The sequence below is a fragment of the Copidosoma floridanum genome, unplaced genomic scaffold, assembly GCF_036245765.1.
Source record: "Copidosoma floridanum isolate Cflo_tuat_1 unplaced genomic scaffold, Cflo_Japanese_pri ptg000020l, whole genome shotgun sequence".
Lineage (NCBI taxonomy): Eukaryota > Metazoa > Arthropoda > Insecta > Hymenoptera > Encyrtidae > Copidosoma > Copidosoma floridanum.
Window position 1 is genome coordinate 5,661,659 of NW_028321897.1, and position 60,000 is coordinate 5,721,658.

The following is a 60,000-nucleotide window of genomic DNA, read 5'->3' on the forward strand; positions in this document are numbered from 1 at the left end:
AAATTTTTAAACAAAAATACATCATCTCTCGATTACAATTTGATTCATTGTAATGTATTGTTATGAATCAGAAGTACAGGTGGTATATATTTTGTATCGCAAGTGCGCAATGTTTTCTGGATAAATATTATATCGAGGTCGGTGTACTTTTTTTCGATGATTGGATGTGATTTTTCATTTTCGGCAACTGGAGGCTATAAAAGCAAAATATTTGACGATTCGGATGCCGAAAAAGACAGCCGAGTTGTTGATTTTCAAAACACCTGATACATGAAATCGCTCTTTTCGTCGGCAACGTTGACCCGAAACGAGATTAAAAAAGAAAGGTTTTTGTTTCTTTGAATTACGTGATGAATTTTGAAATCTGATCATCATTTATTTTTCCACCAAAAGATCAACGTACTTTGTTTATCTTTAATTTTTATTGAGGCTAAATACTCATTATTGTTATTATTATTATTATTATTATTATTATTATTATTATTATTATTATTCATCCTGTAGCAAAACGCTCAAATAAAACTGAACATAATTCTTTATTTTTTTTTTAGACGCAAGGCATCACTGCGAAGATCATTTGATTAAGAGTTTTAATTTTGTCATCCATCTTTTTCCATTGAGCTGTTAAAGTTTAATCAGTAGAACTTATTTCTGTCCCCATGCACGAATCGTCCCAATTCCACTTGATCTGTATCGATATATCATTATCGTGCGTATGAGGCACATTGCCACTTACGAATATTTATAGGGTGGATCACAAAAATTCTTATGAGCTAAAATAATTTTACGGACAAAAGATGTAGGTACAAATAATTTATACTAACCATGTGATTATTTCAACAATTGCAGTTTGAAAATCACTGAAAAAGCCACGGAAAATTGTAAACTTTCCATTTCCTATGAACCGTCCCATCCACGAGGTACGCTTCACCTCCTCAAAAAACACAATAAATCACGATAAATTCAGATGTAACCGAAAAAAAAAAAAAAAAAATCAAAATCCCTCGAGACGCGCGCAAATGTACACATTCCGTATTAAAATTTCACACGCACCGCTCAGTCCAGCTCTCCCGAGTACGATGAACTTGGGAACAAAAAAACAAAAAAAAAAACCGCGAGATAGCGCCTTATCACTCTCCAAATACACACACAACTCCGCATAAGCAAAATCTTTTTGTTTCCCGACTCGTATATATCCCTTTGTATGAGCCCCCAAAAACGAGCTTCAAAGTAGCCCCTCCACCTTGAATGTACACAAACCGGTAAAACGTCACCCCCAAACCAGTATACCTACCCTCGACTCTTCCTTTCCTGCATCCAAAAGTTAGCTTTTAACCCGTTGTATGAAAAAAAAAAAAAAAAAGCAATCCCTCCCGTCCGCGTATTCACGACACCCCCGCAGTAGCCCCGCCCACTAAAACACAATAGGTATACCGGACAATGGCAGGGGAGGGGGCACGTATAGCCGTACGTACGACCCGGGGATGCGCCCGATACATATACCTGTCGAATGCGTGGCACGCGCACGCGTGGCGGGGCGCCGGTATATATATACACCTATAGCGAAGGGGAAGCTCGAAAGAAGACGATCACCGAAAAAGAGCAAGGGAGAGAGGGAGACAACTGCGTGTGTACTACCTTGTAACTATCCTACCTGCACGCGGAGGGAAGAAGAAGAAGAAGCAGGTATTAACAGAAGGCCCCGAGCGAGCGAGCCACGCGCTTCAAAGTCAGTCGGCCCTCGGAGCTTGAGCCGGACGTACGTACGATTAACAACCTCTTCGCGCTCTCGCTTCATTTCCCTCTGGTTCAGTTTTTTTTATTTTATTTTTTTATTATTGTTGTTTTCTCCTCTCTTGCCCCGCTGTGACTCGCACAACCCTTCCACGTGTGCTGTAACAGTTTCATTTATCGAAAGTGCAAATTGATTGATAAACCTTTCGGAGGAGCCGCAGTGATCGATAACCATTTCAACAATTTGTTTGCGATTATCTCGGTTGTGGTTTGCCTTTTGGTCGAGGATGACGAGCCGAGCTGGGCAGCTCTGAGCTCGGCACCCCTTCGGAGCTGCGGAGAGACATGTGCGGTGAGTTGCTTTTCCTTACCGGTTATGGTTTTCCCTTGCTTTTGCTTGCCGATCGCCGGGTTTTATGTTTACCGATTTTTTTCTTTTTTTTTTTCCACTCTTGTGTTTAATCGTGTTCAACACCATGCGCCACTCGTCCATCTCTTATCGCGTAAAGTACCAATCGCCCGAAAGATGTACGGCAAAATCACGCGTGTTTTTTCTTTTTTTTAATTAACACGTGCACCGAGATGTTGGAAACCCGGGTATTTATTTTAATACGTTCGCGTGCTGAAATCGGTACCGCTTTTTCTTACTCTCCCTCTCTTTTTTTTTTTTTCGAACCTAATATTACACGTACACGCGCGTATTGTATAAGCAAACGGGAGGCCGCCTTCTGTGCAAACATTGATTTCCATGCGATCGACATGTGTCGGCCTTTGTTTGTCTCGTTTTGTTTTTTTTCCGCGAAATCGTCGCCAAATCTCCGGCGCCTTCGGACAGTTATACAGAGGTATACGTATTATGAAAAGGCTTACCCTCGCGGAGTCTCTCGTTGACCCGGCGCGAAAGTATGGCGGGTCGCCCTGACGGTACGCGCGCTCGTTTTTCTCGTACATGTATACGAAAGTAGGGGTTGGAAGGGTGCCGATCTCTTCCCTACGGGGGGTACGTTGGACACGAGAATTCTCGGTTTCCTCGTTAAGGGGCGTAACAACAATCGTTAACCGCGTTTGCAGAAGCCGTGCGGCATCGCCAGCAAACCGATTGGCACATGAAAGCCGAACTCGAGTGCGGGGCCATGAGGGGCGCGACGGTGTTGGGCCTGCCGGCGGGCACCCTGTCGCCCCCGGTGACATTGTCGCCCCCCAACAGCCCGTCCATCCACCCTTGGAGTCCCTCGGGCACGACAATGAGCAACCAGCAGCCCGCGGGCACCCACGAGAGGACGAGCGCCTTCAGTCTCGTGTCCGCCGGGTACAACGGGGACCTGCCGAGGCTGCCCTCCTCGACCGCCCTGCCCAACAGAGGTACGTACCATATACATTGCTACACCGCGAGTGACGAAAGAGCCCTCGTACTTTTTTTTTTTGTTCCTCTCTTTCACCGTGGGACGGGCCCGCTTTGAGACCACAAACCCCGAGGAGTCTCCGAACGATGCCTTTTTTTTCTTTCTTCACCATTAAACGTAGTATAAACCCACCTGCGGTTTACGCACTTTTGTAATGGTATATATTATACGCTTCGCGTGTTTCACAACATCGCTGGTCGTGGGGGAGAAATCACGCGAAACCTTTCCTATATACGTTATAGGGTTGCTCGCACAATAGGGGGGGAGGGTTGCGAAAGTGCGCCATACGTACGGGGGTTATTCTTTGGTCCCAACGCGAGGAAAATCGGTTCTTTGAGAAAAAAAAAAGGTATACGTATATAATATTGTGCACAACTAACGCACAACCCGTCTCCTGTTGGCCCCTTGTAGGAGCGGAGATGCGTTGCAACCTGACGATGTACGGGGGTTACGGTAGCGTGGCCACCTGGTGGGCCCAGCAGGCCATGGCCGCGGGTCTCCTGCTGACCCCGGCCCGTCCAACCTACCCGAGCCAACAGCACGAGGACGCCGTCGGCGCGAGCATGCAAGCTACCGAGCCACCTACCTCGGCCATGGAACCGTCCCCGCGGAGGTGCACACCCGAAAAAGCCAGATACCGTGAGTACACCTTTGTTCCCTTTTCCTTCTTTCGCTAAACCGCGCTTGGTCCCCGGCACTCGACCCAACAATAAATAATCATCTTGTCTCGACAGTGGAAGAGGCCCCGCTGAATCTGAGCACGAAGCCGAGCGACTTGTCGAGCTCCCGTTTGATCGGCGTCGGCCACCACCGTCAAACGATCGCCCCCCAAACGAGCCGCCATCAACAGGGTCGGGCCAAAAGCGAGATCTGGTCGCCGGGGTCGGTGTGCGAGCGCGAGGCCCGCGAGACCCTGGGGCCAGCCTCGGTGGAGCGAGAGTCTCGCTCGGGTCGCAGCTCGCCCGCTGGTACCATTGGCGACAACGAGCCCATGGTACTTCAGATGCCCAGGCAGCACTACCTACCGCCCACCCCGCCCTCGGCAGAGCGGACCTTTCAGGTTGGTTGCGCACACCTTTTTTTTTTTCCATAACTTTGACCGCGCCATTTTCGGGTACCGTGGGTACCGCGCACTTATCGTAAAACCAAAAGTGTACGTACAAGGGAATAAGTACGGGTGCGTGTCTGCGGGCTGGACAAACACGGTTCTGTCAACTTTGGGCAAAATGAACGAGCTTTCGGGGAAACTCGATGCTTATACATATATACGTCGCACGTTTTTTGCTTTGGATAGGGAAAATGTTTTCCTTCATCGCGTAATTTTTCGCTTTTTGTATATCTCGTCAATCACAGTACCGATAGGTACACCCACACTCGAGGGGGGGATTCAGGTCACTCGGTGCAAAAACACGGAGATGGCTCAAAAATCGAAGATTCGCACATATATATATGTGCATGCCATGCGAGTTTTACGTGCGCTCGTAAAAGAGCGAAAATAACACCTGTCCTTAGGGGTGCTCCGTCCTCTATAATACGAAATGGGGTGGCTTTTTTTTTTTTTACGCGCGGAGGATAATAGCGCGGCGCTTGTGAATTATGCACGCGCTAAGGAGGAGCGGATATATACATATACGTGTACGTCGATTTGCGATGATTTCGAAGGGTATTTATTTTTCATGCGCCGTTTGTTGTGTGTTTCCATTTGTTGTGTTGCATTGTCCACGTCAACGGGGTATACAATATTATGAGGAAAATAAAAAAAGTCGATTGCTTCGATTTGCTAATTTACATCTCGATGTAAACTACTTCACTCTTTGTTCGTTATTGGCTGCGAAGAGGCGTCTTTTTTTTATTCCATCGTAGTTTCCGAACGCGCCATAGTTACAACCTGTGACGCTTTTGTGCGTCTCGCGGGGGAGCCTATATTTAAACGGCACTCGATCGAATCCGATAAGATAACGGGCACACAATGTACACCAGTGAGATTTTTTCCAAAATCACTGAACCGCGAAAAGTGTCTTTGAAACGCGTATCTGTACAGACTAGCGCTGCCGTTATCTCCAGAGCTAAAAACACCGTTTGACAAATATTACCCGTAGCCTGTTTTCCTCGCATCCACACACTTTTGTCAATCATTACCCCCCCTCGGTTCGCTCTACAAATCCAAACACGCGTTTAGTTCAAATATTTTGACACACGTAATTGCAACACAACTGCGAATGCCAAAAACTCGTGCCCATTATTTTAATAATAAACGAGAAAATCGATCTATTTCCATCTATTTGATCAGCTTTGGCGAATATAGATGACGATCGCTTCAAAAATAAAGAATCGATAAGGGGACCCGACGCTTCGAAGTACACGCGTTGAATTTTGAAAAATTTTTGTGCTTCCTCGCTTTGTACGTGCATTCCAGCGAATGAACACTTTTCCCTAAAACATTTGTATACACGCTCGCAACGAACAAAAAAAAAAAAAAAGAAATGGACGATCAGAAAATTAAACTCTGGTTTTCTCGGTCGCGTTGTTGCAGTGCAAGCAGTGCGGCAAGGCGTTCAAGCGGTCGAGCACCCTGAGCACCCACTTGCTCATCCACTCGGACACGAGGCCCTACCCCTGCCAGTACTGCGGCAAGAGGTTCCATCAAAAGTCCGACATGAAGAAACACACCTACATACACACCGGTAAGTTGTGTTTATATAATGTTTACTCGCACAATTGTAATAATTGTTTATTCGTTACAAAGTTTCTCGTTTTCATTTTTGGCATTTACTCGAACCGATGAAACTCCAATAAGTTGTTTAAGTTGTGTCCCGTGCACTAACGCGCACGCAACCCGACAATTAGCCTCGATTCGCAAACAAGGGGAACAATCGTCGTGACCTTCGTAAAAAAAAAATGGGGGGGGGGAGGGGAAGAAAGAGTTGGGTGTTTCGTAAAGAAAACGAGTTCGTCAAAGGGCTGAAAAAGCGCCATATGCCCCGTGTACGTATAATATACATCCGCTTGAGTAATTACGGACGATTCGATTGCGCACTATATGGTGCAGGCTTGTGTGCGCGTTGATAAATCGGTATCGCCCACTCCCGAAGGAGATCGAGGTTTATTAAACAATTAAGCCCGGCTCACCCAGTGATTTATCCGATTCGCGCGCTCGGAAATTAATGAATTAATCACCCACCCCGTGAATATACATATACATGTATACATACTCCCTGCACCCATCGAGATAATATATATACAAAAACGGAGGTGCTTTTCCCTCGCGTGTATAATGGGTTGGTTTAACGATGCGTATATTAAGAGAAAAAGAAAAAAAAAAAGAGATCAGAGATAAAAGCAGCGGTTATCCTCGTTAGTGCGCGCGCGTTATATAGTTCGATGATTTACGCGCTCTCTCGGGGCCCGGTCTTCCGTGAAATTCGTTTTCTCGTTTAACGATAACTAACGGATTGATTGATTTCTTTTGTTTTCGCTCCGTCTCGCCGGTGTGTCTATGTGTACCGGTGCTCCAACTGTTTTTTTTTTTTTTTTCCACGTTTACCACTTCCAGATGTACATTCAAATGTATACATTTGCATATATTGGTAATTACCGCCGTTTGTCTTTACCGGAGGGAATACTACATTGCCAATTTGCATGATACGGACGTAAGGTTGGTGGAGAAAAATGAGCGATAGAGTGACGAAATTCGTTTATAGATTGTGGATGATTATTGATCTCACTTTGTGACGCTAAATCATACCGGGGGAAGAAAAAAACAGCGATGACAATAAAAGTATATGTTTGTTCGTAATGGGTTTATCGTGAACCTCGCGACACGCGTCTCCAAGTATTCCGTCATTGCGACCGCTGTGTAAAAGACAAACCGAAACTTTCCTAATGTCCGGAAGAACGATAAACTCGGTAACAAAGTACTTACACCCATGTACCGGCCATCGACTGCCATCGTGCCGTATTAGTGTACAAGAGGGTATATTCAGCGCCAACAGACTCCCCATGATTCTTTCACGAACCCGTCCACCCGTGTGTGGGTACTGTGTATACCCTTCGGGTGTGTGTTACGGTCATATAGTATACGTCGCGATGAAAAAATAGGGTGTTCCGTGATGATTCGCGCTGTATTGAAAAATCACTGAATATCGGTTTTTATTTAAACTGTATCCGGACGTGACATTACAATAGTACTGAATTCTAGAGTTTCCGTCAATCGCGTTAACAAACAAAACTACACAGAAACTCGATGGTTTCGGTAGCAAATTTCCACCAAATTTCAAAGCTGCCAACAAGCGTTGAAATGAAAAATAGCTCGCGCGATTATCGATTTTCGGTGGGGAAAAAAAAAAAGAGTAAGTACGTTTGGTTACTCAAACCATCCAAAAAGAACCCACGAATAATCCGAATTGATTGGCCCCTTCGCGGAATCACGATAAAACCCCTAATACGTAACGTTGTTACACCCACCCACCCCCGAAACGCGGTGACGCACGATCCTCCGCGGTAGGTATATATGGGTATATATATACTTTCATTTCCACCTCGCACACGTGTATTACCCAATCTCGGCTCATCATCTCATTCCGCAAACTCACCCGTGCCCCGCCCCGATAAATATTTAACAATCCCAGCGATATACTGTGTCTTGGCTCAAAAAAAAAAAAAAAAAAAAAAAAAAAAAAGAGGAAGCAATGCCGATTATCGTGAGAAAGCACTCACGCAAAGCTCTCCATTCCCGTGTTTTTTTACTTGCACCTTTTTTTTTCTTTTTTATTAACATACGCGACGCGCGACCGCATCAGCGGAAAGGGGAGGACACACGTAGCGTTTAAGCTGCGCTTCCGGCGCGGAGGGGCCAGCGCACGTGCCACTCGCGTGCGGCACCCACTCTCCCGTGAGCTAATTAAATACGAAAGGGGGAGAAAAAAAAAAAAGGTAAATCGAGGGTCGTCCCGTTTTGTCTCGCTTCGTTTGCCGTTGCCCCATATATTACATCCACGGGACGTGTACAAGGTACCTTTTATACGTATATGTCTGCGTGTGTGTGCGCACACATTACAGTAACCGTCATTAGCCCCTTGATGGAACGACGATGAGGATGCACCATCGCCCGCCGCGCAACACACGTTGACATTTATTGTACTCCTTGTATTTTTCGAGTCGATATAATAATATAATGTAATATGTGTAGAAACGGACGGATAAGCACCAGCGGGCAGTGATACCGGTTCACCCTGGATAATCCTCGTGTATGGCCGATACTCGAGTTTAATTGGCTTAGATTACGCGTATGGCTATTGTACGGAAGGAAAAAAAAAACAAAAAACAGTACAATCCGCGCGCTCGGGGAGGGTGTATAATGAGCGCGATGATAACGATGTGGGTGTGCGGTCGCGTCGATCGCTCAAACGCAAATTGCGCGAAGCTCGTGTATATAGCGCGTGCCTCGGTCGCAAGGTCAGCGACGATTTTTACCTCAAACATCATACATCGGCTCGTGTTACGGTCTGTGGCTATCGTTTGCCCCGCGAGTACATGTAACATTATAATTGTCCGGCTGATGGGTTTTCGCGGAGATAACGATAAAGAAGCAAACGCTTCTGACGTACGCTCTTCAATAAGGGTTTTTTCTTCTTTTTTGAGGACAAGCATATTACACAATATACAATGTGTCGATTAATTAATGCACGCGTTACGTGCTAGCATGAGGTGAAACAAACATTTTTAACGGTGCGATTCCCAAGAAAATCCATCGCTATCAACAAATGAAATTGTTCTTGAATTTGAAATGTGTTATTTATTATATCGTACTAATTTTTAACGTATTTGAGTTTAAAATATCGTCTTTTAACGTGGGCTGTAGTATAAGGAATACAACAGCTTTAAATACTGTACGAATCTTATTAGTTCTTTCAAGTTACGGTGTGTTGGCACGAAATAAAAAAAATCATTTTAGTTGGTTAATATGATTTTCCATTACACAAGCATACAACCATGACCTGTAAGACTGTTATAATACTGTCAGGATTTTCTATCTTATAACATATAAACGTATACACGAACAAACGCAATAGACATCAGATTTCTTTTGAATTATACGGTTGTACTATAACGTTTCGTAAAGTTATTGATCATGTTTCTTTTGGTTTTCTATATACCTCCGTACATTATTGTCGCGTCCTTCTGTTAGCGCCTCACGCGGATAACCGAGTCGATAAAACTTGGCAAAACATTTTTGAGCACGTTCATCCATCCCTCTGTAAATACAATTTATTGTTATGGGTAAACGCACCAAGTCATGTTTAATATACAAGAGGGATTTTGCATTAACTAACCCCCCTTTTTTTCCATCCCCTCGATGACTGTATATGATATACCGTGGCATTTAGATAGAAAGGAAAAAAAAAAAAAAAAAAAAACTTCCCGCAAGCCCATGCGTATAATATATCGTTACATTTTTCGTGCATCTCCATCGGGTGTATTATATACATATGCAGAGCGCGATACTTAATGACAGCTCGGGCTCGTCTTGATAATCACGAGGTTCCCGCATTTGCATTTGTTGTAAATAATGAACACCACGTGTACGGCTGGAATTAGACGTGTGTATATATATATACCCACCTAAGTAGCGTGTGTATATACCTATATAAGCACACCGAAAGAGGGGGAGACTATAAGTTTATGCATAATCGAGGATTGATTTTCTACTTTATTTCCTTGGCGTTTTTTTCTTTATATGTATATATATATATATATATATAACTCTCGCAGAGTTTTCCTCGAACCCTTTCGCCCGCGCGCTGGTGCATACACGGAAAATTGCAGGTTCCCTCACTCCCTCCCTCCTTCGCCGCGCTATCGATCATACGCGTGTACATCACTTTGGGTGTAAATAAATAAATAAACAAACGTATCCTCAACAACCCGACACTCGTGCATGTACCTATTACCGTTAGGATTCGCGAAAACCCGAGAATTTTGCAAAGGAGCAAAAAGAAGAAGAAGAAGAGTCGAGGAGAAGGCCATATAATATATATAGCGTAGGCGCTTGGGCAAATATTTACCGAGAGAGTCGGGTGTGTGTGTGTATGTATATATAGGTGCTCCTCCTGCAGCAGTACTTTTTACAAAGGGTCGACGAAGAAACACATCAAATGTGTCGAAGACGAAGGAGAGGAGAAAAAAGAGGGCGCCGATAATGAGGTGCTAGATGGATCGATATGTATGCGCGAGCCTCCGACCGACTGTGACTGGAAACAAAAACACACCTGCCACCTGTTCCGTGTATATGTTGGGATCTTCCTCGTATACCCCGTCTTTTGGAATCCCGGGACCGGAGATTTTAAATCTCTGACTCGGGGTGGTCGCAACCCCCCTCCTTTTTTGTCCACCACATCGTTTTCCAACTCGGATTTTCCAAAGTCACTGGTTGGAAGCAGCCTGGAAACGACGGTTATTAGCTCCGAGCTGCGAGAGTGCAGTGTTATCGCGTGGATAAAAATAAAAGCGCGCCCGAGAAAACACAATGCAAAAGAAAAAAAAAAAAAAAAAAAAAGAAAAAAAAGAAAAAGCCCAACAAGTTGAAACAACAAGTTGTGGCAACAAAACGCACGGTCATCCCGTTGTGCGACATATATCCCCTCACCTGAAAAGACAATTAATCAAACGATGCCCTCGCGCCGCTGACCAAGAGTGTGCGCGACACTCTATATTATTATTATTTTTTTTTTTTCTTTCTTTTCACGTATGTATATGGCACACAAAGCGTATGTACGCAAAAGCGCGCGCATCGAATTAAATAAATTGACAATTAACGCGGCCGTCGCGTTGATGCAGCTGTGTTTGGTCAGCCTTGAGTCATCGTCGCTTTTACCCCCGATTACTTGTATATGTATATCCCTGCGTGGCACTTTTCTGTGCTTTTACGTATATATATAATCACCACCAACATAATATCTAAATCGATCGGACAAAGGACATTGGGCGTAAAACGTGTACACCCTCGCGCACCGATAATAGCATATAATTATAAATATTAATATCGGGACGACATAAAAATGGTAAGAGAGAAGAGTTATTACGTATATAATATGAAAGAAGACATGTTTGTCCCATCGGTAACAACACTATATAGAGTGAATTCCATAAGATGAAAAACGAGAAGCAAAGCAAAGATAATATAATATGATGAAGGTAATCGCTAACAAGGGGCAATGTCGTTGTTGCTGTTTTTTTCTGTCCACAGGTGAGAAGCCGCACAAGTGCGTGGTCTGCCAGAAGGCCTTCTCCCAGAGCAGCAACCTGATAACGCACATGCGCAAGCACACGGGGTACAAGCCCTTCGAGTGCAACCTCTGCGACAAGGCGTTCCAGCGTAAGGTCGATCTGCGCCGGCACCGCGAGGGCCAGCACCCGAGCGCCCCGGCCCTCGATTACCGCTCCCTAAGGGCGCCCTGCCAATCCAGCCCCGACACCACGACCACCCTACCCCCCGAGCCCGAAACCACGGCCTACACCGACAGCTGAGGGCTCCCACCCGCCTACCCATAAATTCCACAGTTTCATTGGCTTTTCGTCTTTGGATCACCACGGCTGTACACAACAATGGACCCGATGGATGCACCTTGTTTGTATACATATACAAATATATACGCAATGCCGATTACACACGCGAAACAAGGTACGTGTTGGCTGAAATCGAAGAGGGTTGGGTGGGGGGGAAGAAAAAAAGAGCGCCCCGTCACGATTTTCCCGAAGAGGAGTCCCCCTCTCGAAGCTTCCGAGCTGTTCGTCTTTGGCTCTGATGGTTGGCGCGCGCCAGCACCTGTTGAGGATATAATATACGGAGATAACGATCGCCTCCCTGCTTCTTCTTCTTCTTCTTCGTGTTTTTCCTCTTGCATTCCATGCGCGCGTCCGTTGCGTTTGTGTATATATAGGTAATGTGCGCACAGGGGCGATCGTACAAGGTGCCCGGGGTAAATTTTCGACTTGTACATACATCAGGACGGTTCGTACTTGCCCTGTATTGTATTTGTCGTTGATACACGTGGCCTTTGAGTGCCTTGCGTTTCACGCGTTTTTTTTTTTTTGTTTTTTTTTTTTTTTTTTTGACGAAAATGATGGGTATCCATTTGTATAACTTTCCGATGGAATAAACAATCTCTCATAGCATGCAGATATATATATATGCTCACCGGTAGAGATAATAAGTGTACATGGCTATATGCGTATCTGAATGCCGAGCGAGTGAGTCGACTCGGTGTTTTTGTGATGAGTATATGTATATATAGGGTATGGATCACGGAAGGCCTTATACCGGGAGTATTTCAAAAATGAGCGTTATCCGAGCACATGAAGTTTGAACAGTTGCGCTCGAGGAGTGGAGGAATAACAACGCCGAGGTATTTTTGGCTTTTATCGATTTCTATATAATGTGCGCATCACCTATGCTACCATCGAGATGATGTGGTTATTGCCGCGGAGTTGGCGCACTTTTTTTTTCATTTGGAGGGGGCAAGAGTTCGAAAAGTGATCTTTCGGGGGTCAAAAATGGTGGGCGATATTGCACCGATATTTTTACGCATATTTGCACTTTATTGTACCATAATAGCACTCGTGCGTGCGTTTTTTTTTTTTTTTTTTTTTTCGTTCAACATGATGTATATATTAATATTCACGTGTCATAGTCCATCGAAGCCAAAGCCGTACGTGATTTCGAAGGAATGTTGACGTGCGTTTGATGATTTGCGATGTTTGTTATCGGTTTTGCATCGGTTTTCGCCGATCGCGATAGTGCAGCAGCATGTTTGATCGATTGTTCATCAAAATACAACAGCTGTCTATTGTTGCTCGACCAATTTTCACTTTGATGGAAAACGAACGATTCGTCGTCCAGTCGATTCGCTGCAGCTACCGCGTCGATGTGTACGTAGATCGGGAAAATGATGAAAATTAAAATTGTGTAAGGGAAGGGTATAAAAAAAAAAACCAATGAGTGACTTTAACCATGAATATTGGTATTCTTTCTTGTATCGTGGAGCAAAAGTTTCATAACGGCTAGAGGACCAAAGATAGCTTAAGGCACCGTTTACCAGAAAAAAAGGCTCGATCGCTGGTGAGCTCGACGGCGTTTGCTCTGTAACTCACGAGGTGGGAAAAAAAAAAAAACATTTGTACGTATGATTAAAAAATACGAAAAAAAAAAAAAAAAATTATACTTCAACCTGGCGAAAAATCGCAGAGCGATACTTCGAGTCAAATACCACCAATACATAAAATGTATACCAACTGTACCATATACATACACCTAAATATATACATATATAAATTAACAATTGTACTTACATACACCCATACATTATGCATTTGCACTTAGTGTAGTTGTAGCTGTTGATTTTAAGTAACTTATAATTCGACGTAGTCAAAGGAAAAAGAGGAAAAAAATAATTTTAATTTAAAGTAGCAAATAGGCAATTGAATCACATGTACGGATGAAGCGGAGCCAAAAAATCGATTAATGATAGGTACACAAGTTTATGAGACTTAACGAGTACCTACACCACGAATTGGCAAATTTTGTTTTCCCAGTTGCGAATTGTACGAGTGTATAAATACTTGGGTGTGATTTTTTTTTTTTCTTCAACGCAATGCAAGAGATCGAGCGGTCCATTTTTTTCCATGCGCCTGCACGCATAGTTAATGTAATGAGTAGACGACTTTGGAAACGAAAAAAAAGCTGTGTATTTGTTAATCGTCCGCTCGATGAGAGCTCTTTAGGTGTAATTGTCGTGTTGAAATTTCGGCGTGAAAGCGAGGGTGTAGAGTTTCGTTCGAAGTCTGTATAGCGAGGAAGCGACTGTTTTTTTAGCGATTTAACGAGGAAACGTAAATATGTGACCGATTGCGAGAAAAATGACAAAAAAAAAAAAAAAAAAAAAAAAAAACAACGAAATGAACCAAAAATTATATTTTATTGCTATGTAAATATATCGATGATTGAATAAATTGTTTTTCTTATAAAAATTTATGTGATACTAGTACTTATTCATTCCCTCCTTCCAATTTTTTTTGTCTAATATACTTACTGCTTTTAATTCTCACCAATTTTTTGTTTCCTATGTAAAATTAATTGATCTCGTTGCTCTGTTAACTTACCATTGTAATATTACACCCATTATACGCAACAAGTGAGCTAAACCGGTGATATTCAACACTTGGATGTTTTAAAAAAAAACATTCGTGCCAAAAATCGGCAACTCTTTGTCTTTGAAGGTACACCTCGAAAGCATCTACTGCATATTTATACCACAGTAAAGTGATATTTTTTAAGGGTAACTTTCAAGACTTTGCATTGTGAGTGACGCCACTTTGTATAGGTACCGAATCAAATGCGAAAACAAAAACGTTCCAACGAATCTCTCAACACTCGGATTTGTCGATAATCAAAAAAAGAATATCCCCTCGCAACAAGATCAATCACGCGTCTTATCAACAAAGATATATCCCACGCCTCTGCCCTGATGTGATAATAAGTAAATATCCGTCATCGCGCTCTCCTCCTTTCCACCGCGAAAAGCCCGCCACGCGCGTTGAATCAACAAAAAAAAAGGCAACAATCACCGAAATAAGGCAGCTGAGTTTCCTTCAATTAAACCTCCATACCCCACCTCCCCGTCATCTTTTTAATAAACCCCCCACCCCCTCCCTCTCTTACTCTCCCTTGACGTTTTACCACGCGCGCACGTGCTACGTGTCGTCGTCGTCGTGCATGTAACTGCAGAGAGAGAGAGAGAGAGAGAGGTTCGAGAAACACTCTTGCGCCTAATTGCCTCTTGTAACGCGTCAGGTGTGCATATACGCGCGCTTATTCGCTCTTGCACGGGCTTTTCACGCTGCGCTGCACGTGTGGGTAATATACATATATATGTATTATACGTGTGCACACCCATACAAACGAGCAGCGAGCGCATATGGTAATTGGCCAATTTGCGATTCCCGATCGATTCCAACGTGTGTTATATATATATATGCGTATACATTGTAGGTACGTACGGTCGGAATAAACCGTGCGTGCGCGGACTTGACCCGAATTCACCGGGCACTCGAAATCGGATGATTTTTGCTCGAAGGAGGTGGTGGTGCTTCGAAAGAGCGGCGATCGGATCGGGGATGATGTTATTTTTCGGCATTGCGTTTCGCTGGATGATACACGCGGTGATAGATTCGGCCAAAATGCGCCGATTGCCCGCGTTTTGGGTGGTGCGAGCCGGGCGCACCGATTTTCTCGAAACCACCGGTATTTGTTATTTAATTGATTGCGTCACCTGCCTCCAACCTTTTTTTTTCATAATGTAAATAAAACTCTGTGTATATACTCGACGCGCTTTTTCAAAGGGTATAGATATTTACGACACGGGAGGAGAATAGATTGGGCATTTTTCACGTATCGATATGTAATATTCATACCCATGTATAATGGACGCAAATGCTTCCAAACTACTCGGGTTCTGGAGTGGTTTTCTGACACACTTTTTTGCGACTGCTTAATTTGACATCCGATGCTCTCTCGGGGAGAGAGGTTTCGCGAAAATGAAAACCGTGCCATTAATATCGTGGACACGCGGCGAGCGCGCGCGCCCTGTACTTACTTTTGACGGTAGTTCTCGAAAATGCGCACACGCCCGCGGATGTACATGTACGTGTACACATAATTGCTATATATATATATATCGCAATTTGCGCGTAATGTTAATATACACAAGAGGTATATTATACTTGCGCGTTATAACGAAGCACGTTTACGGGACGTATTTTTGATTTATGCGTCTCATTCGTGATAATACGCGCTACTGGGACGAGTTTATTCATTTTTTTTTGTTTTTTTTTTCCGAAGTAAAAATGGAAGGAAGAAAATCGGTTCCGAAAAATTGACACATTATTGACACACAATTGCAGCCGATCGACGTATATACTCTGTACGTACCGCCGCAAAAGTATGTACTATTAACGATACCGATTTAGATGTATAGGTAACTCAGTTTCGCACTGGAGAAACAAAAAGTTTGGCCATGGATTGAAGAAACGACTATTAAAATAATGTCGAACCGACATATTTGCGAAAACGAACAAGTGCTATACCTGCAAAATTATTTTTCTTTAAATTAATATGGTGTTGGCAGCTCGTTGTGATCCTAAAATGAAGAAAAAAAAAAAAAATGATGAAACAGCAGTGCATTGCCATTGAAAAGTTTGAGGGGAGAAAAAAAAAGAAAGAAATTAATTTCCCCTACTGAAAATTCGAATTAGCCAGCCATACGCAAATCCCAGTCCTTAAAAATGCAAGCCATCGCAGTTCAGAGCTGCTCTGTGATCATCGGCAAATCAAGTATACACGGTATGGTGGTAAGTATACTCATTCAATGGCATGTATATGCGCTCGAGGAGGAAAGAAAGAAAACCAGGACACACCGGCGGCACGTTGGGTAAGCGCGTGTATACACTCACGTGTAACGTGTCGAATAATTGTCTCCGAGAATCCGATGAGGCTTGTAAAAATCATGGCAAAGAACGAGGCCGCCGCCGCCGCGCGACGCGAAGACGAAGAGACCCGGAAGAAATTACTTGACGTCCTGGATCAAGATCGCCCTTTAATATCGTCATGTGTTGTAGGTATCGCCGGTCCCAGCTTCCGACGAACCGGTTACGTGTACTCTCTTTCTTCGCCAATGTACATGCGTTGCGAGATGCAGAAGCGGGCGCGTGCCTTTTTTGCGTGTAAGACATCAGTCGTGTACAAGCACCGATGGAAAGAAATACTTTATTGCTCGGATTGATTGGCGAACCAAAACGTTTCTTTTTTTTCATTATTTTTATTATTATTGCTTCTTTTTATTAATTAGTAACATGAGATATGTATTGTAATCAGACTTCATGGGCCGATCATTGTATAATATTGTGTTCTCAAACGCTTTGAGAGAGAATTTTTTTTTTCACCGCTATCCACGATACAATATGTGGGAAAGCATTTCTTTTGTTGCAGATAAATGTAACACATTTCAGATATTATAGTTGATTGTAGAGTATTTTATAAATGAAGTATTTAAATCCTTTTTCAAATTTTTGGAATAAAGTGTTTTGTTTTGGCTAAGAAACAATTATTTTAAATTTATAACAAAAACAATATTTTAAAAACACTTGTGCCCAAATCTGCCAGTAATTGTATATTTTACCCACACTTTTATGAATGAAAAAAAAAATGTCAATCATATACCTTTATTATTTTCAAGTCTTTCTCCGTGCCAGCATCTTTTTGCCGACAGCCCGATTCCAACGTGTACATCGCGGGAATATTCTTCTTCTTCTTCTTCCTCGATGATTGACCGACGCACGCGGGAGAGTACGTGTATGTAATGAGAAAAAGCGAGGAGGGACGATGAAATTTAATAAGACGATTACCGCCACACGCACCGGAGAAACGTACTTACGAGTGTAATACACGCTGGAGGCCGTATATACGGGAGATTTCTTCCTCTCTCGACGCGCTGTCGCCCTCAACGACGATTTTCACTATATAGGCTGTACTTGATCGCGTCGCGCAATGTTATTATACCCATCGAATTTACAGTGCGGTCGTGCGTGCTTTCACACTTTTTGCTCCTATAAAAATCACTTCCATTACTTATTACCCATTCGAGTCATTGGTGAAGAAAAGAGAAATCTATGCGTAATTTCCGTGATGCTTTTATCATTGACTGCACGTTACCGAGTTTTTCAACCATTTTCAAATTTACATACTTTCCCGAGGAGTTCTGTCACGCGCTCGCACGATAAGAGAAACTAAGTTGGTAAATAAAGTTCTATTGTGTATATGGCTATTGTTTATGTGTATGTATAGTAATTTTATATACGTTTGTTCGAAACTGTTATCGTGTATCCGAAATAGCCATCGCGTCAATATTTTAATCAGCTGTTTACTACTTACAAACATACATTGCAACTCGTTGCCTTTTACTTTCGTTTTTATTATGAATTATTTTATCCCACATTACAGGTATAAAGCCATCCCTTGCATCGTTGGATTTTGTATGCTCATGAATTTATAAGGTTTCGAAGCTTAAGTTATGCAGACTCATGGTATTTAAATTTTTGCTCTAGTTTTGGATTTTCTTAATTTTCCGTTATATAATTTTATTCTGAAAAAATGGCCCGCCATAAACGCGCGGTCAACTACTCTCGGGTCCAAGACATTCGGTTGATGCACTACAAAACATTGACAACAGTTACCGAAAAATCGTTGGTCAACAATATTTAAGCAATATTTCACTGTATACATGTTCAAAACCATCGTATCGCGCACCCTCCCCCCCCCCTGCGGAGCGAAGCACAAATCGAACGCAACCAACATCCGCGCGGTATTGGAAAATAAAATTTTGTTTTCGTCGGGGCGTAGCTTGGTAATCCTTGTCAATAACTATAAACAGTAGAGCACATGCCAATACTTTAGATTTGAGTAAACACCGTATCTACAGTTGATTTAATTTGCATTAACAGTTTATTTTTCTCTTCTTTTATAAGAGCTGAGAGTAACACAATGTTGCGTCGCCGTGGACGTTTCCTCCCCAGGTGAGTTTAACCTTTTTTTATTTGAAAATTATCAAGATAAGTAGGTTATATTAACTTGACACTTTGTTATTAGCCACATTTGTTTTTCGTATTTCTCAGTAAGGAAGCAATACGTTATTTCTCATCAAGTCCTTAAAACGACAAAAAAATTTTCGCTCAATTGTTCCAGATACAATTATAATCAAGCTGTCAAGCAGGGCGGTTACATCTTCACAGTTCATTTGTGCAATCTTGTCCACGACACACCGCTCAAAGTGTGTGATTTTGATAAAATTGGCAGCGAATCTTTTATCAAAATGCAACTAAGTGCCCTTGATCGTCATCGTAATCTGTACCGTTTGAAGTTCAGTCTACGGTTCACTGAAAAACCATCACACATCCAGAGCGAGTTCTTCAAGCTATCAGTTTATTTCAACAAGTCACCAAAATACGAGCACTTGTTCAGACTTGATAAAATCGATGAAATGAATTACGCATCAGAAGAAAAATTGGTTTTCGACTCAACTCTTTGTTACCCATTATCAGATGCTGATGTGGAAATCTTTGTGCCAGAGGACGTTCATAACGAGCTGACTAAGGATTTGGGAGAACTACTGTCGGGAGAAACTCATTCGGACTGGAAACTGTGTGTGGAAGATAAAGTGTTTCATGTGCACAAAGGTATACTTGCAGTTAGGAGCAAAGTGTTGGCCAAGATGATTGATGCAGACATGATTGAAAAACAAACCAACATGATCAAGTTGGATCAGTGGGATCCTGTGGTGGTGAAGGAATTGCTTCATTACATCTACACTCACTCTTGTGATTTATCCATAAATCCTCACGAGTTGTTCAAGCTGTCGCACTATTTGGAGGTCGAACCGTTGATAATTATGTGCAAAAATTACTTGCTGGTTAATGTTAATGAGGACAACATTGTTGACAGTCTTATGTTAGTGAGTCAAGACCAATATGGATTATCGAAATTAAAAACTGCACTGGAGCTCTTTGTTTCATCCAACAAACTTCGTTTATCCAAAAATTCTAATTACGTAACGTATTTGAGTAAAACTATGGATGTCAACAACTTGATATCTAGGTTAAAATTTTCACAACAATATAAAGTTGAAAGTTTGTTGGATTACGCGGTTCGCTTCATAATAAAAAACCACAAAGAAACACTGAAAATTGATGAGTGCAAGCGATTTTTTGTTAATCACCCGTCAACGCTGCTCAAGTTATTTGGAGATTCTTTGGAAAAAATCGATTCGTTGGAAAGAAAGATAGAATCGAAGCGTAAAACGGTTGATTCCTTGGAAACTTCTTGTTCCGAGCAATAAATTGATATTTTTTATGTAATAATAGTTAGAATAAGCAACGTTGCGTTATATATGGTATTAATATATTATTTTTTTACATGTAACGTTGGAGTTGATAACTCAAAACTGTTGAATTTTGTTAAATAACTTGATACTCGAAAATTTATATTTTATTACAAAAAAGAAATTAAATACATTTAAAAAAAAACACCGATAACTACTAGCTTTAATAAAAACCAATCATTTATCCATTAATAAATCCTTCAAACAACGATAAAATAATAAATTGAATGATCTAAATAGTTTAGGATGTGAGCATTTGGTCCTTTGCCCAGAAACTACATACAAAAACTCTTCTCTTTTCTCTTTATGCTTTTCGTCTGTGCCATTTATTTAATTAAACTACAATAATTTAACTTCACCAAAACTTAAAATTAAATGAGTGAAAAACAACTGTGGACCAACAAACAATTACATAGTAAGAAATTAATTTACACTAAAGTGGTGATGAGTAAAAAATTCGAATGATTTTTGATCCCAATTTTTTTAACATGTAATCTCTAGATTTCCAAAGCCAGAGGCTCCTCGCGTTCGATAATTCTCTGTTGTTTTTGTAGCGAACCGTGATATATTGTAAGGTCATTGTTTTCACTCATGAGTGATGTTATCAGCTAATTTTCGCCCTACAAATATGGTTGTAGTGATAAGCTTCTTTAAGATAACTATTTGACGACGGACATTTTTTTCATTATTTTTCAAGTGAAAAATTTAAATGTCTCTGTTGGAAGGTTATTGAATTTTCCACAAAAAAAATAATAGTAATAAAACTCTATTTGTTAAAATTTATCAGAAAATATTACACTTTGTACAGTTTACTTGAAAATTTTTTGATTACTTAAAAAAAAAAAAAACGCAAGAAACGCCTGCGAAAACTGCATTTTCTGCTTTCCTCTCCCAGACATGTTAACCGAAGCGTCAAGAGAAAGAGGAAAATAATTTACGTTTTGAAAAAAAAGGATGAATTCTGCGGAGTGGGGGGAACGAGATCTGTATGTATGTATGTAGGCTCTGTTATAGGAATCGTAAATCTGACCGGTAGCGTGTTTAACGATCTCTCGCGGACACCCTCTGTGTGTAGCGTCTTTTATTATTAGAGAGGAACCGCAACGAGCGAGAAAACATCAGGAGCAGAAAGCGCGTCAGTTGGGCATGGCCTTTTTTTTCCAAATAGACAATATTCCCTACTGCTTGTACATCCATACTCGACCGTCTCAACCGTGCGCGTCGATAATTAATACTCGTAAAACCAGAGACGCGGAAATAACGCGGGATCCGGTCGATTTTGCGGAGCCGTGAATGATAATTTACGCGGAAACTGTTGCTCCGCGTCAAGCATTAAACCGAAGCTGGTTGTATCATAGGTATTAGAGAGCGTGCATTTTTTACACGCAGTACAAGTACTTCTTATATACGAGGGAATCCGAATAAAATATCCCGTTTTTTCCCCATTTTATTAAAAAAATTTTTTTAAGGCACACCCTTCGAGATGGGGCTCGTTTAACTCGTAGTACCATGTATATACCTTACACTGATTGATTCTACACATTGCCAATATTCAGCGTAATATTATTCAACACGAATTTTTACGGCACAAATATTTCCTACGTAGCATTGTTCACCTCGGCAGGAATCCTACACATCAATGATTTAACACAAAAATTTCCTACACGAGCCCAGTACGGCAATTTAATACACGTATTAAGTCTACACGTTAATTTTTTACACATAAATTTCCTACACAAAATAAGAACAGTAATTTAGAACACATCGTAAGCAGCGCTCTCAAAAGTGGCCGCCAAACTTTACGAGAAATTCAAATTGGCTATAGGACACAAGACGCCAAAACCCAGATAACTCAACAGAATTTCATTCATAATAAATGATTAAATTAACCCCAAGCTATTAAAGCCAATAACCCGGGGCGCTTACTAGCAACTCTAATAAATAATCAAATAATAAATAATAATACAAGCGAAAATTACCCAATCACCCAGGGTGCTTACTGGATGCTCTACTAAATAATAGAATAATAATTAATAACTTAAGTTCCGATCACCCAATAAACCGGGGTGCTTACTATCCACTCAATTAAATAATTAAATTATTAATTAATAACACAAGCGCTTATTACCCGATGATCCAGGGCACTTACTGGCTGCTCTATTAAATAATTTATTATTAAATAACAACACAAGTGCCAGTCACGTAATGACCCAGGGCACTTACTGACTGCTCTATTAAATAACTTATTATTAAACAATAACACAAACACCAATTACCCGATCACCCAGGGCACTTACTGGCTGCTCTATTAAATAATTTATTATTACATAATAACACAAGCGCCAATTACCCGATGACCCAGGGTACTTATTGGCGGCTCTATTAAATAATTTATTATTGAATAATAACACAAGCGCCAGTCACCCGATGACCCGGGGCGCTGACTACCGACACAAATTGCATGAAATATTGTTGATAGTAACATGAAGACGAGCTGTGTAAGTTTTTACATTTTTTTTTCTCTAGAATTAAATTTATAGACGATATCACACGAAAATTTTGATGATTTCGAAGATTTTGTCTATTTGTTTATTTAATAACATTATTATTACTTATTTCTCTGAGATAAAACGCATAAGATTTTGTTTGTAGGTACACAGAGTTACGCTGATCCAATTTAATTGGTAATTTTATAATCTGGAAGGATGTTGTAAGACACCTTTTAATAGAACACGATTTTCCTGCGTATTTTCTATGGTTCATTTATTGAATTCCATTGTTTATAACTGTTTTAAGTTCCTGACATGAAATAGTTATTGGTATTTGGTATTGAGGATGTAGAAAAAGTTAATTATTTTTAATTTTTGTCTCTTTTAAAAAAAGTATTTTTGAAGGGTGCTCGATATAGTACGTTGGCCAAGTCCGACGGCTAGCTTCAGATTCATACATTTAATTGGCTATGAGAGGACAATGGTATTTTAAATATAAACCCATTTTTATTGAAACTTTGACATTGTGACTTATTTATAGTTATAAAAATGCCAAAACTAAAGAAAATAGTTGTCTGAATGATATGAATTGTAAAGAAAACGTGTTTCTTGTATGTAGAGTTTATCTTGGTATAAAAACTTTATTCCTAATTTTTTTTTCAGTTATTATTTTCCCTTCTAGATCATATTTAAATAACTTGGTTATTTTTAATCGTGTTCCATTACGTAAGTATTTATGTTTGTTGAACAAACGGATGAATGTAAACAGCACATATGTTTCTCAAGTTTTACGCAAGTGCAAGTACTTATACATATTATGTTTTCTCAGTCATGATCTATGATTTTATATTTTTCAATCTTGTGGTACATACGGCAACACCAAAAAAAAATGTATAACCGTACACTAACATAAAATACACTTACAAATCCTTGATTAATTTAGCCAATTCACTTTTACTAATATTTTTTTTAATTTAATAAAAAATTTCCTTCAAGGCTTCGCGCACTCTGGCGATCTCAGCGAGGGACGATTTCTCTCACTTAACGGCGCCACCCGACATAGGCGCATAGAAAATAAGTTGCATTTTAGACCAACAAGGACTTAGTTTTTATAATAAAAGATGTACTTTACATTTTTAAGATTAAGTCTCAGCTGGGGTACGGATGAGGCAAAAAATAAATGCCTGTCACCAATTTCACAAACGTTGAAAAACTTTATAATTCGTGGAGATCCACAATGTTTTTGCGATTTAGTCTTTATATGATGAGTTACATCGATATATAAAAATTGCCAAATGCACAATATTTTTTCGCTATCAGCGTTGGGTGAAGAAGATTCCCGCAGTAAAAATTACGATAGGTAACATAAAAGTTACTGTCACTAACATACCAATCTATAGAGTGTTGGAGAAGCGAATAGGCATAGAAGGAGGGGGCATTCCAGAGGTTCTCACCAGTGCTCCCAAATGTGACTGGCAAACATGTGAGAAATAATACAAGCGCCAATCCCCACACAACCCGGTGCGCTTACTGGCCGCTTTGATAATTAATTGAATAAATAAAATACCACAAGCGCCAATCCCCACACAACCCGGTGCGCTTACTGGCCGCTTTGTTTATTAACTCAATAAATAAAATACAACAAGCGCCAATCCCCACACAACCCGGAGCGCTTACTAGTCACTTTATTTATTTAAAATAAATTAATTAACACGAGCGCCAATCACTACACAACCCAGAGTGCTTTCTGGTCGCTGTAATAATCAATAAAATTTATTAAGTAAGAACGCGAGTGCTTATCACCTGACTATTCAGGATACTCACTGGTCACCACTGGTTGCGCTTGAATAATTATTTAATGATTTTAAAAATAATTACTGCTACTAGTAAGCGCCTTGGCTTATGTAGTGATTTTCGCTTGCCTTATTACTTTATTTATTGTAAAATAAGTATGCGACCAGTAAGCGCACCGGGTTGTGTGGGGATTGGCGCTTGTGTTAATTAATTTATTTTAAATAAATAAAGGGAGCAGTAAGCGCTCCGGGTTGTGTAGGGATTAGCGCTTGTGTCATTTAATTTATTATAATTAAATTAAGAGACCAGTAAGCGCTTCGGGTTGTGTGGGGATTGGCGCTTGTGTTATTTCTCACATGTTTGCCAGTCACATTTGGGAGCACCGGTGAGAACCTCTGGAATGCCCCCTCCTTCTATGCCTATTCGCTTCTCCAACACTCTATAGATTGGTATGTTAGTGACAGTAATTTTCATGTTACTGACCGTAATTTTCACTGCGGGAATCCTCTTCACCCAACGCTGTTCGCTATGCGCCTATGTCAGGTGGCGGCATCGAGTGAGAGAAATTTCCCTTTGCTGAGATCGCCAGAATGCACGGAGCCTTATAGTAAATTTTTTAAATAAATTAAATAACAGTTTATTAAAAGTGAATGAATTAAATGTATCAGTGATTTGAGAGTATATTATGTTAGAATATTATGTTGAATTGAGTTATTTCATAAAAATTACTGATCTATTCAATTATGCAGGAGAAAGAATGTGGTAGTATGTAGAAGGAGAAAATGTTATGAATGCAAAACACATTTTTTACTGTGGAGTAACTCAAGAAGATGATACGAAAGTAAATCTGATATGATTGTGTTTAAATTAAGTGACTTGTTTGGTGATCCACATAAAATAAAATGCAGTCTAATTAAATAACATACTGAAAAATAGGTAGACTGTTCATGTAGTTGGAAGGCTGCGTAGGATTGTCTGTGTAAGCATGTAGTAGGCATTCCGTTTGATCATTTTTCTTTTAATTTCTGTATATGCTGGAAAAATGTTAATTTTTCATGTTCTTAGTATTAATTGTTTAATAAAATATGTTAAATGCATTTTATTTTAATTGACAGCACAATAGTCATCTTTAGAAAAGTGTTCACTACACACATACGTCGACTTTCTGTTTCAATAATATTATATTTTTTAACCACATGTCTCAAAATTGTGGATATTTCGGGGAAGGATGAAATATTAATTGATTGTCATACGATTTACTTTCACAATTAGGTACGCTGCAGATGAAACATGTTGTAGACATACTTACTGACAGCTTACTTATTTTCCGTCTGTCGCTCGCTTAATTTAAACTACAATTAACCTATATAATAGGCGTCGGGCTTTAGTTCCACCAAAATCCGACTAATGCGCCATCTGGGTTAACACGACGAATACAGTAATACCTGTATTGGCTTCCAGCACAATTTCGAAACTTGACAAACATTGGTTTTGAATAGAAAAGGAAAGTATGAGACTGTATATACCTTACACTGATTGATTCTACACATTGCCAATATTCAGCGTAATATTATTCAACACGAATTTTTAGGGCACAAATATTTCCTACGTAGCATTGTTCACCTCGGCAGGAATCCTACACATCAATGATTTAACACAAAAATTTCCTACACGAGCCCAGTACGGCAATTTAATACACGTATTAAGTCTACACGTTAATTTTTTACACATAAATTTCCTACACAAAATAAGAACAGTAATTTAGAATACGTCGTAAGTCGTAAGTCTCTACGAAAAGTTTCTACACAAAACTATTTCTGGCTTCGTCCAAATGGGAGGGGGGATAAATATAACGAAAAGTAGCAAAATTGAACTTCAGTCATGAATAAACTTAGCACCTGATTAGCAATGTGCAAGTTACTTTGATATTTACCTCTCTTCATTTTAACAGGTATGAAAAATGTTTTTGTCGTTAGATTCTAAAGGTAAGCAGTATTACTTCATGAAGATCGAAAAAATTTTTGACTGTATCCACCATACAACCACTTGAGGGTAATTAATTATTTTACTTGAATAAAAATTTCTACATTTTGTATCTTACGTTATGTAATACAAATTAAAAAATTTATGGGTGTTGCACAATGCAAATACTTCCTTCGAAGTAGGCATTTGCCCTACTCTGGTAGTTCTTCATAGCCGATGCAAAAACTACTATTGTCAGTATTGAGCCATATTCGATGCAAAAATAACTTTCTTAACTCAAGCACCAACGTACGACAAGAGTGACAAGAGACATACAAGTCGCATTACATTGGTACGAAATACACTAAAAATTTTGTTTTTTACGAATTCCCTACTTCATACAGATACGACAATTAAATTGATGTCATTGCCTTGAGTTTTGTGTTAAAAATTAATTTGTATTTAGTTTGGAAAATAATTAGTTTAGAGCTTCTAAAACAATAGAACATAAGTTAAACTACACATCAACTCTGTGTAGTCTGCTTTTCACATGCATGTATGTATAACAACAGTTATAATCAAAATTCAAAACACTTTTATTTATGCGTGAAAATGATGGAAGTGAAAATTTTAATATTCAACAACGAAGGTTAAATAGTGTTACATGATCTCTACGAGAAACCAATGTCTTAATTATTTAAAAATTAATTAAATAACTTTCATACCACATTTAACAAATAAAAAACAACATTTTTTAACATGTGTTTTTATTTATTTAAATACAAACTGAGATAAAAAATTGTATGGATTTTTTTTAGTTCCACTTACAATTTGTTTATTACATGAGATGTTGTAGAAAACTATAAATTACCATTACACTGTACTTCAAAAGCAATACGGAACTGTACATAGACATTAATATTTCCAAAAAATATGTGTCCATTATTTACCAAATTTAATTTTTTAGTCATATACTCCCTTAAATCACTTCGCCATATTCCAAAATAAACATCCGTACCATTAAACTCCAAAAATTCTCAAGATAACACGTGGCACCAAACACAAAATGATTTCCCTTTTAAATAACATGGGATTTCGATTTTTTAACTGTGCTTAATTTTTTTTACCACTTAAAATATTTTTTTCTGGAATTATAACTATCAAAGTAACTTTGGTAACTATTGCTCAAACTTGATGCACATTTTTTTAAGCTCAAAAGGAGTATGTTAAAAAAAATTTGATTCAGGTCTCCGAAGCCTTTGAAGGAGACAAAATTAGAAAAAATCCAAGAAATCCAATTTTTTCAACTTCATTGTTTTCAGATTAAAAAAAGTGTAACAAGTTCAAGTAGTATATAACAAATTTCAATAGTTCTAAGATTCAGAAAAAATATTTACGGTGGTAAAATAAAATAAAACATAGTTAAAAAATGAGAATCCCGTGCTATCTAAATGAGAAATCATTTTGTGTTCGATGGCACGTGTTAACTCAAGAGTTTTTGAAGTTTTATGGTACGGGTTTTTATTTAGAAATATAGCAAAGAGATGTAGGGAGTATAATAACTAAAAAATAGAATTCGGTAAATTACAGACATCCTCATATACATGCATCAATTAGTAAATTGCAATAATATTATACAAGAAAACATTGTCAAATAAAGCCGGTTTCGATTCTGAATTAATCACGATTATATCCTGGTTACTGGAGCACTACAATAAAACACACACGTCAAATTAAATTCATCATTACAGCTGTAAACTAATAAAAATAATGATAAATTTTACCTCAAGTCTGGCATAAGATGAGGTGGTAGCCAAGATGTTATTTGTGATCTACAATACGGGCAAAGCATGTTCTGCTGTTGTCTATTACTGTACAGAGTATTCAGACAGTCTATGCAGGCTCTGTGTCCACATGGTCTTATTTTGTGTACTGTGCCACGTTTAAAGCACACGATGCACTCTTCCCATTGGAAAATACATGAAAATATTGAATTCGACATTAGTAATGCACACTACAAGAGATATAGAAAATTACAATAATTTAAATTTAAATTTTAATATTTACGTAATAAGCATCACGTTGCATGCATTCATTCAAGTCAAACAATTTCGTATAACTTCTTTCTGATCATTACAGAGAATTGTGAATTCATTGTACCGGTCACGTTTTTTGTCATAATTACAAACATCTTGGACTAACAAGTTGGCAAGCTCAGCGCAGAGGGTGCCATGTAGAAGATTCTGTAACCAAGTAACCAATGGCAATTCATAATCTGAACATTTACAGTATACTTTTATAGACTTTTCTTGGCTAGTATAACTTGTCTCTGGCGCCCTCTGTGTAAAGCTAGCAAAATCACCAGTCTTATAACTCAAAACTTTTTTAATTTAAGTTGGTGGATCTTTACTGATTACTATAAAACATCACTGTGCAAAAACTATGCAATCATATAATATACAGATGACGAATTTTGTACATAAAACTGCTATAACAACAACACCCTAAACTCAAAAGCCTACTAATACTTACATACTGCCAAGTATAAAATTTATTTTGTCTAATTTCTTAGATTCCAGACCTCCTTACTATAAAATACGACTTACAAGGGCCTCGAAAGCTTATAAGGCGTATAATTTATTTTATGCCGAACAATCACATCTGAATCGAACATATTTATTTTTTAGAGCTTTCATCATAAGATTACGACTTACAAGCGCCTCGAAAGCATACTATGCGTCTATTTTATTTTATGAGTAAGATCTAGGATAAAAAATATTTATTTTCCAGGCCTATTCTCTTCAAATTACGACTTACAAGCGCCTCGAAAGCATACTATGCGTGTATTTTATTTTATCAGTAAGATCTAGAATAAAAAAAATATTTATTTTCCAGGCCTATTCTCTTCAAACTACGACTTACAAGCGCCTCGAAAGCTTACTATGCGTATAATTTATTTTAATCGGAACAATCACATACGAATCAAAAATATTTATTTTTTAGAGCTTTCGTTATAAGATTACGACTTACAAGCGCCTCGAAAGCATACTATGCGTCTATTTTATTTTATGAGTAAGATCTAGGATAAAAAATATTTATTTTCCAGGCCTATTCTCTTCAAATTACGACTTACAAGCGCCTCGAAAGCATACTATGCGTGTATTTTATTTTATCAGTAAGATCTAGAATAAAAAAAATATTTATTTTCTAGGCCTATTCTCTTCAAATTACGACTTACAAGCGCCTCGAAAGCATACTATGCGTGTATTTTTATTTTATCAGTAAGATCTAGAATAAAAAAAATATTTATTTTCCAGGCCTATTCTCTTCAAATTACGACTTACAAGCGCCTCGAAAGCATACTATGCGTATAATTTATTTTAATCGGAACAATCACATACGAATCAAAAATATTTATTTTTTAGAGCTTTCGTTATAAGATTACGACTTACAAGCGCCTCGAAAGCATACTATGCGTATAACTTATTTTAACCCGAACAATGAATCAAAAATATTTATTTTTTAGAGCTTTCATCATAAGATTACGACTTACAAGCGCCTCGAAAGCATACTATGCGTGTATTTTATTTTATCAGTAAGATCGAGAATAAAAAATATTTATTTTCCAGGCCTATTCTCTTCAAATTACGACTTACAAGCGCCTCGAAAGCATACTATGCGTGTATTTTTATTTTATCAGTAAGATCTAGAATAAAAAAAATATTTATTTTCCAGGCCTATTCTCTTCAAATTACGACTTACAAGCGCCTCGAAAGCATACTATGCGTGTATTTTATTTTATCAGTAAGATCTAGAATAAAAAAAATATTTATTTTCCAGGCCTATTCTCTTCAAATTACGACTTACAAGCGCCTTGAAAGCATACTATGCGTATTACTTATTTTAACCCGAACAATGAATCAAAAATATTTATTTTTTAGAGCTTTCATCATAAGATTACGACTTACAAGCGCCTCGAAAGCATACTATGCGTGTATTTCATTTTATCAGTAAGATGTAGAATAAAAAAAAAATTTATTTTCCAGGCCTATTCTCTTCAAATTACGACTTACAAGCGCCTTGAAAGCATACTATGCGTATTACTTATTTTAACCCGAACAATGAATCAAAAATATTTATTTTTTAGAGCTTTCATCATAAGATTACGACTTACAAGCGCCTCGAAAGCATACTATGCGTCTATTTTATTTTATGAGTAAGATCTAGGATAAAAAATATTTATTTTCCAGGCATATTCTCTTCAAATTACGACTTACAAGCGCCTTGAAAGCATACTATGCGTATAACTTATTTTAACCTGAACAATGAATCAAAAATATTTGTTTTTTAGAGCTTTCATCATAAGATTACGACTTACAAGCGCCTCGAAAGCATACTATGCGTCTATTTTATTTTATGAGTAAGATCTAGGATAAAAAATATTTATTTTCCAGGCCTATTCTCTTCAAATTACGACTTACAAGCGCCTTGAAAGCATACTATGCGTATTACTTATTTTAACCCGAACAATGAATCAAAAATATTTATTTTTTAGAGCTTTCATCATAAGATTACGACTTACAAGCGCCTCGAAAGCATACTATGCGTCTATTTTATTTTATGAGTAAGATCTAGAATAAAAAAAATATTTATTTTCCAGGCCTATTCTCTTCAAATTACGACTTACAAGCGCCTCGAAAGCATACTATGCGTGTATTTTATTTTATCAGTAAGATCTAGAATAAAAAAAATATTTATTTTCCAGGCCTATTCTCTTCAAATTACGACTTACAAGCGCCTCGAAAGCATACTATGCGTATAACTTATTTTAACCCGAACAATGAATCAAAAATATTTGTTTTTTAGAGCTTTCATCATAAGATTACGACTTACAAGCGCCTCGAAAGCATACTATGCGTGTATTTTATTTTATCAGTAAGATCTAGAATAAAAAAAATATTTATTTTCCAGGTTTATTCTCTTCAAATTACGACTTACAAGCGCCTCGAAAGCATACTATGCGTATTACTTATTTTAACCCGAACAATGAATCAAAAATATTTATTTTTTAGAGCTTTCATCATAAGATTACGACTTACAAGCGCCTCGAAAGCATACTATGCGTCTATTTTATTTTATGAGTAAGATCTAGAATAAAAAAAATATTTATTTTCCAGGCCTATTCTCTTCAAATTACGACTTACAAGCGCCTCGAAAGCATACTATGCGTGTATTTTATTTTATCAGTAAGATCTAGAATAAAAAAAATATTTATTTTCCAGGCCTATTCTCTTCAAATTACGACTTACAAGCGCCTCGAAAGCATACTATGCGTGTATTTTATTTTATCAGTAAGATCTATAATAAAAAAAATATTTATTTTCCAGGCCTATTCTCTTCAAATTACGACTTACAAGCGCCTTGAAAGCATACTATGCGTATTACTTATTTTAACCCGAACAATGAATCAAAAATATTTATTTTTTAGAGCTTTCATCATAAGATTACGACTTACAAGCGCCTCGAAAGCATACTATGCGTCTATTTTATTTTATGAGTAAGATCTAGAATAAAAAAAATATTTATTTTCCAGGCCTATTCTCTTCAAATTACGACTTACAAGCGCCTCGAAAGCATACTATGCGTGTATTTTATTTTATCAGTAAGATCTAGAATAAAAAAAATATTTATTTTCCAGGCCTATTCTCTTCAAATTACGACTTACAAGCGCCTCGAAAGCATACTATGCGTATAACTTATTTTAACCCGAACAATGAATCAAAAATATTTGTTTTTTAGAGCTTTCATCATAAGATTACGACTTACAAGCGCCTCGAAAGCATACTATGCGTGTATTTTATTTTATCAGTAAGATCTAGAATAAAAAAAATATTTATTTTCCAGGTTTATTCTCTTCAAATTACGACTTACAAGCGCCTCGAAAGCATACTATGCGTATTACTTATTTTAACCCGAACAATGAATCAAAAATATTTATTTTTTAGAGCTTTCATCATAAGATTACGACTTACAAGCGCCTCGAAAGCATACTATGCGTCTATTTTATTTTATGAGTAAGATCTAGGATAAAAAATATTTATTTTCCAGGCCTATTCTCTTCAAATTACGACTTACAAGCGCCTTGAAAGCATACTATGCGTATTACTTATTTTAACCCGAACAATGAATCAAAAATATTTATTTTTTAGAGCTTTCATCATAAGATTACGACTTACAAGCGCCTTGAAAGCATACTATGCGTCTATTTTATTTTATGAGTAAGATCTAGGATAAAAAATATTTATTTTCCAGGCCTATTCTCTTCAAATTACGACTTACAAGCGCCTTGAAAGCATACTATGCGTATTACTTATTTTAACCCGAACAATGAATCAAAAATATTTATTTTTTAGAGCTTTCATCATAAGATTACGACTTACAAGCGCCTCGAAAGCATACTATGCGTCTATTTTATTTTATGAGTAAGATCTAGGATAAAAAATATTTATTTTCCAGGCCTATTCTCTTCAAATTACGACTTACAAGCGCCTTGAAAGCATACTATGCGTGTATTTTATTTTATCAGTAAGATCTAGAATAAAAAAAATATTTATTTTCCAGGCCTATTCTCTTCAAATTACGACTTACAAGCGCCTCGAAAGCATACTATGCGTATAACTTATTTTAACCCGAACAATGAATCAAAAATATTTATTTTTTAGAGCTTTCATCATAAGATTACGACTTACAAGCGCCTTGAAAGCGTACTATGCGTCTATTTTATTTTATGAGTAAGATCTAGGATGAAAAATATTTATTTTTCAGGCCTATTCTCTTCAAATTACGACTTACAAGCGCCTTGAAAGCATACTATGCGTATTACTTATTTTAACCCGAACAATGAATCAAAAATATTTATTTTTTAGAGCTTTCATCATAAGATTACGACTTACAAGCGCCTCGAAAGCATACTATGCGTCTATTTTATTTTATGAGTAAGATCTAGGATAAAAAATATTTATTTTCCAGGCCTATTCTCTTCAAATTACGACTTACAAGCGCCTTGAAAGCATACTATGCGTGTATTTTATTTTATCAGTAAGATCTAGAATAAAAAAAATATTTATTTTCCAGGCCTATTCTCTTCAAATTACGACTTACAAGCGCCTCGAAAGCATACTATGCGTATAACTTATTTTAACCCGAACAATGAATCAAAAATATTTGTTTTTTAGAGCTTTCATCATAAGATTACGACTTACAAGTGCCTCGAAAGCATACTATGCGTGTATTTCATTTTATCAGTAAGATCTAGAATAAAAAAAAAATTTATTTTCCAGGCCTATTCTCTTCAAATTACGACTTACAAGCGCCTTGAAAGCATACTATGCGTATTACTTATTTTAACCCGAACAATGAATCAAAAATATTTATTTTTTAGAGCTTTCATCATAAGATTACGACTTACAAGCGCCTCGAAAGCATACTATGCGTCTATTTTATTTTATGAGTAAGATCTAGGATAAAAAATATTTATTTTCCAGGCCTATTCTCTTCAAATTACGACTTACAAGCGCCTTGAAAGCATACTATGCGTATTACTTATTTTAACCCGAACAATGAATCAAAAATATTTATTTTTTAGAGCTTTCATCATAAGATTACGACTTACAAGCGCCTTGAAAGCATACTATGCGTCTATTTTATTTTATGAGTAAGATCTAGGATAAAAAATATTTATTTTCCAGGCCTATTCTCTTCAAATTACGACTTACAAGCGCCTTGAAAGCATACTATGCGTATTACTTATTTTAACCCGAACAATGAATCAAAAATATTTATTTTTTAGAGCTTTCATCATAAGATTACGACTTACAAGCGCCTCGAAAGCATACTATGCGTCTATTTTATTTTATGAGTAAGATCTAGGATAAAAAATATTTATTTTCCAGGCCTATTCTCTTCAAATTACGACTTACAAGCGCCTCGAAAGCATACTATGCGTGTATTTTATTTTATCAGTAAGATCTAGAATAAAAAAAATATTTATTTTCCAGGCCTATTCTCTTCAAATTACGACTTACAAGCGCCTCGAAAGCATACTATGCGTATAACTTATTTTAACCCGAACAATGAATCAAAAATATTTGTTTTTTGGAGCTTTCATCATAAGATTACGACTTACAAGCGCCTCGAAAGCATACTATGCGTGTATTTCATTTTATCAGTAAGATCTAGAATAAAAAAAAAATTTATTTTCCAGGCCTATTCTCTTCAAATTACGACTTACAAGCGCCTTGAAAGCATACTATGCGTATAACTTATTTTAACCCGAACAATGAATCAAAAATATTTGTTTTTTAGAGCTTTCATCATAAGATTACGACTTACAAGCGCCTCGAAAGCATACTATGCGTGTATTTCATTTTATCAGTAAGATCTAGAATAAAAAAAAAATTTATTTTCCAGGCCTATTCTCTTCAAATTACGACTTACAAGCGCCTTGAAAGCATACTATGCGTATTACTTATTTTAACCCGAACAATGAATCAAAAATATTTATTTTTTAGAGCTTTCATCATAAGATTACGACTTACAAACGCCTCGAAAGCATACTATGCGTCTATTTTATTTTATGAGTAAGATCTAGGATAAAAAATATTTATTTTCCAGGCCTATTCTTTTCAAATTACGACTTACAAGCGCCTCGAAAGCATACTATGCGTGTATTTTATTTTATCAGTAAGATCTAGAAAAAAAAAAATATTTATTTTCCAGGCCTATTCTCTTCAAATTACGACTTACAAGCGCCTCGAAAGCATACTATGCGTATAACTTATTTTAACCCGAACAATGAATCAAAAATATTTATTTTTTAGAGCTTTCATCATAAGATTACGACTTACAAACGCCTCGAAAGCATACTATGCGTCTATTTTATTTTATGAGTAAGATCTAGGATAAAAAATATTTATTTTCCAGGCATATTCTCTTCAAATTACGACTTACAAGCGCCTTGAAAGCATACTATGCGTATAACTTATTTTAACCCGAACAATGAATCAAAAATATTTGTTTTTTAGAGCTTTCATCATAAGATTACGACTTACAAGCGCCTCGAAAGCATACTATGCGTGTATTTTATTTCATCAGTAAGATCTAGAATACAAAAAATATTTATTTTCCAGGTTTATTCTCTTCAAATTACGACTTACAAGCGCCTTGAAAGCATACTATGCGTGTATTTTATTTTATCAGTAAGATCTAGAATAAAAAAAATATTTATTTTCCAGGCCTATTCTCTTCAAATTACGACTTACAAGCGCCTTGAAAGCATACTATGCGTATTACTTATTTTAACCCGAACAATGAATCAAAAATATTTATTTTTTAGAGCTTTCATCATAAGATTACGACTTACAAACGCCTCGAAAGCATACTATGCGTCTATTTTATTTTATGAGTAAGATCTAGGATAAAAAATATTTATTTTCCAGGCATATTCTCTTCAAATTACGACTTACAAGCGCCTTGAAAGCATACTATGCGTATAACTTATTTTAACCCGAACAATGAATCAAAAATATTTGTTTTTTAGAGCTTTCATCATAAGATTACGACTTACAAGCGCCTCGAAAGCATACTATGCGTGTATTTCATTTTATCAGTAAGATCTAGAATAAAAAAAAAATTTATTTTCCAGGCCTATTCTCTTCAAATTACGACTTACAAGCGCCTTGAAAGCATACTATGCGTATTACTTATTTTAACCCGAACAATGAATCAAAAATATTTATTTTTTAGAGCTTTCATCATAAGATTACGACTTACAAACGCCTCGAAAGCATACTATGCGTCTATTTTATTTTATGAGTAAGATCTAGGATAAAAAATATTTATTTTCCAGGCCTATTCTCTTCAAATTACGACTTACAAGCGCCTCGAAAGCATACTATGCGTATAACTTATTTTAACCCGAACAATGAATCAAAAATATTTGTTTTTTAGAGCTTTCATCATAAGATTACGACTTACAAGCGCCTCGAAAGCATACTATGCGTGTATTTTATTTTATCAGTAAGATCTAGAATAAAAAAAATATTTATTTTCCAGGTTTATTCTCTTCAAATTACGACTTACAAGCGCCTTGAAAGCATACTATGCGTGTATTTTATTTTATCAGTAAGATCTAGAATAAAAAAAATATTTATTTTCCAGGTTTATTCTCTTCAAATTACGACTTACAAGCGCCTTGAAAGCATACTATGCGTGTATTTCATTTTATCAGTAAGATCTAGAATAAAAAAAAAATTTATTTTCCAGGCCTATTCTCTTCAAATTACGACTTACAAGCGCCTTGAAAGCATACTATGCGTATTACTTATTTTAACCCGAACAATGAATCAAAAATATTTATTTTTTAGAGCTTTCATCATAAGATTACGACTTACAAACGCCTCGAAAGCATACTATGCGTCTATTTTATTTTATGAGTAAGATCTAGGATAAAAAATATTTATTTTCCAGGCATATTCTCTTCAAATTACGACTTACAAGCGCCTTGAAAGCATACTATGCGTATAACTTATTTTAACCCGAACAATGAATCAAAAATATTTATTTTTTAGAGCTTTCATCATAAGATTACGACTTACAAACGCCTCGAAAGCATACTATGCGTCTATTTTATTTTATGAGTAAGATCTAGGATAAAAAATATTTATTTTCCAGGCCTATTCTCTTCAAATTACGACTTACAAGCGCCTCGAAAGCATACTATGCGTATTACTTATTTTAACCCGAACAATGAATCAAAAATATTTATTTTTTAGAGCTTTCATCATAAGATTACGACTTACAAGCGCCTTGAAAGCATACTATGCGTATTATTTATTTTAACCCGAACAATGAATCAAAAATATTTATTTTTTAGAGCTTTCATCATAAGATTACGACTTACAAACGCCTCGAAAGCATACTATGCGTCTATTTTATTTTATGAGTAAGATCTAGGATAAAAAATATTTATTTTCCAGGCCTATTCTCTTCAAATTACGACTTACAAGCGCCTCGAAAGCATACTATGCGTATAACTTATTTTAACCCGAACAATGAATCAAAAATATTTGTTTTTTAGAGCTTTCATCATAAGATTACGACTTACAAGCGCCTCGAAAGCATACTATGCGTGTATTTTATTTTATCAGTAAGATCTAGAATAAAAAAAATATTTATTTTCCAGGTTTATTCTCTTCAAATTACGACTTACAAGCGCCTCGAAAGCATACTATGCGTATTACTTATTTTAACCCGAACAATGAATCAAAAATATTTATTTTTTAGAGCTTTCATCATAAGATTACGACTTACAAGCGCCTTGAAAGCATACTATGCGTATAACTTATTTTAACCCGAACAATGAATCAAAAATATTTGTTTTTTAGAGCTTTCATCATAAGATTACGACTTACAAGCGCCTCGAAAGCATACTATGCGTGTATTTCATTTTATCAGTAAGATCTAGAATAAAAAAAAAATTTATTTTCCAGGCCTATTCTCTTCAAATTACGACTTACAAGCGCCTTGAAAGCATACTATGCGTATTACTTATTTTAACCCGAACAATGAATTAAAAATATTTATTTTTTAGAGCTTTCATCATAAGATTACGACTTACAAACGCCTCAAAAGCATACTATGCGTCTATTTTATTTTATGAGTAAGATCTAGGATAAAAAATATTTATTTTCCAGGCCTATTCTCTTCAAATTACGACTTACAAGCGCCTCGAAAGCATACTATGCGTGTATTTTATTTTATCAGTAAGATCTAGAATAAAAAAAATATTTATTTTCCAGGCCTATTCTCTTCAAATTACGACTTACAAGCGCCTCGAAAGCATACTATGCGTATAACTTATTTTAACCCGAACAATGAATCAAAAATATTTGTTTTTTAGAGCTTTCATCATAAGATTACGACTTACAAGCGCCTCGAAAGCATACTATGCGTGTATTTTATTTTATCAGTAAGATCTAGAATAAAAAAAATATTTATTTTCCAGGTTTATTCTCTTCAAATTACGACTTACAAGCGCCTCGAAAGCATACTATGCGTATTACTTATTTTAACCCGAACAATGAATCAAAAATATTTATTTTTTAGAGCTTTCATCATAAGATTACGACTTACAAGCGCCTCGAAAGCATACTATGCGTCTATTTTATTTTATGAGTAAGATCTAGGATAAAAAATATTTATTTTCCAGGCCTATTCTCTTCAAATTACGACTTACAAGCGCCTTGAAAGCATACTATGCGTATTACTTATTTTAACCCGAACAATGAATCAAAAATATTTATTTTTTAGAGCTTTCATCATAAGATTACGACTTACAAGCGCCTCGAAAGCATACTATGCGTCTATTTTATTTTATGAGTAAGATCTAGGATAAAAAATATTTATTTTCCAGGCCTATTCTCTTCAAATTACGACTTACAAGCGCCTTGAAAGCATACTATGCGTATTACTTATTTTAACCCGAACAATGAATCAAAAATATTTATTTTTTAGAGCTTTCATCATAAGATTACGACTTACAAACGCCTCGAAAGCATACTATGCGTCTATTTTATTTTATGAGTAAGATCTAGGATAAAAAATATTTATTTTCCAGGCCTATTCTCTTCAAATTACGACTTACAAGCGCCTCGAAAGCATACTATGCGTGTATTTTATTTTATCAGTAAGATCTAGAATAAAAAAAATATTTTTTTTCCAGGCCTATTCTCTTCAAATTACGACTTACAAGCGCCTTGAAAGCATACTATGCGTATAACTTATTTTAACCCGAACAATGAATCAAAAATATTTGTTTTTTAGAGCTTTCATCATAAGATTACGACTTACAAGCGCCTCGAAAGCATACTATGCGTGTATTTTATTTTATCAGTAAGATCTAGAATAAAAAAAATATTTATTTTCCAGGTTTATTCTCTTCAAATTACGACTTACAAGCGCCTCGAAAGCATACTATGCGTATTACTTATTTTAACCCGAACAATGAATCAAAAATATTTATTTTTTAGAGCTTTTATCATAAGATTACGACTTACAAGCGCCTCGAAAGCATACTATGCGTGTATTTTATTTTATCAGTAAGATCTAGAATAAAAAAAATATTTATTTTCCAGGCCTATTCTCTTCAAATTACGACTTACAAGCGCCTCGAAAGCATACTATGCGTGTATTTTATTTTATCAGTAAGATCTGGAATAAAAAAAATATTTATTTTCCAGGCCTATTCTCTTCAAATTACGACTTACAAGCGCCTCGAAAGCATACTATGCGTATAACTTATTTTAACCCGAACAATGAATCAAAAATATTTATTTTTTAGAGCTTTCATCATAAGATTACGACTTACAAGCGCCTCGAAAGCATACTATGCGTATAACTTATTTTAACCCGAACAATGAATCAAAAATATTTATTTTTTAGAGCTTTCATCATAAAATTACGACTTACAAGTGCCTCAAAAGCATACTATGCGTCCAAATTTTTTAGGCTTCAATAATTATATTAACTGTACGAACTCACATTTTTCAGACATATATTTTCTGACGAAACATTATAATTAACTTTCCGATACTAATTAGATTCAATGAGATAATGTCTCTTAAAACAACTTTTTTACAATTTTTGAAAAACTACATCAACTTGTGACAATTACTGAACAAGTAACAGAGAAAGTAAAAATTTTATTCTTACCCAATTATGGCTTCGTTGGTTATATGAAATCTTACCATTTTACCCTATACTTATTTTTTCACTATAGCAGCATAGTACGTGTTAGCTAATATAAAATTATTGAAATCGCAGCCTTTACACTTGTTTCTAAAATTATTTAACATATTATTATTATTGATAAATTATAATGAGCTGAAAGATCCATTAATTTACGCCCTTATCTAGTATCTGCAATTTTAGTCATAAAAATAACATCATAGAATTGTTACCACAATTTCATTAAATTTTGATACAGACAGAATAACCTTCTGGTAAAAACACTTCAGATAATGCGGACTTACTATAGCTGAAAAAGTGTGTATGTTGACCTAGTAATTTTTTTCAGCCGAAAACAGGATGAGAATCAACACAGCAAATTTTCTATAAGATGTAATTAATGTTTTTAGTCTCGTTGCTAACAGAATCATGTCCACTCTCATGCTCACAATATATTAGTGTAATATAAACGTGCACAATCGTGCCGATAATATAGAACACTATATATTTTGCAATATTTTTTATCATAGCAGACTAATTACTAATTTTTACTTGCAAAGACTACATTGTTTCTTTTACACGCAGTGAAAAATTATTTAAAGCGTAATATTGTATTAACTGTAGAGTTAAGAAGGCCAGAGTATAATATAAAAGTGCACTTTCATGCTCAATTTCAATTACTTCTTGCCTTGAAGAATCTAACAACGAAAACGTAACATTAGATTAATATTAGAGTTAAAAAGGCCAGATTGACATAGAAAAGTACACTCTCATGCTCATTTTCAATCATTTCTGGCTTTCAGTAATATAACAACAAAAAAAGGAAACACATATATTTACAGTAGAGTTAAGAAGATCAGAAAGTTATAGAAAAGTGCACTTTTATGCTCATTCTCTATTATTTCTTGAGTTTAAGTTTAAATGTATGTGGTTGGAAAGTTAAGATGTACGTATAATCCCTAATGAAATCAAACATTTTTTGTTAAACTTACATAATCGTTAATAAATTAAAACCGAGTAAATTTGTTTGCTGTGATAATTACATAAATGTACGTGTGTTTAAAAGTATTGTAACTTTTCAAAATTTGAAAATCATGACTATTTGTTGAATTAGTTGGTTTCATTTTTAAATATCTATCTTTTCTAGCAATCATTTCGTATCATGGACGTTAAATTCATGGTTTTCACGTGTTTAGAACTTGATTAAAATGATAGTAGCACTCTAATTCTAGAAGGCAAATACTTAAGCAAAATCTGAAAGATCACGATCATGCTCTCTTCAGACCATGCCAAGAATTTGATAGGGACTATGCATGCTTACACTAGCATTTATGTCGAACTTCAATCCCTAGTATGTTATTAGCTTTGATAGTAACAATGCAGAAACAGCATTGGGTGCACAATCACGCTCACAATACTGAATTATAATCGCTAGGTTCACGGTCGTGCTCCTTTAAGATTACTCCACACATTACCTTAGCTCAATAACCGCAAAAACATTATTATATGGATTTAAAATCACACATTCGTAGTGTCAATAAGTCTTCAAATTCATAAACAATTTATTATTAACCATAACGCTTTTTAAAAGACACTTTATCAGTTATTATGATTTTTTATAAGAATGAAATAGTCAAGTATACCAATTAATATCAACTCATAGCCTCAGTTGTACGATAATTTTCAGACTTATAATAAGATATGAATTTTCAATGACAAAAGGTAGTTTTTCAATGAACTGTTACAACTTTTAACATAAAGTGTATCATACCACATGACCGTCCTGCGCGGCGTTTTCTCTTCTTTCGGGGTGGTTCGGCATCTGTATAATGTAATAATGGTTAGTTTAATTTTTATCATTCTAATTATTCGCACTATACTAACATAATATTTGTTTTGCATGCGTAGGGCACTGACAAAACAAGCACTACATAACACTTTTCGATACTAAACAACAAAAAATCGTGCTGCTTAATCGTGCTTCAAATATTGCCTTGCTCCGAATATATTTGTGAATTTTATGTAAAATTATTTATAAATACTTTCTTAGTAGAATAAGGTGGTGGCTAAATAAATAAACAATACATTTTCAGATAGCTCAAAGTACATTTCTCAAAAAATTTTTAATAAAAAAATTTACACACGAAATTTTTACTTCATTATAGAAATTATAAGTAAGACTTAAAATTCTTAAAATTAACATGTCATTGTGGGAAAAAAAAAAATTTTAAAACGGCAATGAACAATAATGGAAATTCATGCGTGTCGTCTGTATTAATTTTGTAGAAAATATAACTGCTTAATGCATGTCTGAAATTTTAATTAATTAAGATAAATATTATGAGTAGGGTATCTATTTAAGATTACATGGGAGAAGTCGTACGTCACAGACGTGGTGGACTCATTTCTGAAGGTAAACATTTTTTTTTGTAATGAAAGATTGTTAACAAAAATTCGCTTGTGGCCCGTTTGATTACGAGAAATTACGTCAATAATAATGTTGAAAAATAATTTAAAAAAGATCATTCATAACTATATTATAAATGATTATATGATTTTATGAAGATTTAAATTAATTTAATTAAATTCAAATTTTTAACACTACAATGTAATGATCCATGAAAATACATGAAAATTAAAAAGTACTAAATCAACTGTTAATTATTCATGCATTGTTTAATAACAAGTATTCAAAATAATCTGAATTGAATTTTGAACAAAAAATAATCTGACAAATAATTTTTTTAGTTGATCACGAGGAAGAAAATTTACCAGATGAACGTCGAGAAATCGCAGATGTTAATGCGTTTCATGCAGAAGTTGGACATCTGATTGTTCGCGTGGAAAATAATGGTATGCTGAGTATTGAAAAATTATTTGAAAAATCACAAATAATCCTAGGTTGAAAGTAAAGAAGTCTCCAATCACTCGTTTATTGATGTTCGAAGCAAAGCCAAGGATGACAAATAGGCGATCAGATGAGACTTTCTTTACTTTCTCAGCCTAAGGTTCATAATGTACTATTATTTGTTTCTTCATTACACATCCTTTTAAACTAGTACTTTAACTACTTCCCATTAATCAAACGTACTTGTAATGCATACTGTTACAAAAATTTGTATGGATTTGAAGATGCCGCTGAACTTGAAGAAAATAGAAGAGGTCGAAGGCGCTTGAGAAGACAAAATCAGGTAGTTGCTCCTGAGAATCTACGAGATGTAGAACAAAATCTAGAGAGAGACATGAACGAGCAACCAAATGCCGCACAAAACTTACAAAATTTAGAAAATGAACATCAGCCTCAGCCAGACTTACAAGTTGATGCGGTGGAGTAAGATGAGCAAATAGACGTCCAAAATGATCAGCAACTGGAGGAAGAAGAGGTAAACAATGGTAATAACCCAACAGTAGATGAGCTAGGCCAGGTTGAAGCAGATGAATCAGAAATAGTAAGAGGTGGAAATCTTTCATCAGATCTAATTGCACCTAGTAACGGAGTACAGCAACCACAATTCCTTGATGAAAACGAAGGCATAGAGATCGAGGCTTCAAATGGTATTTATAAATAATTTTACATAAAATTCACAAATATATTCGGAGCAAGGCAATATTTGAAGCACGATTAAGCAGCACGATTTTTTGTTGTTTAGTATCGAAAAGTGTTATGTAGTGCTTGTTTTGTCAGTGCCCTACGCATGCAAAACAAATATTATGTTAGTATAGTGCGAATAATTAGAATGATAAAAATTAAACTAACCATTATTACATTATACAGATGCCGAACCACCCCGAAAGAAGAGAAAACGCCGCGCAGGACGGTCATGTGGTATGATACACTTTATGTTAAAAGTTGTAACAGTTCATTGAAAAACTACCTTTTGTCATTGAAAATTCATATCTTATTATAAGTCTGAAAATTATCGTACAACTGAGGCTATGAGTTGATATTAATTGGTATACTTGACTATTTCATTCTTATAAAAAATCATAATAACTGATAAAGTGTCTTTTAAAAAGCGTTATGGTTAATAATAAATTGTTTATGAATTTGAAGACTTATTGACACTACGAATGTGTGATTTTAAATCCATATAATAATGTTTTTGCGGTTATTGAGCTAAGGTAATGTGTGGAGTAATCTTAAAGGAGCACGACCGTGAACCTAGCGATTATAATTCAGTATTGTGAGCGTGATTGTGCACCCAATGCTGTTTCTGCATTGTTACTATCAAAGCTAATAACATACTAGGGATTGAAGTTCGACATAAATGCTAGTGTAAGCATGCATAGTCCCTATCAAATTCTTGGCATGGTCTGAAGAGAGCATGATCGTGATCTTTCAGATTTTGCTTAAGTATTTGCCTTCTAGAATTAGAGTGCTACTATCATTTTAATCAAGTTCTAAACACGTGAAAACCATGAATTTAACGTCCATGATACGAAATGATTGCTAGAAAAGATAGATATTTAAAAATGAAACCAACTAATTCAACAAATAGTCATGATTTTCAAATTTTGAAAAGTTACAATACTTTTAAACACACGTACATTTATGTAATCATCACAGCAAACAAATTTACTCGGTTTTAATTTATTAACGATTATGTAAGTTTAACAAAAAATGTTTGATTTCATTAGGGATCATACGTACATCTTAACTTTCCAACCACATACATTTAAACTTAAACTCAAGAAATAATAGAGAATGAGCATGAAAGTGCACTTTTCTATAACTTTCTGATCTTCTTAACTCTACTGTAAATATATGTGTTTCCTTTTTTTGTTGTTATATTACTGAAAGCCAGAAATGATTGAAAATGAGCATGAGAGTGTACTTTTCTATGTCAATCTGGCCTTTTTAACTCTAATATTAATCTAATGTTACGTTTTCGTTGTTAGATTCTTCAAGGCAAGAAGTAATTGAAATTGAGCATGAAAGTGCACTTTTATATTATACTCTGGCCTTCTTAACTCTACAGTTAATACAATATTACGCTTTTAATAATTTTTCACTACGTGTAAAAGAAACAATGTAGTCTTTGCAAGTAAAAATTAGTAATGAGTCTGCTATGATAAAAAATATTGCAAAATATATAGTGTTCTATATTATCGGCACGATTGTGCACGTTTATATTACACTAATATATTGTGAGCATGAGAGTGGACATGATTCTGTTAGCAACGAGACTAAAAACATTAATTACATCTTATAGAAAATTTGCTGTGTTGATTCTCATCCTGTTTTCGGCTGAAAAAAATTACTAGGTCAACATACACACTTTTTCAGCTATAGTAAGTCCGCATTATCTGAAGTGTTTTTACCAGAAGGTTATTCTGTCTGTATCAAAATTTAATGAAATTGTGGTAACAATTCTATGATGTTATTTTTATGACTAAAATTGCAGATACTAGATAAGGGCGTAAATTAATGGATCTTTCAGCTCATTATAATTTATCAATAATAATAATATGTTAAATAATTTTAGAAACAAGTGTAAAGGCTGCGATTTCAATAATTTTATATTAGCTAACACGTACTATGCTGCTATAGTAAAAAAATAAGTATAGGGTAAAATGGTAAGATTTCATATAACCAACGAAGCCATAATTGGGTAAGAATAAAATTTTTACTTTCTCTGTTACTTGTTCAGTAATTGTCACAAGTTGATGTAGTTTTTCAAAAATTGTAAAAAAGTTGTTTTAAGAGACATTATCTCATTGAATCTAATTAGTATCGGAAAGTTAATTATAATGTTTCGTCAGAAAATATATGTCTGAAAAATGTGAGTTCGTACAGTTAATATAATTATTGAAGACTAAAAAATTTGGACGCATAGTATGCTTTCGAGGCGCTTGTAAGTCGTAATTTGAAGAGAATAGGCCTGGAAAATAAATATTTTTTATCCTAGATCTTACTCATAAAATAAAATAGACGCATAGTATGCTTTCGAGGCGCTTGTAAGTCGTAATCTTATGATGAAAGCTCTAAAAAATAAATATTTTTGATTCATTGTTCGGGTTAAAATAAGTAATACGCATAGTATGCTTTCAAGGCGCTTGTAAGTCGTAATTTGAAGAGAATAGGCCTGGAAAATAAATATTTTTTTTATTCTAGATCTTACTGATAAAATAAAATACACGCATAGTATGCTTTCGAGGCGCTTGTAAGTCGTAATCTTATGATAAAAGCTCTAAAAAATAAATATTTTTGATTCATTGTTCAGGTTAAAATAAGTAATACGCATAGTATGCTTTCAAGGCGCTTGTAAGTCGTAATTTGAAGAGAATAGGCCTGGAAAATAAATATTTTTTTTATTCTAGATCTTACTGATAAAATAAAATACACGCATAGTATGCTTTCGAGGCGCTTGTAAGTCGTAATTTGAAGAGAATAGGCCTGGAAAATAAATATTTTTTATCCTAGATCTTACTCATAAAATAAAATAGACACATAGTATGCTTTCGAGGCGCTTGTAAGTCGTAATTTGAAGAGAATAGGCCTGGAAAATAAATATTTTTTATCCTAGATCTTACTCATAAAATAAAATAGACGCATAGTATGCTTTCGAGGCGCTTGTAAGTCGTAATTTGAAGGGAATAGGCCTGGAAAATAAATATTTTTTATCCTAGATCTTACTCATAAAATAAACTAGACGCATAGTATGCTTTCGAGGCGCTTGTAAGTCGTAATCTTATGATGAAAGCTCTAAAAAATAAATATTTTTGATTCATTGTTCGGGTTAAAATAAGTAATACGCATAGTATGCTTTCAAGGCGCTTGTAAGTCGTAATTTGAAGAGAATAGGCCTGGAAAATAAATATTTTTTATCCTAGATCTTACTCATAAAATAAAATAGACGCATAGTATGCTTTCGAGGCGCTTGTAAGTCGTAATTTGAAGAGAATAGGCCTGGAAAATAAATATTTTTTATCCTAGATCTTACTGATAAAATAAAATACACGCATAGTATGCTTTCAAGGCGCTTGTAAGTCGTAATTTGAAGAGAATAGGCCTGGAAAATAAATATTTTTTTTATTCTAGATCTTACTGATAAAATAAAATACACGCATAGTATGCTTTCGAGGCGCTTGTAAGTCGTAATTTGAAGAGAATAGGCCTGGAAAATAAATATTTTTTATCCTAGATCTTACTCATAAAATAAAATAGACGCATAGTATGCTTTCGAGGCGCTTGTAAGTCGTAATCTTATGATGAAAGCTCTAAAAAATAAATATTTTTGATTCATTGTTCGGGTTAAAATAAGTAATACGCATAGTATGCTTTCAAGGCGCTTGTAAGTCGTAATTTGAAGAGAATAGGCCTGGAAAATAAATATTTTTTTTATTCTAGATCTTACTGATAAAATAAAATACACGCATAGTATGCTTTCGAGGCGCTTGTAAGTCGCAATTTGAAGAGAATAAACCTGGAAAATAAATATTTTTTTTATTCTAGATCTTACTGATAAAATAAAATACACGCATAGTATGCTTTCGAGGCGCTTGTAAGTCGTAATCTTATGATAAAAGCTCTAAGAAATAAATATTTTTGATTCATTGTTCGGGTTAAAATAAGTAATACGCATAGTATGCTTTCAAGGCGCTTGTAAGTCGTAATTTTAAGAGAATAGGCCTGGAAAATAAATATTTTTTTTATTCTAGATCTTACTGATAAAATAAAATACACGCATAGTATGCTTTCGAGGCGCTTGTAAGTCGTAATTTGAAGAGAATAGGCCTGGAAAATAAATATTTTTTATCCTAGATCTTACTCATAAAATAAAATAGACGCATAGTATGCTTTCGAGGCGCTTGTAAGTCGTAATCTTATGATGAAAGCTCTAAAAAATAAATATTTTTGATTCATTGTTCGGGTTAAAATAAGTAATACGCATAGTATGCTTTCAAGGCGCTTGTAAGTCGTAATTTGAAGAGAATAGGCCTGGAAAATAAATATTTTTTATCCTAGATCTTACTCATAAAATAAAATAGACGCATAGTATGCTTTCGAGGCGCTTGTAAGTCGTAATCTTATGATGAAAGCTCTAAAAAATAAATATTTTTGATTCATTGTTCGGGTTAATAAAGTAATACGCATAGTATGCTTTCAAGGCGCTTGTAAGTCGTAATTTGAAGAGAATAGGCCTGGAAAATAAATATTTTTTTTATTCTAGATCTTACTGATAAAATAAAATACACGCATAGTATGCTTTCGAGGCGCTTGTAAGTCGTAATTTGAAGAGAATAGGCCTGGAAAATAAATATTTTTTATCCTAGATCTTACTCATAAAATAAAATAGACGCATAGTATGCTTTCGAGGCGCTTGTAAGTCGTAATTTGAAGAGAATAAACCTGGAAAATAAATATTTTTTTTATTCTAGATCTTACTGATAAAATAAAATACACGCATAGTATGCTTTCGAGGCGCTTGTAAGTCGTAATCTTATGATGAAAGCTCTAAAAAATAAATATTTTTGATTCATTGTTCGGGTTAAAATAAGTAATACGCATAGTATGCTTTCAAGGCGCTTGTAAGTCGTTATTTGAAGAGAATAGGCCTGGAAAATAAATATTTTTTATCCTAGATCTTACTGATAAAATAAAATACACGCATAGTATGCTTTCGAGGCGCTTGTAAGTCGTAATTTGAAGAGAATAGGCCTGGAAAATAAATATTTTTTATCCTAGATCTTACTCATAAAATAAAATAGACGCATAGTATGCTTTCGAGGCGCTTGTAAGTCGTAATCTTATAACGAAAGCTCTAAAAAATAAATATTTTTGATTCGTATGTGATTGTTCCGATTAAAATAAATTATACGCATAGTATGCTTTCGAGGCGCTTGTAAGTCGTAATTTGAAGAGAATAGGCTTGGAAAATAAATATTTTTTTTATTCTAGATCTTACTGATAAAATAAAATACTCGCATAGTATGCTTTCGAGGCGCTTGTAAGTCGTAATTTGAAGAGAATAGGCCTGGAAAATAAATATTTTTTATCCTAGATCTTACTCATAAAATAAAATAGACGCATAGTATGCTTTCGAGGCGCTTGTAAGTCGTAATCTTATGATGAAAGCTCTAAAAAATAAATATGTTCGATTCAGATGTGATTGTTCGGCATAAAATAAATTATACGCCTTATAAGCTTTCGAGGCCCTTGTAAGTCGTATTTTATAGTAAGGAGGTCTGGAATCTAAGAAATTAGACAAAATAAATTTTATACTTGGCAGTATGTAAGTATTAGTAGGCTTTTGAGTTTAGGGTGTTGTTGTTATAGCAGTTTTATGTACAAAATTCGTCATCTGTATATTATATGATTGCATAGTTTTTGCACAGTGATGTTTTATAGTAATCAGTAAAGATCCACCAACTTAAATTAAAAAAGTTTTGAGTTATAAGACTGGTGATTTTGCTAGCTTTACACAGAGGGCGCCAGAGACAAGTTATACTAGCCAAGAAAAGTCTATAAAAGTATACTGTAAATGTTCAGATTATGAATTGCCATTGGTTACTTGGTTACAGAATCTTCTACATGGCACCCTCTGCGCTGAGCTTGCCAACTTGTTAGTCCAAGATGTTTGTAATTATGACAAAAAACGTGACCGGTACAATGAATTCACAATTCTCTGTAATGATCAGAAAGAAGTTATACGAAATTGTTTGACTTGAATGAATGCATGCAACGTGATGCTTATTACGTAAATATTAAAATTTAAATTTAAATTATTGTAATTTTCTATATCTCTTGTAGTGTGCATTACTAATGTCGAATTCAATATTTTCATGTATTTTCCAATGGGAAGAGTGCATCGTGTGCTTTAAACGTGGCACAGTACACAAAATAAGACCATGTGGACACAGAGCCTGCATAGACTGTCTGAATACTCTGTACAGTAATAGACAACAGCAGAACATGCTTTGCCCGTATTGTAGATCACAAATAACATCTTGGCTACCACCTCATCTTATGCCAGACTTGAGGTAAAATTTATCATTATTTTTATTAGTTTACAGCTGTAATGATGAATTTAATTTGACGTGTGTGTTTTATTGTAGTGCTCCAGTAACCAGGATATAATCGTGATTAATTCAGAATCGAAACCGGCTTTATTTGACAATGTTTTCTTGTATAATATTATTGCAATTTACTAATTGATGCATGTATATGAGGATGTCTGTAATTTACCGAATTCTATTTTTTAGTTATTATACTCCCTACATCTCTTTGCTATATTTCTAAATAAAATCCCGTACCATAAAACTTCAAAAACTCTTGAGTTAACACGTGCCATCGAACACAAAATGATTTCTCATTTAGATAGCACGGGATTCTCATTTTTTAACTATGTTTTATTTTATTTTACCACCGTAAATATTTTTTCTGAATCTTAGAACTATTGAAATTTGTTATATACTACTTGAACTTGTTACACTTTTTTTAATCTGAAAACAATGAAGTTGAAAAAATTGGATTTCTTGGATTTTTTCTAATTTTGTCTCCTTCGAAGGCTTCGGAGACCTGAATCAAATTTTTTTTAACATACTCCTTTTGAGCTTAAAAAAATGTGCATCAAGTTTGAGCAATAGTTACCAAAGTTACTTTGATAGTTATAATTCCAGAAAAAAATATTTTAAGTGGTAAAAAAAATTAAGCACAGTTAAAAAATCGAAATCCCATGTTATTTAAATGGGAAATCATTTTGTGTTTGGTGCCACGTGTTATCTTGAGAATTTTTGGAGTTTAATGGTACGGATGTTTATTTTGGAATATGGCGAAGTGATTTAAGGGAGTATATGACTAAAAAATTAAATTTGGTAAATAATGGACACATATTTTTTGGAAATATTAATGTCTATGTACAGTTCCGTATTGCTTTTGAAGTACAGTGTAATGGTAATTTATAGTTTTCTACAACATCTCATGTAATAAACAAATTGTAAGTGGAACTAAAAAAAATCCATACAATTTTTTATCTCAGTTTGTATTTAAATAAATAAAAACACATGTTAAAAAATGTTGTTTTTTATTTGTTAAATGTGGTATGAAAGTTATTTAATTAATTTTTAAATAATTAAGACATTGGTTTCTCGTAGAGATCATGTAACACTATTTAACCTTCGTTGTTGAATATTAAAATTTTCACTTCCATCATTTTCACGCATAAATAAAAGTGTTTTGAATTTTGATTATAACTGTTGTTATACATACATGCATGTGAAAAGCAGACTACACAGAGTTGATGTGTAGTTTAACTTATGTTCTATTGTTTTAGAAGCTCTAAACTAATTATTTTCCAAACTAAATACAAATTAATTTTTAACACAAAACTCAAGGCAATGACATCAATTTAATTGTCGTATCTGTATGAAGTAGGGAATTCGTAAAAAACAAAATTTTTAGTGTATTTCGTACCAATGTAATGCGACTTGTATGTCTCTTGTCACTCTTGTCGTACGTTGGTGCTTGAGTTAAGAAAGTTATTTTTGCATCGAATATGGCTCAATACTGACAATAGTAGTTTTTGCATCGGCTATGAAGAACTACCAGAGTAGGGCAAATGCCTACTTCGAAGGAAGTATTTGCATTGTGCAACACCCATAAATTTTTTAATTTGTATTACATAACGTAAGCTACAAAATGTAGAAATTTTTATTCAAGTAAAATAATTAATTACCCTCAAGTGGTTGTATGGTGGATACAGTCAAAAATTTTTTCGATCTTCATGAAGTAATACTGCTTACCTTTAGAATCTAACGACAAAAACATTTTTCATACCTGTTAAACTGAAGAGAGGTAAATATCAAAGTAACTTGCACATTGCTAATCAGGTGCTAAGTTCATTCATGACTGAAGTTCAATTTTGCTACTTTTCGTTATATTTATCCCCCCTCCCATTTGGACGAAGCCAGAAATAGTTTTGTGTAGAAACTTTTCGTAGAGACTTACGACTTACGACGTATTCTAAATTACTGTTCTTATTTTGTGTAGGAAATTTATGTGTAAAAAATTAACGTGTAGACAAAATACGTGTATTAAATTGCCGTACTGGGCTCGTGTAGGAAATTTTTGTGTTAAATCATTGATGTGTAGGATTCCTGCCGAGGTGAACAATGCTACGTAGGAAATATTTGTGCCCTAAAAATTCGTGTTGAATAATATTACGCTGAATATTGGCAATGTGTAGAATCAATCAGTGTAAGGTATATACAGTCTCGTTCTATGCAGAAAAAATTTAGTGACGGTGAAACCCTTTGTCCGCGATTTGTACATATGCGTGTGGAAAGTACAAGTTGAAAATTTGATAAAATTCGTTCTCAAACAGCCCAAAGAACGATTACCGCTACAGGTGACGCAAATCCATTTATGCTTGTAGCAATACTAATTAAATCGTACCAACACAGTCATCGTACCTATCTGTAGCGCCTAATGAGCGAAAAACCGATTTGTGTTTCAAGTCGTACCCAATTCTTTTGTTTTTAAGAATGTCCCGGCCTAGTATTCCCGGAACTATTTAGTTGTATCAATTTTAATAATGTATATGTATTCTACGTAAACATGCTCCGTGTTAAAACATATATTTCCTTTGAGATAGCGTTGATACATCGTGTCAAACAATTTAATATACTTGTCAATCAGCCGTATGTATATTTTTTTATACCTACCAATAAAAATGTAGATGGACTGGGTATTGTGAAAAGCTGTACTCGTATGAAAATACATACAAGGCGGTTTGAAAGAGACGATTAGGAGTTTGTACTGCGAGACAAAGTCGATAATAATGTGATACCGCGACCCCTCGGCTTATAAAAGCAGAACTCGTCGTGCAGGTACTTATAATATACCGCCCCAACGTAACGAGGGGGGGAGGAAAAAAAAAAAAAGAAATGAAAAGAACATCGTCTGCCGAGAATCGTAATCAGAGCTGATTTCCATGTACACGAGCAAAGGTGCCCCCCCGACAACGCGTGGGGGTCATCGTAAAAACCGAGACGACGAGCCGCGGTGGGCAGCTCTGATGCGGTCTCGTCCGCGTTTAAATTAATAATGACCGGCGATAAACGGTAAACGCCAGCGAGAAGGGAAATAAAAGGAAAAAAATGTTTAAACGAGAGGGTCGGCCGGCGGCTAGTGTGTATAGGGTATATAGCTCCTTGAGAACACCGCGACAACTCGGAAAGTAACCAAGCGCGTATATTTTTTTTCTTTTCTCCTCGAATTCGCGAATTTTCACGGGGAAAAAGCCCACGATTGCAATCGAAACGCATGCAATTTCAATATGTTGTTAAAAAAAAAAAAAAAAAAAAAAAAAAATAGAAACCAGCACTCGTAGTTTACACAAGTAGGTACGTCGCTGTACGAGCAAAGTGAGCAGCACCGCGACCCCCGAGGAGAGGAAACAAAAGTCTCTCGAAACAAGGGAAGGCTCTCGATTTCTCGAAACGCAGGGCTAAATTATGCACGAGTCTTGTTGTGCGCTACAACGCGAGGTCTATCAGCACGCGATTCCGATGTATGCGCCGAGGGATGTCTCTCTCTCTCGAAAAGTATAATATCAACCGCGGACTTTATACGGGGGAGGGAGACCGACTTCGATTTATCGACGCATCGGGTGTATTCCTCTAAACTTCCGCGTAATTGCACACCCGAGGATATATATTATATGTATATATATTAATTGTGTTTCCCTCTCACGATCCGTCGATTCAGGTAATACATAGGTGTAACTTAATTTGCTCGTATACTTATTCATCGAAGCTTGACTTGGACGTCGACTGTATACGTGTCTCTTATTATTCTATGTATTTTGTACATCATAATCGTGCATCACCTCTGATGGGTATACATATATATACTTACATGATGTTTGCGTCGAAACAATCGATAAATCGGTATGCATACCTATATTTGTTAATATAAGCCGCGCGCTTTTGTGGCTCACTTTCCTTTGGCCCCGGCACCCGTTTCGCTCTCTCGATCACCCGTACATAATTTATCCACAAACAGCGTCATAATTTTATCATTAAAACACTCGTATCTCTGCGTGTACGTGTGTATGGTTACACGAAATGTCCCCGCGTCTTATTCATCCGCGCAAGCTGCCAAGAAACTCGAAATAATTACTTACACTTATATATATGTATATATTTACGGTGGGTGAGTTTTGCAGCGGGAATCGTTTAAAAAAAGAAAAAGAAGAAAAAAAAGAAATGATAATGATGATTCCGTCGCCGAATCGGGCGAAAGGTAGAAAACACGCAATTTAAAGGAGAGCGCGCACGAATATGTGTAATCGACACGTTGTTATTAGCCGATACCTGTACGTATATGTATATATGCATGTATGCAGATTGCATTTTCAGGTGTAATTTCGGACGCGTTTTCAGTTCGCGCGACACACGCGCACCGCAGATGAGATGGAGAGGCGTCGAGAAATGGAGAGGGGGGGGTGTAATTTTCCCGCTCGGTGTATTGCGCAAGTGCTCACTGCTTTCGAGGGTTCGCTCGTTTTTGCTTTTTCGAATCTGGAGTTTTGCATCGGGAAAATCAATCGAGCCGGAAGTGTAGAACTGGAAGACAAGCGTGTATAGATCAAAGTGCACAAGTGAGATGTATATACTTATACACGACGAAAGGGGGGGAAAGGACAGCTTTGATTAATGAAAGCACTCCGCGTCGATTACACATTCGGCAAGAGGTGTACACGCGAAAGAAAGACAGCCACTTGTGTCAATTAATCAAGACGAGCTTCTTTCTCTTTCGTCGGTGTGTGTGATTTATCAGGAGTCACGCTTATTGGCATTTTGATCAGAGATTTTTTTTTTTAATCTTAATGCCTGCAACGTACACTATGTGCAGTTGTGTATACCCGAGACCTTTCTTTTTTTTTTTTTTTTTTCACCCAATGCTTGAAAAAACACACTGGTTGATCACCTTCGTGTGCATTGTACATGTGTCTTTAAACAACATTAATTTTAGTTGAAAATCAGTTTTCCTTACAAGCAACAGTTGGCCATCGACACGCGGTTGGATGGCACTTGTGTGGCGAGCACACTATACATTATACCAAGGGCCCAGTTAACGTCCATAAATGTCACGAAAAACGTCCCGAGTTAGGAAAAGAATTTTATGATCAATCACACTTGTACCTATACTAACAGTAACGAAAATAATTTTTTCTTACATCATGCCTTGTCATAAAAAATAGGTACCTGTGTAGAAATTCCAGTTTAAAGTGACCGAAAATTTTCCGATAACCGCTGATCGACATTTAATAGTAAAATTAGTAAAAATAATCAATACACTAGTACTAAAAGCATCAGAAGTGAAACTCTGTACTCTATAATAAATAAATAAATGAATAAAAAGAACTTTCCATCAATTTAAAAATTTAATTTGACAAACCGAAACTGATGGTACCACCAAAAAAAAGGAAAAAAAATCCCTCAACTTGAAAGGGCTGAAAGAGGAACCAATCATATTTCTTCTTCAGTTGAAATCGTAAAATACATGTATTATGTCTAAATAATCAATGTAGATGTCAACAGTGGGTATATAGGTATATTTTGGGATAATATAATTTTCAAACCATTTTTTGAAACTTTTCGAAACACGTACAGGTACACATATACGCAAGCGGACACGCGACCGAGAACATACTTGTACGTGCGTATATGTATATGTATATATATTATACGTACGGGGAAGAAGACACCGATCGCATAAATTAGCATCGCTCCGAAATCCGTGATGGAATACACAGTTTATATATGTACACACACACACACACACACACACATGTATAATACGGTGGCATAGCGGCGGCGTCAGAGAGATAGTAGCTCATGCAAAAATCCACCTCTCCGGCATTAAATATGTATGCACGGGCGATAGGTCCCATGATAAGGAGACACCGCACCTGTGGCTCTTTCTCTCTCTCTCTCTCTCCCTTTCGTCTTGCTTCCCCATCAGTATGAAGGAGACGAGGAGTGTGTGTATGCTATGCATGTATACGAGCGAGCGTGTAAGAGATATATTGGGGCGCTACCCATCCCTCTCCACCGTGTGGTATATATAACGTGGTGTGGCCTTTTTTTTTTCTTTTTTAAATTGTTTTTCGAGAAGGGAGAGATTTTTTTCGGACACGGCAAGAAGGAAGGAAGTAAGAGGCTATACTTGTGTACCTGTACCCGGTTTAGTTTTTGTTGCCGACTTTTTAGTGCGAGGGCTTTGCCCCCTTGTATATGTATATATATGTATGTAGCAATGCTGTGAGCGACACTTCTTTTTTTTTCTCTCCAAGCTCACGCGATGAACTTTGATGCCCAAAGTGTATATACCTACATGCGGGCTTGTTGTTTTGTTTTTATTGTACATAGAGTGTATAAGTAGGTGTGCGCGCGCGCGTGACTTTGTGATTTTTGCTTTTTCGTTTCTGTCCAATTTAAAGTTAAATTGGGAGGTTTTTTTTGTTTTTTCGATTTTCTCGTAAAAAAAAAAAAAAAAAAGAAGCTCCTCGTGAGGATGAAGTTACGCGCGCCGCGGTGATTGTAAAATTCGGCTTCTGTGGCGACCCATTAAAATTCGCGATACCGTCGTATTTTCAAAAGATTTACTCAAAAAACTTTGTACTTTTTTAAAATATATGCGTACCCTGAGCACGTCGCAGCTGCCCTCCAATCACCGATGCAGCTTGGAATTTTGTAATCATCAAACAATTTCATTTGAAAATTTATCTCTTCATACCCCTTTAATCACGGGTTCGAGCATTCCTTGTCAAATTGCTTTATTCAAATTAGTATACATACATGGATATACGTATTGTGTAACAAATGACGCATGGGTGTGCATTACCCTTTTTGGGTTGCTAATTACACGGCTGTATTTTCACGTATCGAAAATATTGTTACTATATAGAATTTTTTTTTTACATCGGTACTTACCCTCTTTCGTATCGCATGAAAAAAAGCTGTAAGTCACTTTTTTTTTATCGAAAACGAGTTACTTTTACAGATAGATTAGTCAGTAAAGTCGATATCTATAGCAATAGTTAATTAATCAAGGATCAATAAAAATCCGCCCTCTAACGAAAAATTCCACAAGTAACAAAAATTTTGGGTTCGGCCTGTGGACCTGGGAAAAAGTAGCTATAAGAGCAGTAGCTCTTTTTCCCTTTGGCAAATTGATTAGATCGCCCTTAACTTACTCTAGAAAAAAAATTTCCGCACGAGAGAATTTCAATTTTCTTTTTTTTTAAATTTAATATTAATAATTTTCATCGAATTTCCAACTTGCCAGACCTGTGTGCACACGAGTATTTTGGCTTCCAAAACTTCGATTAAGATATCATCCCCTTCGAGCATGAATTATGCACTCTTGTCCTCCTCCTCCTCCTGCTTCGGTTTCTCAACTGGTCCGTAATGCAAATACCCTCGAAAGGCCTTGATATGCATTAAAAATGCTGCAGTTTAATCAAAAAACTGATTTGTATATACCTTAACTTTTTTTTTTTTTCTTTTTTTTAATACACCCTCCCAAAAAAAAAAAAAAAAACAATCAAGTGGACACTTGTACACGGTAAAGTATGAACGAATACGGTAACAAGTTTAAGGCCAACTCATCCTTGGGATGTGTGTAACTCGAGATCATTTAGAGCTCGTAAAGGACAGCACGTAAAGTGCGTTTACAGCTGCCGTTGGTGCGCATCATAAAACGGCTGTATATATTATATAATGCGGTATTATGTATACCATGGGTGCATGGTGGTACTTGTAAAGCTGACGCGGATTACATTAGGCTCTCACCCGTACATATACGTGGGGAACATTGATTTTTTTTTTTCTTCTTCTTTACACATGAGTGTATAATGTACATGTACTTTAAAAAGGTGGGTAATAGCCAGAATTGGGTGCACGTGAATACTTTGTGTTTGTACTTGGTTGTTTTTCTTAAAATGCAGTGCATTTCTTGTGCTGGAGATTTTTTTTTTTTTTTTTTTTCTACACCTTGTACATCTGTACTCTTCCAGCACGGTACACTTGGACGAAATTTTTTCCAGCAAAAGGTGCGCGTAATAACGTTGTAAGATAAAAGCGTCAAGCGTATAGGTAATGAATCATTTATTCAAATGCTTTATAACAGTTTTCGATGATCAAATTAAATTTCGATTCAATTTTTTCTTATTGCTGGTTCGATGTTGTTGGTTTTGTAAAGTCAATTACGCAGTTTAAGGGTACTATATTTGAAAAAATTTGATTGGACATGAACATGAATTGTTCGTTAAACACTATAAAGATTGTCACGATGGATCCAAAGTAGATTGAAGCTACGAAAAAAAAAAAGGATGGGGAAGAAGTATTGTGCCGGTGGATAAAAAAAAAAGAAAGTATTTTCCCCGTAAAAAACGACCCCTCAAATTTTATTCCCAAGCGCTGGAAAATCTGGTGCAGTTTAACGGGGAGGCCTTCAAGTACCAGGTAGCCCTGAATTTTCGACAAATGGAAAGAAAAAAAAATGAAACAGATTCCAAGGTTCAATCATCATAAGTGGCCCGATAAAAACGTCGCGACTAATCTGACCTTCGCTTGACAAATCCAATCTTGCCGAAACACACCCACATCATCAAACACAAAAGTGTCGGCTCCGCTTAACTCACAATGTAACGTATATACATACAGGCCACAGAGATTCCATCACCCGAGCACACACACATAAATATATGGTACACGGGGTGCAAGCTGCAGCTTATGGATTCTCGCGAGGGACATCGAGGTATGTACAAGGCGACGGACGGCAGACACCTGCCCCTCTCGTTGCCTTTACCTAATACTCGACTCGACTCTCTCCGTCTTTTTTCCCTCCGTATATTATACAACGTAAGGCCCATCTCCCTTACGCCTGGGAAGTATATATACACGGCTTATTACACTTTTATGTATTATACATATATATTGCGGCTGTCGATGACGACTTCTCGGAGCAAAGAGCGCCCTTTTATTTTATGGCTCGCACGACGGCCAAAGCGAGGGATTGATCGTTAAAGCGCATGATTACTGCGGTGTATATATATATATAATGGAACGCGGGCGCGTGCCGATTTGACTGCCGATTCTCAACTTACTCATTTTCTTCTTTTCACTGTGGTCATGGGCACGGAGAGATTATTACATATTTTTCGCTATACTTTTACGGTGTAGTACATAGAAATGGTGCACGCGTCCAGCGTGAGAAACCGTATACCGTGGCAGTAAGTATTTCTAATAAGAAAAAAAACCTTGGAATTACACGATTGATGACATTTAGATGACACAAGTGTCAAAGTTGTCGACCGAACGCGGGGATCAAGCTTCTTTTTTTTTTTTTACCTTTACAATCGAATTCACAACCGCTATGTAGCGCAGACGTTAGCGGCTCTTTTTTTTTTTTCATCCACACGCTCGAAATCACGTATGCACACACGTATCAGGGGTATACATATGCGAGCGTATTTTTTTACCCGTTCGAACGATACAGTGTACTTATTGCGCAATCCTCCTTCTCTTCGCTTCTCTCTCTCGGTATTTGACGTTCGTCTAGTGTGAATCGAGTGTGAATTATCAATCTCGATCTCGTGGTAACTGCTCCCCTCTCGTACATACACGTTAAGAGTAGAGATACAAATCACCCTAAGAAAAAAAAAAAAAAAAAAAAAAAGGGATGAAACTCTGGGAGGTTCGCACATTTTTTTCCCATATTAATACACCTAAATATAGGTATCGGGGCAACAAAAGGTATAGAAGAAATTATGCGCGTATTCCAGGCAAGCAAACAAAACCAAAAAACAAATCATCCCGGGGGAGTGATGTATA

At 36.1% G+C, this 60,000-nt stretch overlaps 4 protein-coding genes across 4 annotated transcripts; 3 read left to right on the forward strand and 1 right to left on the reverse strand.

The window, feature by feature from the left end:
• Positions 1-1,734: 1,734 nt before the first annotated feature.
• LOC106647003 (uncharacterized) lies at positions 1,735-11,799 on the forward strand. Its single transcript, XM_014363242.3, has 6 exons — positions 1,735-2,086; positions 2,806-3,096; positions 3,549-3,776; positions 3,872-4,197; positions 5,671-5,821; positions 11,383-11,799. The coding sequence occupies exons 1-6, from the start codon at positions 2,080-2,082 to the stop codon at positions 11,661-11,663; spliced, it is 1,284 nt and encodes a 427-aa protein (XP_014218728.2). The 5' UTR covers positions 1,735-2,079; the 3' UTR covers positions 11,664-11,799.
• A 6,836-nt stretch (positions 11,800-18,635) lies between these two features.
• On the forward strand, positions 18,636-20,080 carry LOC149374350 (uncharacterized). The gene is made up of 2 exons (XM_089594044.1): positions 18,636-18,761; positions 18,931-20,080. Exons 1-2 carry the CDS (start codon positions 18,730-18,732, stop codon positions 20,078-20,080), a joined length of 1,182 nt encoding a protein of 393 aa, XP_089450170.1. The 5' UTR covers positions 18,636-18,729.
• Positions 20,081-27,922: 7,842 nt separating this feature from the next.
• Positions 27,923-42,054, reverse strand: LOC149374351 (uncharacterized). The gene is made up of 4 exons (XM_089594045.1): positions 42,033-42,054; positions 41,924-41,974; positions 28,152-28,329; positions 27,923-28,076 (listed from the first exon to the last, which is right to left on the reverse strand). The coding sequence occupies exons 1-4, from the start codon at positions 42,052-42,054 to the stop codon at positions 28,055-28,057; spliced, it is 273 nt and encodes a 90-aa protein (XP_089450171.1). The 3' UTR covers positions 27,923-28,054.
• Positions 42,055-42,519: 465 nt separating this feature from the next.
• LOC149374352 (uncharacterized) lies at positions 42,520-50,335 on the forward strand. The gene is made up of 6 exons (XM_089594046.1): positions 42,520-42,565; positions 42,901-43,005; positions 43,501-43,707; positions 43,928-43,978; positions 49,959-50,136; positions 50,212-50,335. The coding sequence occupies exons 1-6, from the start codon at positions 42,520-42,522 to the stop codon at positions 50,231-50,233; spliced, it is 609 nt and encodes a 202-aa protein (XP_089450172.1). The 3' UTR covers positions 50,234-50,335.
• Positions 50,336-60,000: the final 9,665 nt, after the last annotated feature.

Bases quoted from the DNA above. Each gene is read 5' to 3' on its own strand.
- LOC106647003 (XM_014363242.3), top strand. The intron at 3,777-3,871 runs GTGAGTACACCT...TTGTCTCGACAG, and splicing joins ACCCGAAAAAGCCAGATACC to TGGAAGAGGCCCCGCTGAAT. The intron at 4,198-5,670 runs GTTGGTTGCGCA...GCGTTGTTGCAG, and splicing joins CGGCAGAGCGGACCTTTCAG to TGCAAGCAGTGCGGCAAGGC.
- LOC149374350 (XM_089594044.1), top strand. From the start codon at position 18,730: ATGTTGCGTCGCCGTGGACGTTTCCTCCCCAG. The intron at 18,762-18,930 runs GTGAGTTTAACC...CAATTGTTCCAG, and splicing joins CGTGGACGTTTCCTCCCCAG to ATACAATTATAATCAAGCTG.
- LOC149374351 (XM_089594045.1), bottom strand. From the start codon at position 42,054: ATGCAAAACAAATATTATGTTA. The intron at 41,975-42,032 runs GTATAGTGCGAA...TACATTATACAG, and splicing joins GCAAAACAAATATTATGTTA to ATGCCGAACCACCCCGAAAG. The intron at 28,330-41,923 runs GTATGATACACT...TCCAATGGGAAG, and splicing joins CCGCGCAGGACGGTCATGTG to AGTGCATCGTGTGCTTTAAA.
- LOC149374352 (XM_089594046.1), top strand. From the start codon at position 42,520: ATGGGAGAAGTCGTACGTCACAGACGTGGTGGACTCATTTCTGAAG. The intron at 43,708-43,927 runs GTATTTATAAAT...TACATTATACAG, and splicing joins AGAGATCGAGGCTTCAAATG to ATGCCGAACCACCCCGAAAG. The intron at 43,979-49,958 runs GTATGATACACT...TCCAATGGGAAG, and splicing joins CCGCGCAGGACGGTCATGTG to AGTGCATCGTGTGCTTTAAA.